This window comes from Marmota flaviventris, chromosome 5, assembly GCF_047511675.1.
Source record: "Marmota flaviventris isolate mMarFla1 chromosome 5, mMarFla1.hap1, whole genome shotgun sequence".
NCBI lineage: Eukaryota > Metazoa > Chordata > Mammalia > Rodentia > Sciuridae > Marmota > Marmota flaviventris.
Window position 1 is genome coordinate 74,726,770 of NC_092502.1, and position 70,366 is coordinate 74,797,135.

General features: G+C 36.2%; 1 protein-coding gene across 1 annotated transcript; it reads right to left on the reverse strand.

Moving 5' to 3' along the window:
• Window positions 1–34,639: 34,639 nt before the first annotated feature.
• On the reverse strand, window positions 34,640–60,695 carry Slc25a46 (solute carrier family 25 member 46). The gene is made up of 8 exons (XM_027927651.2): window positions 60,289–60,695; window positions 57,762–57,804; window positions 56,463–56,520; window positions 54,368–54,445; window positions 51,933–52,033; window positions 44,882–44,938; window positions 43,311–43,368; window positions 34,640–38,977 (listed from the first exon to the last, which is right to left on the reverse strand). Exons 1-8 carry the CDS (start codon window positions 60,569–60,571, stop codon window positions 38,399–38,401), a joined length of 1,257 nt encoding a protein of 418 aa, XP_027783452.1. The 5' UTR covers window positions 60,572–60,695; the 3' UTR covers window positions 34,640–38,398.
• Between the last annotated feature and the right edge of the window lie 9,671 nt (window positions 60,696–70,366).

A 70,366-nucleotide genomic window follows, 5' to 3' on the forward strand; every position in this document is an offset into this window, starting at 1 on the left:
CCTACACCTTTGCATAGAAACTTTCCCAGTCACCAAGTATGCCACTGCCATGAAGTCATCAGGGACCCCAATCTCAGACACTGGTCTCCCAATCACTCTCACCACTCTCCACGTGTCACAGTCATTGTCATATACTATGACAACAGATACTATGTTGTTCAATTCTCTTAAAACACTCCAAGAAAAGTAGCCTTTAAAATCCCATTAATAGTGGCTGGGATTGTGGCTCAGTGTTAGAGTGCTCGCCTAGCATGCTTGAGGCACTGGGTTCGATCCTCAGCACCACATAAAAATAAAATAAAGGTATTGTGTCCACCTATAATAATAATAATAATAAATCCCACTAATAATCCCATTTTGCAATAGAGATACTGGGGCTTAGCAACTTTGACTAAGTATAGACAGTGTGTGGCAATACTAGGACCTTAGCCAGGCTCTTATTTTAAATGATTTCAACACCAAAGTAAAGTAATTGGAAATCATAATATAAACTAAGTATTATTACTTTAATATTTTAATACCATTTAATATTTTCTTAGCTCAAAGGAATAATTTTGTTCCCCCAAATATTATTTTCCAATTCATAAAATGATGCCAAATGCTTTTCATTTTTTCTTTATCCTCAAACATCTAAAGGCAATAATGAAGCTAACATTATGTATACCTATTGGTATTGACTCAAAAATCAACATAGATATCAAATAATCAAATACTCACTCATTCTTCATCCAAACAGATACATCTTTGACAGCCTTTTCAACTGCCTGTTAATTATGTCCAGATGAATTCCATCCTTATAGTTTTATAAATTTTAGTACTTTCTTTTAAAACAGTGAAGAAACTGAAGACAGAACCCTGTGTCCCTTAGCACTTATTCTTACAATAAAATTGGATACAGTATATATTTAGTAGCTGATACCTGCGGAATTGGTGGGAGCTATGCTGGCTTGAACAATATATAATATGACAGTTTATCTGGTTTAATAAAGTAATAAAATAATAGTGCCATTTTTATACTTGGCACAACAGTCTAAACTTGATCTCGTGAATGTTTCCCAGCTTACCAAATTAGTTGACTACCAACTAACTGTAGTTATAAATAGGAAACAGAGGTGGGGTAGTGCCATGAGAAGAACCACAGGTATAGAAAATTGAAAAGAGAGCCCAACCCAAGCTTAGTTAACTTGCTTGCTTGATGATACTAGAGAAGATGTGTCTCTCTGAATCTATCAGACTCCAAATATATTAGGGGCAATGACAGCTTCCTATCTGTACCTCTTTAGAGGGTGAGACTAGAACATGATTTGAAAGTAAGAATGGATGACAGCTACACAGTGTTCATTTTTCTTTTCCAACTGACCACAAATAACTGCAACTAACCTTTCTTTTTCAATCAGTGTGGACTCTCCAAAAAATTATTGTAAAATCAGTAACTAATGATATTAGATACCAAGTGATATGAAAAAAAATTTCCCAACATTTAGCAGATTAAAACAACGACATATAATATCACATGCAGTTTCTTTAGGTCAGAAATCAGGGTGATTCTGGATGAGGTTCTTTTATGACTTTGCAGTCAAGCTGTTGAACAGTGCTGCATCATCACAATGTTCAGCTTGAAGTGAAATGTCTGCTTCCAAACTCACATGGAAGTAAGTTAGTAGACCTTGGATCCACAGTGGCTCTTGGCTAGAGAAATGAGTTTCTCACCTGATAACATGGCAGCTGACTTCCCATCCAAAGACAGAGAGACAGAGACCATGCACAAAACATCCAAAGACAGAAAGAGAGACAGAGACCATACACCCTTAATGAAAGACAGTATTTTCTAAACTTGGAAGTGACATACCAAACAAATAATATCAGTTGCACAGAAATCCTGGAACAGTGTGGTAGGACACTATATAAAAGGGTGAATGTTCAAGGTAATGATTGGGAGCCATTTTGGAGACTGGCTACCACACCAAATAGAGAAAAGACCATAGCTTTGCAACTCCAAGTATGGTCCAAAGGTGAACTCATCAGGAACACAGAATCTTAAGTTTCATTTCAGACTTGTGGATCAGCATTTGCATTGTAAGAAGTTCTCCAATTGATTCACATGCACATTAAAGGCACATTAAAACCTGCTGCCTGATTTCTGACAAGCTTCACTATAAGAAAACAGATGATTCTTAATGTATCCCTGCAGCATAAACCTGACAATGAAATCAGCATTGCTCTGGTGAAAAACAGCTTAGTAAAGGTATTCACTGCCATGACATTTTTTGATGCATCTCATAAAGACATGTTTTTTACATGTTACAGATTTGTCACAAATAATCTTTCACTAAATATTTTCTTCTCACTGCTTCAAAAGATAGATGATTTGTATTGTATTTTATTTATATGGTTATATACATTGTTTATTAGTGACAAGCTCTACTAGAGACCTTTCCTCATGGCCTAAAAATTAGGGTAACAGGGATTAATCAAGAATGTTTTTGACGAGCATGTGTGTTCTGTATCTATATGAGAAGAATTGTTTTGAGATAGGGTTCTTACAATGTGGCCCATTCTGGCCTTGAACTCCTGGGCTCAAGTAATTCTCCTGCCTCAGTTTTCCAAAAGATAGTTGGAACTACAGGTACATGCCACTGTGCCCAGCTTGCAATATTTTTGTCTGGGTGAGAACCTGTCTTTGAAAAAAAAAATAGTTTCATAAATTTCTTAGCATAAAGGGGTTTGTTTATATAGTAGAGGGCAGAAAACTTTTTGTTAAGGATTGGATGGTACATGTTTTTATCATGTACACCAAAGATTTCACTGGGAAATATTTAACCCTGCTATTGACACACTAAATTCCCATAGAAAATATGAATAGATTTGGCTGTTTTGTTGAAACTTCATTTAAAAAGCAGGCAGCTAATGAATAGGCCATAGTTTTCTACCTGCTGTTATAGATACTTCTTAGAAACTGCCCTGTATATATCCCTTGGTAAAGCATGTAAACCAAGAAACATATTTTCTTCTTATGGGAAGAGATAATATTAATAGATTGTGTTCAAAGTAAAGGAAAGGAAATGTTCTTATCTTTTTCTTGCTGTATCATGGTGAAACGAGTGATATCCATTTAGTCTTTATGTCCTTTTAAATTTGGAATTCTTTTTTTCTCTTTTTTGTATGCATGGCTGAAAGAAGATGTTGGGCAATACCTTATCTCTCTGTGTCCATATGACAAAAGGCAATTGTAAATGTATTACTTCATCAGTTCAAGATTTCTAGCATAGTAAAACATTCCTTCTTTTGCTGGGGTTCCTACTTACAAAGGAGCAAAGCCATTCCTATGGCCTAGAACTCCCTCCTTTAGGCAGAGAGCTGAAAGTGCTACAGAAAGCATCTGGATATTTTAGAGATAGTGAAAGAGAAAACAGAGATGTATGGTCTTCTTTCTTTGGTATTAGTCTCTTAGCATTTTGAAATTTCTATTGCACTTCAATTTAAAAAATATAGTATATTGCCCATAGAAGCAAGTCATCCTCAAATTTGGCAAACTATAAAACAAGAATAGCAAAATTCACCTTTGGGACTCTAGCAAGAAACTGAACAATAGGTAGAGGTCCCCATTGTACTAAATGATAAAGAAAATCATTTGTTCACTATGGATAACGAGGGTAGGGGAGACGGGGAGAATAAGCAGCAGAAGAAAATGGTATAAAGCTGGAGACTTAGCTGAAAGAATCATGGGAATCTTCTAAAAAAAAATGGTTGAAGGGCATCCCAATAATAGAAACATCTAATGTTGAAAATGGAGTTGTGTCTTACTGCAGTATAACTACATGTTTCTTCCCCATCCATGACACTCAAATTCTTGGCTAAATTAATCAATAAAAAGTCATTGTTCAGGCTCCTGCACACTGAGTATAAGTGGGTAATTATAAATAATTAAGGAAGGGGGTAGGGTTCACACTGGATGAGTAAAATGAGAATAAGACGGTGTAAGTGAAAAAAAGAAATTGGAGACACAAGTGATTGTGGGAATGTCAGCACAGCCCTGAAATTTGTGGGTATCTTTTAGATGGCTTTTGTTTTGCATAGAAAATTGATATTTTATTTAAAAGTAGAACTCAGTGTGTCAGAAGACTTCATCCGTCCTCTGGATTAAACACAAAAACCTGATAATGGAGAAAGCAAACAGATTTAACTGGCCACTGTACCAGTAAAATATTCACGTGTGTGTGTGTGTTGCCTGGGGATCCCACCTGGGGGCTTCTCACAAGCTAGGCAAGTGCTACAAGTAAAGCACTGTGCTACATCCCCACTCTAAAAAATATAGAAATACATGTGTCTCATTCTGATGCTGAAATCCATAAGAGATATAGATGATATAGATATAGATGTAGATATATTCTCTCTCTCTCTCTCTCTCACTAATTTTTGTCAGTTTTCATATAAATGACATGTTCTTATATAAAAGACAATAGGACTAATGGGACATAATTAAAAAGCAACTTTATCTGCTTCCTACCATTGCCTTTGAAACTCAGTCTGTGTAGTGGTTCAGTACATGGGGAAACTTCAGGCACACCCATCTTCTCTCTCCTAGACAATTGTCCTCCAAATAGTCTTAATCCAGTAATTAATGTGACAATTTCAGCACATAATTAAAACTTTTAACTTTATTTAAAGTTAAGACTTCTTTTTCTGGTTCCTTGAAATGTCAGATTAAGTTATTTATTTGAGATCTGTCTTCTGTTCTAAGGAAAAAATGTTGAATTTCCCTGTAAGGCTGAATAGTTAAGCATTCCATTGTATTCATGTACCACATTTTATTCATCCATTCATTCATTGGAGGACATTTAGGTTGAAACCCAGTTTTTTGGAACTCATTCTATATAGCATATTCAGTAAGTGGGAAACTTCAAACAGTCTCATTTGCTCTCTGTTAGATAATCGTCCTCAAACAGTCTCAAATCAGTAATTAATGTTTCTTTTTCAGCTTAAATTAAGGCTTAATTTAAGCTTCTTTTTCTGGCTTTACTATTCTGCCTTAGAGGGAAATTCTGCAATTTTTTTTAAATAGAAGAAAGATCTCAAATAAACAACTTAATCTGATAGTTCAAGAAGCCAGAAGAAGAAGCTTTAAAATGAAGTTAAGAGTTTTAATTGTGTGCTAAAGTGGACACATTGAAACTCATTGGTGATATTAGGTTTATACTTGTTTTAAGCTGTTTATTTGAGATCTCTCTTTTGTGTACATTGGTCACTCTGAATTCCTCTCATACATGTGTTTGATACATCCACTGTGTTGTTGATATTTTGTACTTTCCACTTGTCTCAACATATTTTCTGAGTTTCCTTTATATTTTTTCTTTGACCCAAATGTTAAAGAATATGGAGAAATTGGAACCCTTGTATGCCAATTGTGACAATGCAAAATGGTGCAGCAGCTATAGAAAATAATATGGAGTTTCCTCAAAAAATTAAAAATAGAGCTACCATATGATCAGGAAATTCCACTTCTGGTTGTCTATCCTAAATAACTGAATTCAGGATCTCCAAGATATATTAGCACCCTCATGTCCACTGAAGCACTACTCAGACAAAATATGGAAACAACCAAATATCTACCAATGGAAGATAAATAAATAAAATATGGTACATATATACAATGGAAATTAGAGGTAAATTCTACAATATTTAATAATATGAGTGGACCTTGAGGCCATTATGCTAAGGAAAATAAGCCAGATATAGAAATACAACAATTGCATGAGTATATGAATACTTTACTTATATGATCTGACATAGTCATATTTAAGAACATCAGTGACTGGAAGGGTTTGGGGAAGGAGGATATTAGGTGTTGTCAATCAACAAACAGTTTCAGTTAAGTAAAATGAATAAATTCCAAAGCAGTATAATGTTGTACCTATAAAACGTAATATTCTTAAAATAAAAGTAAAAGCTTTCTTATTCTCTCCAACTCAGAAGCAGTGTAGGTTTGAAGCCTATAGAGTTAAAAGACTTGAATTGACTTCTCTTTCCTCATGCTGTACGTCTCCTATCTTTCTTTTTTTTTTTTTTTTAATTTTTTATTGTGGGTTGTTCAAAACATTACAAATTTCTTGACATATCATATTCCACACTTTGATTCAAGTGGGTTATGAACTCCCACCTTCACCCCATACACAGATTGCAGAATCACATCAGTTACACATCCATTGATTTACAAATTGCCATACTAGTGTCTGTTGTGCTCCACTGCCTTTCCCATCCTCCACCCTCCCCCCTCCCCACCTCTCCCCTCCCCTCCCCTCCTCTCTCTCTACCTCCTCCACTGTATAACCCTGAGGGTCTCCTTCCATTACCATGCAATTTCCCTTCTCTCTCCCTTTCCCTCCCACCTCTCATCCCTGTTAAATGTTAATCTTCTCCTGTTCTTCGTCCCTACACTGTCTTAGTTACTCTCCTTATATCAAAGAAGACATTTGGCATTTGTTTTTTAGGGATTGGCTAGCTTCACTTAGCATAATCTGCTCTAATGCCATCCATTTCCCTGTAAATTCTATGATTTTGTCATTTTTTAATGCAGAGTAATACTCCATTGTGTATAAATGCCACATTTTTTTTATCCATTCGTCTATTGAAGGGCATCTAGGTTGGTTCCACAGTCTTGCTATTGTGAACTGTGCTGCTATGAACATCGATGTAGCAGTGTCCCTGTAGCATGCTCTTTTTAGGTCTTTAGGGAATAGACCAAGAAGGGGAATAGCTGGGTCAAATGGTGGCTCCATTCCCAGCTTTCCAAGAAATCTCCATACTGCTTTCCAAATTGGCTGCACCAATCTGCAGTCCCACCAGCAATGTACAAGTGTACCCTTTTCCCCACATCCTCGCCAGCACTTGTTGTTGTTTGACTTCCTAATGGCTGCCAATCTTACTGGAGTGAGATGGTATCTTAGGGTGGTTTTGATTTGCATTTCTCTGACAGCTAGAGATGTTGAGCATTTTTTCATGTACTTGTTGATTGACTGTATGTCCTCCTCTGAGAAGTGTCTGTTCAGGTCCTTGGCCCATTTGTTGATTGGGTTGTTTGTTTTCTTATTGTCTAATTTTTTGAGTTCTTTGTATACTCTGGATATTAGGGCTCTATCTGAAGTGTGAGGAGTAAAGATTTGTTCCCAGGGTGTAGGCTCCCTATTTACCTCTCTTATTGTTTCTTTTGCTGAGAAAAAACTTTTTAGTTTGAGTAAGTCCCATTTGTTGATTCTAGTTATTAACTTTTGTGCTATGGGTGTCCTATTGAGGAATTTGGAGCCCGACCCCACCGACTGTAGATCGTAGCCAACTTTTTCTTCTATCAGACGGCGCGTCTCTGATTTGATATCAAGCTCCTTGATCCATTTTGAATTCACTTTTGTGCATGGCGAGAGAAAGGGATTCAGTTTCATTTTGTTGCATATGGATTTCCAGTTTTCCCAGCACCATTTGTTGAAGATGCTATCCTTCCTCCATTGCATGCTTTTAGCCCCTTTATCAAATATAAGATAGTTGTAGTTTTGTGGATTGGTTTCTGTGTCCTCTATTCTGTACCATTGGTCCACCCGCCTGTTTTGGTACCAGTACCATGCTGTTTTTGTTACTATTGCTCTGTAGTATAGTTTGAAGTCTGGTATCGCTATACCGCCTGATTCACACTTCCTGCTTAGCATTGTTTTTGCTATTCTGGGTCTTTTATTTTTCCATATGAATTTCATGATTGCTTTCTCTATTTCTACAAGAAATGCCGTTGGGATTTTGATTGGCATTGCATTAAACCTATAGAGAACTTTTGGTAATATCGCCATTTTGATGATGTTAGTTCTGCCTATCCATGAACAGGGTATATTTTTCCATCTTCTAAGATCTTCTTCTATTTCTCTCTTTAAGGTTCTGTAGTTTTCATTGTATAAGTCTTTCACCTCTTTTGTTAGGTTGATTCCCAAGTATTTTATTTTTTTTGAAGATATTTTGAATGGAGTGGTTGTCCTCATTTCCAATTCAGAGGATTTGTCGCTGATATACAGGAATGCCTTTGATTTATGCGTGTTGATTTTATATCCTGCCACTTTGCTGAATTCATTTATTAGCTCTAATAGTTTCTTTGTAGAGCCTTTTGGGTCTGCTAGGTATAGAATCATATCATCTGCAAATAGTGATAATTTAAGTTCTTCTTTTCCTATTTTTATGCCTTTAATTTCTTTCGTCTGTCTAATTGCTCTGGCCAGTGTTTCGAGAACTATGTTGAACAGAAGTGGAGAGAGAGGGCATCCCTGTCTAGTTCCAGATTTTAGAGGGAATGCCTTCAGTTTTTCTCCATTCAGAATGATGCTAGCCTGAGGCTTAGCATAGATTGCTTTTACAATATTGAGGTATGTTCCTGTTATCCCTAGTTTTTCTAGAGTTTTGAACATAAAGGGATGCTGTACTTTGTCAAATGCTTTTTCCGCATCTATCGAGATGATCATATGGTTCTTATTTTTAAGTCTATTGATGTGGTGAATAACATTTATTGATTTCCGTATATTGAACCAGCCTTGCATCCCAGGGATGAATCCTACTTGATCATGGTGTACAATTTTTTTGATATGTTTTTGTATCCGATTCGCCAGAATTTTATTGAGGATTTTTGCATCTAGGTTCATTAGAGATATTGGTCTGTAGTTTTCTTTCTTTGAAGTGTCTTTGTCTGGTTTAGGAATCAGGGTGATGTTGGCCTCATAGAATGAATTTGGAAGTTCTCCCTCCTTTTCTATTTCCTGAAGTAGCTTGAAAAGTATTGGTATTAGTTCTTCTTTAAAGGTTTTGTAAAATTCTGCTGTATACCCATCTGGACCTGGGCTTTTCTTAGTTGGTAGTCTTTTTATGGTTTCTTCTATTTCCTCAATTGATATTGGTCTGTTTAGGTTTTCTATATCCTCCTGACTCAATCTGGGCAGATCATATGACTTAAGAAATTTATCTATGCCTTCACTATCTTCTAATTTGTTGGAGTATAAGGATTCAAAATAGTTTTTGATTATCTTCTGTATTTCTGAAGTGTCTGTTGTGATATTGCCTTTTTCATCCCGTATGCTAGTAATTTGAGTTCTCTCTCTTCTTCTCTTCGCTAGCATCGCTAAGGGTCTGTCGATTTTGTTTATTTTTTCAAAGAACCAACTTTTAGTTTTGTCAATTTTTTCAATTGTTTCTTTTGTTTCAATTTCATTAATTTCAGCTCTGATTTTAATTATTTCTTGCCTTCTACTTCTTTTGCTGTTGTTTTGCTCTTCTTTTTCAAGGATTTTGAGATGAAGTATGAGATCATTTATTTGTTGGTTTTTTCTTTTTTTAAGGAATGAACTCCAAGCAATGAATTTTCCTCTTAGAACTGCTTTCAATGTGTCCCATAGATTCCGATATGTTGTGTCTGTGTTTTCATTTATCTCTAAGAATTTTTTAATTTCCTTCTTGATGTCTTCTATAACCCATTGATCATTCAGTAACCTATTGTTCATTCTCCAAGTGATGTATGCTTTTTCCTTCCTTCTTTTATGGTTGATTTTCAGTTTCATTCCATTATGATCAGATAAGATGCATGGTATTATCTCTACTCCTTTATATTGTCTAAGAGTTGCCCTGTGACATAATATATGATCTATTTTTGAGAAGGATCCATGTGCTGCTGAGAAAAAAGTGTAACTGCTTGATGTTGGGTGGTATATTCTATATATGTCCATTAGGTCTAGGTTATTAATAGTGTTATTGAGTTCTATAGTTTCCTTATTCAACTTTTGTTTGGAAGATCTGTCCAGTGGCGAGAGAGTTGTGTTGAAGTCTCCCATGATTATGGTATGGTGGTCTATTAGACTCTTGAACTTGAGAAGAGTTTGTTTGACGAACATAGCTGCACCATTGTTTGGGGCATAAATATTTATAATTGTTATGTCTTGTTGGTGTATGGTTCCCTTAAGCAGTATGTAGTGTCCCTCTTTATCTCTTTTGATTAACTTTGGCTTGAAATCTATTTTATTTGATATGAGTATGGACACTCCTGCTTGTTTCCGAAGTCCATATGAGTGATATGATTTTTCCCAACCTTTCACCTTCAGCCTATGTAAGTCTTTTCCTATCAAATGCGTCTCCTGTAGGCAGCATATTGTTGGGTCTTGTTTTGTGATCCATTCTACTAGCCTGTGTCTCTTAATTGGTGAGTTTAAGCCATTAACATTTAGGGTTATTATTGAGATATGGGTTGTTCTTCCAGCCATATTTGTTTATTTCTGTTACTAAACATGGTTTGTTTTCCTCTTTGATTATTCCCCCCCCCTTTACTGTCCTACCTCCCACTGTTGGTTTTCATTGTTATTTTCCATTTCCTCTTCCTGTAATGCTTTGGCGAGGATGTTTTGAAGAGATGGTTTTCTAGCTGCGAATTCTTTAAACTTTTGTTTATCGTGGAAGGTTTTAATTTCATCCTCCATCCTGAAGCTTAATTTCGCTGGATAGACAATTCTTGGTTGGAACCCATTTTCTTTCAGTGTTTGAAATATGTTGTTCCAGGATCTTCTAGCTTTCAGAGTCTGTGTTGAAAGATCAGCTGTTATCCTGATTGGCTTACCCCTAAATGTAATCTGCTTCCTTTCTCTTGTAGCTTTTAAAATTCTCTCCTTATTCTGTATGTTGGGCATCTTCATTATAATGTGTCTAGGTGTGGATCTCTTATGATTTTGCACATTCGGCGTCCTGTAGGCTTCTAGGATTTGGGATTCTGTCTCATTCTTCAAGTCTGGGAAGTTTTCTTGTATTATTTCATTGAATAGACTTCTCATTCCTTTGGTTTGGAGCTCTGTACCTTCCTGTATCCCAATAACTCTTAAGTTTGGTCTCTTAATGTTATCCCATATTTCTTGGATGTTCTGCTCATGGTTTCTTAACAGTCTTGCTGAGCTGTCTATGTTCTTTTCCAGTTGAAATACTTTGTCTTCATTGTCTGATGTTCTATCTTCTAAGTGTTCTACTCTGCTGGTAGTATTCTCCATTGAGTTTTTAAGTTGGTTTATTGCTTCCTGCATTTCTAGGATTTCTGTTTGTTTGTTTTTTATAACCTCTATCTCCCTGTATAGTTGATCCTTTGCTTCCTGGATTTGTTTGCGTAATTCGTTGTCGAAGTGATCTTTCATTGTCTGATTTTGCTGTTTAATGTCTTCCTTGATACTCCAGATCATCTGAAGCATGTATATCCTGAATTCTTTATCTGACATTCCATCTGCTGCAGCTGTTACCTCTTCTAAAGTTGTGTTGACCTGCATTGCTTGTGGTCCTTTCTTTCCTTGTCTTTTCATACTGCTTGCGTATCTTTCCTGCAGGTGCGGGCGGCGGCTTTGCTCTCTCCTTATTCCAATTGGGGTGTCGTGGCTACCACGCCGGCAGGTCACTGGGCCTGTTCTGGGAGCTGGCGGCGGCTCTGTTCTGCCCCTACTCCAATTGGGGTGACGAGTGTACCACGCCGGCAGGCCACCGGGCCTGATCCGCCGGTCAGTTGCAGGTTTGCCTACCCTGCAGGCGCGGGCGGCGGCTCTACCCTGCCCCTACTGCAAATGGGGTGACGTGTCTGTCGTACCGGCAGGCCACTGGGCCTGTCCCGCTGGTCGGTCGCAGATCTGCCCACCTTTCGGGCACGGGTGGAGGCTCTGCTCTGCCCCTACTCCAATTGGGGTGTCGTGACTACCCCGCCTGCAGGACGCTGGGCCTGTTCCTGGCACGGGCGGCGACTCTGCTCTGCCACTACTCCAATTAGGGTGGTGTTTGTACCACGCCGGCAGGCTCCTGGGCCTGATCCGCTGGTCTGTTGTAGGTCTGCCTACCTTGGAGGCGCGGGCGGCGGATCTGCCCTGCCCCTCCTACCATGCCTGCGGACCCCTGGGCCTGATCTGCAGGTTGATCACTGGTCTGCTCACCCTGCGGGCACGGGTGGCGGTTCCGCTCCGCCCCCACTCCAATTGGGGTCACGTGACCACCACACCAGCAGGGCCTGGTCCGGGCGTGGGAGAAGGATCTGCTCTGCCCCTACTCCAGTTGGGGTGACGTGTGTACCACACTGGTAGGCCACTGGGCCTGACCCACCAGGCTGTCACAGGTCTGTTTACCTTGCAAGCGCGAACCGCGGCTCTGCCCTGCCCCTCCTACCACGCCCATGTACCACTGGGTCGCGGGTCTGCCCACCTTGCGGTTGCGGGTGGCGGCTCCGCTCTGCCCCCTCTGCAATTGGGGTCACGCGGTCACCACGCTGGCGAGCCACTGGGCCTGCTCCGGGCGCTGGCGACGGCCCGGCTCCTTCCCTCTGGCTCGACGACAAATTGAGGAGACTCGGGTGACTGTGCCTCACCCCCCCTACCAGGAGACCAACTGCTTATGTCACCACTGGTATTGATGAAGTTCCCTCCTCCACCGCTTTCTGCAGACATCAGATCTCTGCCATGTTGGTATCCTATGCGAATGGCAGCATTTCGTTCCCCTTGCCGGGCAACCAAAGCTCCGGGTGAGACCTGACCGGCCCTCAGCAGGACCCGGACCGAGAAGCAGTTTCCGCGGGCTCCTAGCCCCGGGCCAGGGAAGTTCCGGGAGCCGGAACTCGGCCACTCCGTGCTCGGTGTAAACTCCTATAAATGTAAGCTCCAAGAAGCAGTCCCCGCGGGCTCAGTTCCGGGAGCCGTAATTCGGCCGCTTAGTGCTTGTTGTATGCTCTGGTAGGCGCAGGGTCCAAGAAGCAGCCTCCGCGGGCTCAGCAGCCCTGGGCCAGGGCGGTTCCGGGAGCCGGAACTCGGCCGCCCCGCGCTGGGTATTCACTCCGATAAGATCAGGTTCTAAGAAGCACCCAGGCGCTGAGCCCTAGCAATCTGTCTGCAAGCCGCAGGCGAATTGCAGCCTGAAATTACCTGTTCTATGGCTGAATGAGCTGCGGTCAGTCGAAAACAGCGGTGGTGATGTCAGTTTACCAACATGGTGGCTGCTGGCCTCCTCTGTGGTCTGACCGGTGTGGAGAACCGAGATGGACCGCTTCCTTCCCCCGTCTCGAACCCAGAATTCAGCCCTGAGTACGGTGCTTGCGCGGCTGGCAGAAACTGCAGCGCTGTAACCCTGCGTCTCTATCCCAGCGCACGCTGCAGATTCTAGCCTCGGGCCGATTTGCTGAATAAGCAGTGCGACAAACCTCTCGCGTTTGAGTCCCCGTAGCTGATCCTCGTGCGATGGAAATCCTTCCTCCAGGTTCCGGAGCACCCCACTATTGCTGGAAATTCCTAACAAGATATCCTTTAGCCGTCCTGACTTGTCATACTCCCACACAGTGAAGCAGCACACGGGGGCAATGCACTCCCCTCGCCGCCATCTTTCCCCTCCCCAATCTTTCTTTCTTTCTTTCTAATTTTTGTAGTTGTAGGTAGACAGCATGCCTTTATTTTATTTGTTTATTTTTATGTAGTGCAGAGGATTAAACCCAGTGCTCACATGTGCTAGGCAAGTGCTCTGCCGTTGAGCCACAACCCCAGCCCCCTCCTCTATTTCTGATAACTATATCACCTCTGTTCCACCAAGGTCAAAGCAGAGAGGGAAGAAATGCAGAAGATTTTGAGTTGGCAGACGTGTACAGGTTCTCTAACCTTAACAAAAGGAATAGTTGCCCTATTGGGTGCAGAGATAACTCATCACTGGGGAATGGCTCATCAGAGTTTCTTTAATATTGATGAGGTGCTCTCCAGTGGAGTGTCTTTAATTATTTTTTGGACAGTGCTCTTCTGAGGTCCAAAAAAAAAAAAAAACTGTATAAGTCACTCTTGATTGTGATTCCATTATCTCTCTAAACAGACTTACTGGTACTGCGTCTGCATTTGGTCCTGTGCATGCATCTTTGTTCTAACATCAGTGGGTGGAAATAATGAAAAGCCCCAAAGCTTGGCTCTCTAATTTGTTAGTAATAGAGTACTTCAGTCAGATCTTATGTTTTAGAACTTTCAGTTGTTATTCAGACTTAAATCCACAGTATTGCTCAAGTGTCAGGAGACACACATACAGTTTAATATGAAGTTTGGTCAAAGTCTCTTGTTTGGGGAGTATAATTGGGAAACACCTCTTTGTTTCCTCAGTAGTAATGACACATCACTGACTATCAGGATGTGGTTTTGAGTTTTTAAAAAAATCTTTAATTTCCAACCTTTTTATTATAGCTTAAAAACCTTTATGATCTTGAGAAGATCATGGATCAAGGGTTGATAAACTGGTTTTTGATCATAGCCTTTATAAGATTTGTATATGTGGCTCAGTGCCACACTTTATATTATAGAAATACTTCCAAATTTTTTTATATTTATCATCTTAATAAAACAAATGAGACAAATGTTCCATTTTTAATATCTTATCACAATGACTTCTCCAATTAGTTTTATGCAAGCTTTCAATTCAATGAGTTCTGATTTACCTGGAAATTCTTCTTGTGAAAATCCAGTCCTCTTTTTCAGGACACAGTGTATGTTGGGGAGAAAATGAAGCATATATAGTAACTTTCATTACTAGTATTCAATCACACAAGCAGTATACAAACATATTTTCTTCATAAAATGTTAAATAATTTAGAAAAATGGAGTGTTTCCCTTTTAAAAGTCTTTTCAAATATTTTCTACACATTTGAACGCCAAAGTTTAGATTTATATGTATTATATTTATATTTATGTCTGTGTGTGCTTGTGTTCATGGTAGTATTACTATTATTTTCTTTATAGATGCTAGTTTATGGGACATATCATTTTTTAAATTGGTTTTATTCCCCTGGCAACATTGCATTATTGCATTGCATAATCCGGATATAAATAATTAACTTTGGTATTTTGTTAATGATTGAAAATTCCAATTATTCACTATTACAAATACTTTTTGCTATTATAAATTGCTCCTATAATTTTCTCTTTGTTAACATGTACAAGTACTTTTCCAGACTGTAGATACCTAGAAAAATAATTCTTAGGTTTTTAGATAAGTGAATTTTAAAATCTCAGTGGATATTACAAATTTTTCTCCACATACTGTTCTAATTTGTACCATCTCTAGCATGTATAAGAATCCTGTACCTCTATCAAATTACCAATAATTTTCATGAACAAATTTAATATTCTTTACCAATTACATAAGTAAAATATGATGTCTCTTTGCTATATAAAATTTCAGAATCTTGTTAGCTCCGTTGCTTTAGGAATCCAAGTACACTTGAAATCAAAGCTATGCTAAGCATTTTATCAGCCTAGATTATGGAATGTGTTAAAGCAGAGTGATGATAGGGTTTAGGATGTCAAGACAAAGTTCAGTCACAAAGGGCAAACATGAGAATAATCCATAGCTAGATTCTTGACCTTGACCCACACAGTAGAGACGAACTGAGCTTAAAAGAGCTAGCTGCAACATTAGACTAAGAAAATGGTGAAAAATCACACAACATAGAGAGTAGTTTTTAACTGAGAGTGGGAGGGCTCTACAACCTAAGGGTCAGCTTCCATGCTGGAAAGAGAGTGCTAGAAAGACAGCATGATCTGGAGTTCCTTTATTTTATAGCAGGGACCTCAGAGAGGGATAAGGTTTCAAGGGGGGGGGGGGGGGGTCTTGCTTTGTGATGTCTCATGGTCAGCAGATTGATTGACATCTTGGCGAGTCACACCCATCTCAGGTGCTGTGTGGGATCTTAGGCAGAGCTAGAGGGGGAGGTGCACCTGCATCATGCAGTCAATCTCTGACAGGGAGTTCTCAGTGCCAGGCTGATCCCCTCTTTTGGCTACTATGCACAATAGTTTACCCACACAGCCAAGGGACAACTTGTGACACTACATTATTCTAGAACTCGAGTCTAGCAATCGGTCATGCCCTAATCACATGGAGAGCTTGAAACTTGTAACCAAAAAGCCCCTTTAGAACCATTATGAGCAAGAAGATAAAACCATGAAAAATTTTTCAAACACAGTATGAAACATTGGCAAGTAAATACACCTGTGATGAGTGGGGAATGGATAGGTTTAATTTCCCCCTTGAATAAAGATTTTTAATTTCCAGTTCAAAACTAGTTTATGGAGACCATATTTGGCCATGGAGGTTGGCTATGCAAAATCTTTGCTTGATTTTTCTAAAAGATCATGTCCATGCTTTAGGTCCCCTTATCAGTTCTATAAAAACTCTACATTTTTCTGCTTTTATATGCTGGTTTCTCTGGAAAGTAGATTCTTATCCTTTTTATTCCCATTCTGTCACTAGAGACACACATCATCTGCAGGTGCCATTTACCAACCCACAGAAATGTCATAATTAGTTGAAGTCCAAGTCAACACAAGAGCCAAATCAAATGAATAGGCATTTTTGCAAACCGGTGATGGAAGAGCTATTGGTACAAGGCAAGGCCAGGCAGGGAGGACACCCACGTTAGTCAGGTACAGCATGACGGTCTGCTCATTGGCACCACATCCAACCTTTTGTCCTTATGCTAATAGGCTTGAACAGTAGCACAGTGTGGGTGAACAAACACCTGTAGAGACAAAATAAACCTACATATACCTGAAGAGTACCAAGAGGTGACTTGCCCTTAAGGAATTTTTGTTTCCCAACTATGTAGAGTTTGATCAGTCCAAGTGCAAACTTAGAGCTTCAATAAACTCTTACTTTCTGATGCTCCCAGAGTTGGGTATTAAAGAAACCAATTTCAGAACTCTGGCTCCTGCGGTTAGTTGAGCCGCTCCTGTGTCTATAAGCCTATGGACTTATTTCTTGAGCTGGTTTCCCTGGAAAGTAGATTCTTCACCTTTTTTTCTTGAGCCCTGTGGGAATATTCAACTTGTTAGCATTTGCATTTGTACTCTGTCATTAAAGAATGATAAAGTTTTCTTCCAGAGTTTACAACAAAAATATGCTGGAGTAGACAATGGGAAGACAAAGACGGATGGTATCCACACCCACATTCAGACATTCAGAAATGCCTTGAAAAACCAGCCCCTACCTCAGAGCAAAGCCTGTCCAAGGAAGGGGGCGTGACCCTTGTCCTTGGAAAGACCCACAGAGCACTCCTAGGCACATACCCACCCTGCTGAGTTGTTTATCTACAAATAACAGGAGAGGTCTGCTGAGCCAGGTGTCCCTGACTCAGTCAGGGTAGGTGGGAACCCATAGCAACCCCCTAGCAGCCACCAATCAGCATGAGACCAGGAAAATACCTGGGATGCCAGATGACCCTCCCAGTAGTTTATGGTGGTTGATAATATGTTGGGAAACCATGTAGTTCAGCACGTACACCCCTCCTGCCTAAGCCAATCAGTTCAAATGAATCCCCCTCTTGCACTAACCAATCACCCCTACCCAACTTGTTCCCGCCAGTGAATGTGCTAATCATGTTTTAGAGTTGTTTTATGATTTTCCCGCGGTGTGTGATGATTTGCTAAGAGATACTATGATGTATGTGAAGTCCCTGCCTTCCCCAAAGAGTGTAAAAAACTGCTGCAAACCTGGGCTCAGGGCTCTCAGTGTCACTAGTTTCTATGTGCGCATGGAGGACCGAGCTAGCTCGAAATAAACATCCCTTTGCTGCTTACATCGATCTTGATCTCTGGTGGTCTTTTGGGGGTACCGAATTTGAGCATAACAGCCTTATTTCCTTTGATAACAATGTGCAATGAAGTTTCATGACATTTAGTAAGTCAGAAAACTTCTAAGATTCTGGCAACAGGTAGACTGACAGTCTTCTTTTCATTGCTTTGAATTTTATTTTTCTTTCTTTCTCTAGAAGGTATTAGAGTGGGTAATTGGGAGAGGCTATTTTATAAATGTCTCTTGAAGCAGCAAGATATATTTAAAATAAGTGCCTTCCACTGGCTTCTCTAACCACAGAACCAAAAAGAACTTAAAAATCCTTTCTTTGAGGAAAGATTTAAAAAAAGAAAGATAGAAGACATTTGGAGACCTTAGAAGAGAGAAAATAACCATGTGTTGTTGTTTCATGTAGAACAAGAACTGACTCATGAGATATGTGCATGACTCAAACTTTACTGTAGCAATGCAGTAAATGCAGCAATGAACAAATTACATAACTGGGGAGAGAAAAATCAGAAACAAATGAGAAGGAAAAGAGAAGGTCATGATTTTTATAAGTGAGAACAATAGCAACAGTAAAAAAAAAAGTTGTAATGAAATAAAAAGCAATCAGATTCATTGACAGCAAAAGGAATTCAATTCATCTGCTGAAACAAAGAAACAGACTGAATGCCCACATCTACGGACAGGCACTGCTAGCTGTAGTCCCAATTCCCAGTCTTTTCTGCTTTCTTAGTGTCAGGACCCTGAGTACCATTATGCCCAACTAAAAATACTTACTTGCTTTCCCAAATACCTCGCAGCAAGAAAGAACCATGTGAACAATTTGAGCGATGACAAGACATAGGAAAACATCTGCTGAGATTTCAGGAAAAAAAATCCTTCTTTTATAAGACGCTGCCCCTGTTCACTGCTCTCTTTTTCTATTTGTCTAAGATTTGAAATAAGGATTGAATCACAGCAGCCACCTTGCAACCATAAGGGAATAAGCATGAGGGTAAAAACCATATGCAAAGATGGCAAATTGGAAAGGTAGTGTAGTGGCACCCCCTCCTCCACAGTAAATCTAATTTAAGCTTCTCCAGAAATCTTCACCATATTGATCTTAGGACTATCAGCAAAAGAATCTCTACAAGAGTTCAATGTAGTTAAACTTCCCAATTCCTGTTGCTCTATCTTACTTGGCCACTGGCCTGGAAGAGATCAGCACTCCAGGTGCTGAATGCCCCTGTAATAGTTTTTCACAAACATTATGGATTATCCAGTATTGTAGTTTGTAGGAGTGTGTTTGCAAATGCAAAGTGTGATTTAAAAAAAAATTGTTTAACAAGGCCTCTGGCCTTGAGCTGGAACTTCACAGAGATGTTTACATTTTAAAGGTAAGAGAATATATCCTGGAGATAGTGCTCTGCCTTGAGCATGGCAAAACTTTTGTTCCCCAAAATGTAGGCTGTCTTTTCATGCCGCAGTCCAGCTGCAGGGGAGGGGTGTGTGTGACGGACAACTTGTGTAGATTGATACAGCAGGAGTGGAAGCCGTTTATTGTAGGACAACAGAGGTATTTATACATTTTACACAGCTTATTTAAATTAGCATAAACTAGATACATCAGTCAACCAATAAGGAATCTCCACACTTAATGGCTCGCTGGCGTTACTTCACAAACCATTCCTTCTGGCATTTTGTCAGGCGCCATCCAGACTTGTCTACAGACTCTAACATCTTCACCTGGTCAGGACTAAATCTCCAGGATATATAAAGAACTAAAAAACTTAACACCAAAAAAACAAACAACCCAGTCAATAAATGGGCTAAGATGCTGAACAGACACTTCTCAGAAGAAGATATACGATATACAATTGATAACAAATATATGAAAAAAAATGTTCAACATCTCTAGCCATTAGAGAAATGTAAATCAAAACTACTCTAAGATTTTCTGTCACTCCACTCAGAATGGCAGTTATCAAGAATACAAACTGATATGCTCGAGTTCGAGACCCCCAAAAGACCACCAGAGACCAAGATCGATGTAAACAGCAAAGAGACGTTTATTGCGAGCTAGCTCGGACCTCCAAGCACAACTCAACTGGTGACGCTGAGAGGCCCCGAGCCCAGGGTTTGCAGCAGTTTTATACACTCTTTTGGGAAGGCAGAGACATTACATACATCATAGCATCTCTTAGCAAATCATCACACACCACGGGAAAATCATAAAACAACTCTAAAACATGATTAGCACATTCACTGGCAGAAATAAGTTGGGTAAGGGTGATTGGCTAGTAAAAGAGGGGGATTCATTTAAACTGATTTGGTTAAGCCATGAGAGGAGTACATGCTGAACTACATGGTTTCCCAATATGTTATCAACCACCATAAACTACTGGGAGGGTCATCTGGCATCCCAGGTATTTTCCCTGTCTTATGCTGATTGGTGGTTGCTAGGGGGTTGCTATGGGTCCTCACCTAGCCTGACTGAGTCAGGGACACCTGGCGCCACAGATCTCTCCTGTTATTTGCAGACAAATATCTCAGCAGGTGGGTATGTGCCTGGGAATTCTCTGTGGGTTTTTCCAAGGACAAGGGCCATGCCCCTGTCCTTGGACAGGTTTTGCTCTGAGGTAGAGGCTGGTTTCACATCAGTTTCTCAAAACAACAATAAGTTTTGGCAAGAATATGGGAGAAAAGGCACACTCATACATTGCTGGTGGGACTGCAAATTGGTGCAGCCAATTTGGAAAGTAGTATGGAGATCCCTTAGAAAACTTGGGATGGAACCACCATTTGACCCAGCTATCCCACTACTCAGGACTTAAAATCAACATACTATAGTAACGCAGTCACATCAATGTTCATAGCAGCTCAATTTACAATAAAATAAACTGTGGAAGCAACCTAGATGCCCTTCAATAGATGAGTAGATAAAGAAACTGTGGTATATATACACAATGGAATATTACTCATCATTAAAAGAGAATAAAATTATGGCATTTGCAGGTAAATGGGTGGAGTTGGACCCCAATAAGTTCCAGGAGCCGTATCCGATGCAATCACACAAGATTCTTTATTGCAAGCTCGAGCCTGGACTCACAAACATTTCTGATGCAGTGGTCCCAAGGAGTAAGTCCTGACCCTTAGGTCAGTGAGGATTTATAGGTTTTGGGGGATACTCTATGCTTCACAACATCACACAGCAAATCATTTCACACCGCGGGAAAATCAAACAACTCTTAACATTGATTAGCACATTCATTGGCTGGAACTGTTATGCTTGAATTCGGGATCCTCAAAAGACCACCAGAGATCAAGATCGATGTAAACAGCAAAGAGGTGTTTATTGCAAGCTAGCTCCGTCCTCCACGCGCACACAGCAACTGGTGATGCTGAGAGGCCTCGAGCCCAGGGTTTGCAGCAGTTTTATACATTATTTGGGGAAGGCAGGGACCCCACATACATCATAGCATCTCTTAGCAAATCATCACACACCGTGGGAAAATCAAACAACAATTCTAAATCATGATTAGCACATTCACTGGTGGGAACAAGTTGGGTAGGGGTGATTGGTCAGTACAAAAGGGGTATTCATTTGAACTGATTGGTTTAAGCCATGAGGGGAGTATATGTTGAACTACATGGTTTCCCAACATGTTATCAACCACCATAAACTACTGGGAGGGCCATCTGGCATCCCAGGTATTTTCCCTGTCTCATGCTGATTGGTGGCTGCTAGGGGGTTACTATGGGTCCCCACCTAGCCTGACTGAGTCAGAGACACCTGGCTCAGCAGATCTCTCCTGTTATTTGTAGATAAACAACTCAGCAGGGTGGGTATGTGCCTAGGAGTGCTCTGTGGGTCTTTCCAAGGACAAGGGTCATGCCCCCTTCCTTGGACAGGCTTTGCTCTGAGGTAGGGGCTGCTTTTTCAGAACAAGTCGGGTGTTTATGTGTTCTTTCAATGTGCTCATAAAAATAAAATACAGTGTTATTACAGTGTCAATCTGAATAACACTTTCACGAGGGGAACAGTTTAAAAGTAGTGGCAAACACATCTTTCATTCGCAAAATTGGCATCTACATACCGTATCCTTTGAAGTGGCATTCTATATTACTTCTCCATCTGGTTAATGGTGCCAACTTCAGCAGAAGATGCATATAGAGAACTCTAATTTGCTTAATAGGTGCCTGTTACAATCTTTTAGCATGGGAAAAAGCAGGCACACAGTTCTGACAAGCAAGAAGCTTAACTGGAATCATTTTCTGTGTTACCTGCCTCTCAGATCAGCTGTTCCTTCACTATCTCCTTTTTGTGTTGTGGGGGATCGGGAATCACTGCTTAGCTCCATTCCACCACTTCCAGAGAACTGTCATTCTCTGCGTTTGACTCTGTGCCTGGCTGGACATGTACACGTATGCTCACCTGGATGATGCTCAGACAGAGAACTATAAAAGAAGGCAAAACGAAAAGCATGCTTCTGTGGTATGTTTGGAATAAGAGCATGAGTGTGACTGAGTAAGACACTTAGGGAAGTGGCAAACATGTGAGCAGAGATATGAACTTGAGGAAGAAGAAGGAGGCACAGAATGGAAGGGAATGGCAATAAGTATGCTTTCTGTGTAAGGGTTGAAGCACAAAAGGAAGAAAAAGTTAACTAACCTTCAAAATGCTTTCCTCCTCCTAATAATATATCTCTAAAATGGACATAACTCTCAAGTAAGAAAACAAAGTGATTTTGTTCCAGGCATGGTGTATTCTCAGGTACTTGAGAGGCGAAGGCAGGATGACTACAAGTTCAAGTTCAGCCTAGGCAACTTAGTGAGACCCTGGCTCAAAATTTTAAAAAGGGGCTGAGGTAGCTCAGTGGTAGAGTGCTTGCCTGGTGATACTAGTGATGAGAATCAATCAGAGCAGAGTTCCATTTCCCTGGATGTGAAGACTGAACACCCAAGAAACACCGGGGCAAGTGTAGAAAGCAAGTTTTATTTAAAGGATAGAACAGAAACAGATTTCTGTGCAGAGAAAAGGTCCCAGAGCTGGGTGTCTAAAGAAATGAGAGTGCCTTGCCCCTTTTATACTTTTTAGAGTTTTTGTTTTGTTTTGTTTTCATGACATCTCCTCCTCCCATCCTGCCTTTTTCTTTCCCCATCTTGTATATATGACCTGTGGCCAAAAGGTGGACCAAAGGTGGAGTGATCCTAGGTAGGAAGGGAGCAGACCAGGAGACATTAATTAACAACTCCTACAACTCCCTGCAGGGAGGAACAATTCCCTGGAAGCACATCATCTTGGCAACAGGTAGAGGAGGAGGGGGAAAAGGCTCTAGATTTACAGGCATTTTATTTTCTTTCCTTTCAAACCAGCCCCCTTCTCCCCAATCAGACCCAATTACTTTTAATCTACACTGATTGCCACCGCTCCTTCACTGGCACGTGCAAAGCCTTCAGTTCAATTCCCAGTACCATGAAAAAACAACAACGCCTTTGTGATGTCATGTGGTCTAGACATTTGATGGTCCTGGTCAATGTTTCGTGCTCATACAGTGGACATGGGAAAGTGGGAGGGTGAAGATATTGGGATGGGTGAGTGAGCTTCTATTTCTCAGGAGGACTGAGAAGCAGCATTAAAGTGGCTATCAGCTGCTGTGGGGAGATCTCAGTAACAGATACATTAGTGAAGCTGCATTTGAGAGAGTCTGATTGCCTAACAGGCTAACAAAGGGAATCAAAGAATATTAACTGCTATTCTTTTCCCAAAAGGGTTTTTGGGGATCAACAGCATGTCAGAACATTTCTCCAGCCACAAATATCCACTTTCATGTTGGTTGTTATTATTTGAGGCCTTTTTTTTTTTCTATTTTCTGGGAAAAAAATCTATATACTGGATGGGGAAATGGCTAAGTAGAACATTTACCTAACAATCAAGGCTTGGCTTTGATTCCCAACACTGCCAAAAGAAAAAGAAAAAAGGAAAGAAATAAAGAGGGTGGCGGAGGAGGAAAAGAAAATCTATCAACAACTCATCATTTTACAATCTCCAGGACAATGTTGAGATCAGATGCAATTATTCATTTTCAAGACAATGAAAGCAAAAAATAACCAAATTGGGGGACAGAACTCTATGGACCAATGATGCTTTTATTAAGCACGAGAGGGGCACATTTTAGGGAAAGAAAATGGGGGAGAGCCACTATGAGAGTCTGGGCTTTATAAGGTCTAACAGAGTCAGGGTCCTGAGATGAGTTGGTTGGCCATTTTTGGTGGGCTCACTGGGGGTGGGACAGGAGGAGGGGTAGGGAAGTTTCTGGAGCTTATTGTACTGGGGTCAGCTGGTTCAGCCACGTGGGGGTCGGTGTGAGTTCCTTTTGTGTTCTCCTGGGGCTGAGAGTTGGGCTTCTAAATGACAAAAGCTCCAATGCACACAGGACAGGAAGACAGTTTGGGGAACAGCTGCAAATAGGGGAAACGCCCTGGGGTTTACTCTCCATGTCCTTCAAACAAGATTAAACTTCATTTGATATGTTATTTCAACCTGAATCCTGGCATAATGATCAATAAATATGAACTAAGAATAAACATCTCTGACAAACTAACTGTGAAGTATTACTTCCAAGGAGCCCTGTAATGATTAATTTTATGTGTCCACTTGACTGGGCCTCGGGGTGCTTAGATAATTGGTCAGGCACTATTCTTAATGTTTCTCTGAGAGTGTTTAAAATAAATTCACTATTTAAATTGGAACACTGAGTAAAGCAGATGGCCCTCCCTCATGTGAGTGGGCCTCATTCAATCAGTTGAGGGCCCACATAGAACAAAAGGCTGACTCTCACCTACTGTAAAAGGAATCCTACCTCCACAACCCCACCTGACTACTTTTGAGCTGGACATTCTTTTTTTTCCATTTGGATTGAAACTATACCATCAGCTTTCTTATTTGTCATGCCTCTAGACTCAGAGTTGCACCATCTGCTCTCTCTAATCTCTAGCTTGCTGCTTGCAGATCTTGGGACTTAGCCTTCATGGCTGCATGAGCCGATTACTCATAACAAATTGCATCATATATGTACATATCCTAGTATTTCTGCTCTTCTGGAGAACCCTGTCTAATATGGATGCCTTGAGTGACATTTATACCTATAATATCTAAATTTTACCACTTTGATCTTATTTGTATATCCTGGTGCTTGGTAATTAGTTAAGGAAAACTTGGCCTTAGGAAAAAGACTTTGTACCCAGTAATCTAGATTTCTGTTGATTTAGATACTATTCTAAATCAGGTTAACTGATTTGTGCTGTTTTTTTTTTTTTCCCCCTCATCTGTTTAGAAAAGCAAATCATTTTGCTTTGACTACTTTTGAAGGCTATTTAGAGAATCAGGTGGAAAACATATAGAGAATCATTTGCCATGAAACTATAAGATGTTATTTGCTGATAAAAATAGCATATGATATAAATTGCATATTAATGTAAATTTAGTGCTTTCAGCAAAAAATATCTACGTATTAAAGTGGGTTCTAAGGAGAATATCTACACCTATGAGGAGCTTGATTAGATTCATTTAAAAAGGTCTGTCTTGCCATTTTTAGACTAATATATTACTTTTATAGGAATCTTAGGTTTACATAAAAATTTAGCAGAAAATAAAGAGTTCTGATATACCTCCTTTCCCTCCTTACCAGCTTCCCTTATTATAAACATCTTGCATTGGTGTGGTACATTTTTTACACTTGATGAACCAATATTGATATATTGTTAATATATCATTAAACCAAAGTAGGAAGTTTATGTTAGGTTTCACCTGTTACACAATTCTGTGGGTTTTGCCAAATGAATAGTGTAATATACAATTACAGTTATTGGAGTGATGACTGAATTATGGTCCTTGAGCTGTCGGGCAACAGACGTGATGCCTATCCTGGGAACTTTCAGTGTAAAGGTTAAATTAAAGATTGCCCAGTTGCTATGGTGATGTCCTAGTCAAAAGGAGGTTCTGTGTCAGCCACAGAATTATCAGTTTTTGACCTTAAAGTTCAGATACCAGCTGCCCGTGGGTAGAAAATTATGGGCACAAGCTGATAATCATAATTGGGTTGCTCGTACCTATGACCTTGGTTCTGCTTGTTTTAAAGAAACTTTCTCATAATAACACTTTTGATGTGAAAACTTATATAATAAACATGCTGAGCTAGTTCTGAGTCACTATCTCCTACCAGGGTTTAGTAATCCAGCTTTTTCTCTCTTTGTGTGTCTGTTTGTCTTTTCTTTTTTTTTTTTTTTAATTGTTTTTAGTTATACATGGACACAATATCTTTATTTATTTTCATATGGTGCTGAGGATTGAACTCAGTGCCTCAGATGTGCAAGGCAAGCACTCAACCTCAGCCCTATTTGTCTTTTCTAATCCCCCATCACCCCCTTGTCTAGTTACCTGAATTAACTGCTGTGCAGTTCAAAGCATATGGTATCATACACAACAGTTTTATTGCCCTAAAAATCTCCTATTCACCTATTCATCCCAAACTTTCTTTCAATTTTCAAACTCCTGGCAATGATGGACATTTTTTTTTTTTTTTTTTTTTTTACTGAATCTACAGTTTTACCTTTTCTTAAAATGTCAGATAATTACAATCATACAGAATGCAGCCTTCTCAGATTGATTTGTTTTACTGGTAATTTATAGTTCTTTCATGTTTCCTTGTGACTCAATAGCTCATTTTTAAAATAATTGATTTTATCCTATGGTATGGATGCACCACAATTTATCCATACATTTATTGACTGATATTTCTGCTGCTTGCAAGTTTTAACAGTTATGAATAAAGCTGCTATAATTATTCATATGCAGATTTTTTGAAAATCATTTTTCAGTCCAATAGGTAAATAACTAGGAGTGTGTCTGCTTGCTTATATAAGACTGTGTTTAGCTTTGTCAAAAACTGTTAAAGGCCATGTGTGGTGGCACACACCTATAATCCCAGTGACTCAGGGGACTGAGGTAGGAGGTTCACAAGCTGAAGGCCAGCCTCAGTAATTTAGCAAGACCTAGTGTCAAAATGAAACACAAAATGACTGGGGATGTAACTCAATGGTAAAATGCCCCTGGGTTTAATCCCCAATGACAAACAAAACAAAAACAAAATACTGTCTAAAGTGTCCTCTAGAATAGCTATATAATTTCATATTCTCATCTAGTAAGGAGGAAGCGTTCCTGTTGTTCCATAGTTTGTCAGCATTTGGGGATGTCAGTATTCAGAATGTTAGCCATACTAGTAGGTAAATAGTGGCATTTCACCATTGTTTTAATTTGAAATTCTCTAATGATACATGATGTTCAGCATTTCATCATATGCTTATTTTCTACACAGTTTTTTCATTAAGGTTTACGGTTATCTGCTCAGTTCTTTTGCCCAATTTTTAATTTTCATTAGATAATTGTTTGGCAAATATTTCTCCCTGCCTGTGGCTTGTCTTTTACCCTTCCCTTTGTAGCTATTTTACTAGAGAGCAGAGATCAATAGAATTTTACTTTAAGGAGAGCTGGATACTTTTATAGACCTTATAAGTAGATTCTTTTTTTATAATTTATTTATAGTTATACATGACAATAGAGTGTATTTTGACATTTTATACATACATGGATTATAACTTCCCATTCTTGTGGTTGTACATGAGGTGGAGTTACACTGGTTGGGTATTCATATATGAACATAGAAAAATTATGTCTTTCCTATTCCCAACATCCCTCCCTTCCCTTCATTCTTCTTCTTTGTCTAATCCTTTGAACTTCTATGAATAGATTCTTTTTGTTGTTCTTGAAAAAGACCTAATTGAGTTTCAGGATGTAATTGAAGAAAATGACCTTTAAAGTTATATAACACAAATAATTTTTCTTTTTAATTTCCCTTTCATTTATAAAATAAACCTTTCAGTGTTGTGATTTTTCAGTGTTGTGTATCCTTTCAGTGTTGTGGGTTTTTTCAGTAGCAATTATGGAAACTTTGTAACTATGAATGGACTGCTTTTATTATCCAAAGCATGATCATGACAAATCATCTACTCTTGTCAGTTCCAGGCCACAGATCTTTGCTTTCTGTCTGGTTTAGAACTTCTTTGGCTGGCCTAGTGGAGATGATTATGCAACTCTTCCTCCATTCCAGTAGTGATTGTGTCAGTTGATTTTCATATGTTGAACCAGTGGTCCATTCCCAGGAGACTCCCACTTGGTTGTAGTTGTTAACCGTTTATAATAGGCTGCTAGATGCATTTGTTCGTGCTTTTGTTGGGGATTTTTGCATGAATATTTCTAAGGGATATCAGTCTGTAGTTTTTTCCTGTAGTGCCTGTCTGCATTCTGTATTAATTTAATTTTATCCTCAAAGAATGAGTTAGAAAGTGTTCACTTCCCTTTAACTTTTTGAGGAATTTGTAAAGGAATGGTGTACAACTTTTAAATGTTTGGTAGTTTTTACCAGTGAAACCATCTAGTACTAGATTTTGTTCTTGTTGAGAAGTTTTAAATGACTGGTTCAATCTTATTTATTTATTATAGGTCTATCCAATTGCCCCATTTCTCCTTCTGTCAGTCAAGGTGGTTTGTGTGTTTCTAGGAATTTGTCCATTTCATCTAGGTTATCCAACTTTTGGCATATGGATATTCCTAATATTCAGTTATAATTCTTTTCATTTCTGTAAAGGTAGATTTAGTAATTTAAGCCATCCCTCTTTTTAGTCCTTTAGCTAAAAGTTTGTTAATTTTGTTGATCTTTCCAGAGTCAAACTTTCAATTTGTTTTTTTCTTTTGTTTTCCTAGTCTCAATTTCATTAATCAATCTCTAATCTTTATTATAATTTCTTTTCTCCTACTTGCTTTTAGTTGACTTTGGCCTTTTTTTTTTCTAGTTCCTTAAGGTTTACAGTTATTGATTTGAGAGTTTGTCTTTTTTAAAAAAAATATTTTTTTAGTTGTAGATGAACACAATATCTTTATTTTATTTATTTATTTTTATGTGGTGCTGAGGATTGAACTCAGTGCCTCAAATGTGCTACGCTGGTGCTCTACCACTGAGCCACAACCCCAGTCCAAGAAAGTTTGTCTTTTTTAATGTTAGCATTTTCAGCTATAAATCTCCTCTGAGCACTGGTGGGATTGCATCCTGTAAGTTTTGGTAGGTTGTTTTCATTCTCATTCATCTTTAGGTGTTTTTTAACTTCCTTTGAGTTTTTCGTTTACCCATCCATTCTGCCAATCTCTATCTTTTAAATGGAGAATTTGATTCATTTAAATTTAAAGTGTAATAGATAAGGATAGATTTCTGCCATTTAGCTGTTTTCTGTGTCTTTTTTTGCCTTTTTTCAAAACTCAAGTCCTACACTACTACTATTGCCTTTTTCTTTTTTCTTTCTTTTTTTTTTTTTTTTTGATATAAAGTACTGCTTTTCTGACGTGCCATTTCAAATCCTTTCTCTTTTCTGTATATTTTTAAATTTACCTTCTTACTGTTAATCTCCTGGTCTAAAATTAACTATCTTAAACATATGACTAAGTCTGAGTAATACCAGCTTTGTTTCAGTAGTACTCTCTGCTCCTATACATCGCCCCTCTCCTTTATATGTTCTTGTCACAGATTGCATCTTTATATATTATGTGACCTCTAAAATATATTTACAATTATTTTTATGGATTTGCCTTTAAAATTATATAAGAAGGATAAGTAATAACTCAAAGTACCACAATACTGGCTTTTATGTTTACATTCTTAACCTATATAAGTGTTTATTTGGTTTTATGGTTTAGATTGTAGTTATCCCCCAAAATCTCATGTATGAGACAATTAAAAAATAGTTTAAAGGTGAAATGATTGGGTTTTAAGAGCCTTAACCTAATCAGTACTTAAATCTCCTGATAGAGATTAACTTGGTAGTATGTATAGAAAGGTAGGTTGTGATTGAAGGAGGTGGGCCCTAAGGGCATGTCTTGGGGTTTATATTTTGTCCTTGTTGAGAGAGCTCTCCTGGTGCCATGTTTTCACCTGTTTTCCTCGGCCACATACTTCTACAATGATGTTCTGCCTCATCTCAGGTCCCAAGGAGTAGAGTTGCCCCTTTATGAACTAAGACCTCTGAAACTGTGAGGCCCAAAATGAAACTTTTCCTCCTATAATTGTTTTTGTCAGGTCTTTTGTTCACAGAAGCAAAAAACCTGACTAAAACATATAGCTCCAAGTTACTATCATCTTTTTTTTTTTTTTTTTTTTGAAGCCTCAAGTACTGTTTGAATATTTCCTTTTTTTAATATTTATCTTTTAGTTATAGTTGGACACAAAACCTTTATTTTTAATTTATTTATATGTGGTGCTGAGGATCCAACCCAGGGCCTCGCGTGTGCTAGGCAAGCACTCTACCACTGAGCCACAACCCCAGCCCTGTTTTAATATTTCTTAAAGAAAATTTTACTAGTCACATACTCCTTTTAACTTTTGTGTCTGAGAATGTCATAATTTCTCCTTTAGTCTTAAAGGATAATTTTGCTAAACATAAAGTTCTTGTTTAACAGTTTTATCTTATTTCAGTTTCTAGCACTGTAAGTTTGTCATTCCACTACCTATTCTAATGAGTAAACTGCTCAATTCCTTCTGGAAAAAGAAATGGGTCCCACATTGGGAAGGGAAACTGTCATTTTCAAGATTGCCACCAATTTTGAGAACTAATAAGAGCAAAAATAGGTTAAAATAAGTTAAAATGCTGAAAAACCTTCAAATCTGTGTGTTTTTTCTTTTTCCTTGCCTTTTTGCTTTGATTGGTACATTATTACTGTACATCATAGTTGGGTTCAGCCTATAAATGTCTTTGCCTACAAGATGAGTATCATGCAAATAAGCATACAGTTGAATAGTATTTATTTAGGAATGAGTATTGTGAATATCTGCAGCCATAGTAAACTGCGTTTTCACAGAGGTTGAGGCAAGGAGAAGCCTTGTCACATGTGTGGTTGTGGGGATGAACCAGGGCCTTGCAGCAGGCAGTGCTCTACCACTGAGCTACAAGCTTCAGGTTACCATTTTCTCATTTTGAGACAAGGTCTGAACAAGTTGCCCAGACTGGCTTCAAACTTGCAATGCAATCAGACTTCAGAGTAGCTGGGATCACAGGCATGTGCCACCATGCCCATCTCTAAGGGGCGCTTCAAAAGGCAAGGATGAGAATTATTTATGCTGTTATGAAATAGCAATCCTTGGCCACAAGGACGATCAGTCAGAGGTAGAACAGGCAATCCGTTCTGCCAATCTATGTCTTCTAATTGGATAGTTGAGACCATTTGTATTCAGTGTTCTTATGGTAGATGAGTGTTATTTTCTTCACTTTTAATTAATTTTCTGTATATAATTCTATCTTAATTTTCATTTAGTGAGTTACTTTTCTGATGAGCTTCATCTATTTGGGAACTTTGGGGTTTGTTTTGGATTCCTTTGTGTGCAGTATGTTCTTTTAAGTATTTTTTGCAGTACTGGCTTAGTGGTCGGTCATGAATTCTTTAAGTTTATCCATATCATGGAAAGTTTTTATTTCTTTATCAGTTCTCAAAGATAGCTTTATTCATTATAGCACCTTGGCTGGCAATTGTTTTAGAACTTAGACTATCTCATTCCTGGCCTTTCTTGATTTTAAAGTCTGAGTTGAAGTCAGAAGTGCATCTTACAGGTTTGCCTATACATGTGATTTGATTTTGTTCTTTGCAGCTTTTAATAATCTTTCCTTATTTTCTATGTTAGGCATTTTGAATATTACGTGCCTTGCAGGGGTTCTGTTCTGATCTTGTCTAATAGAGGTTTCTATATGCCTCCTGTTACGTAGGTATGTCTAAATCATTTCAAATATCTCACTGAAGAAGTTCTTAATGCCTGAGTATTCAAGTCCATATACCCTCTCTTCAAGGCCTGAAGTTCTATGAGGTTTGAAGTTCTATTTTTTATGCAATCTAATCTGTTGATGTTTTCAAGGGAATTTTTGATTCATTGTGCCTGTCATTTCCGTAAGTTCTGCTTGGTTCCTTTTTAATATGTCTTTCTTTACTAAAATGGTCTTTGCCTCCTGTATTTGCTCTCTTAATTCATTCCTTAGATCTTGTTTTAGTTCATTGAATATTTTAATAATCAGTGTTTTAATAGTCTTTCTCTGGAATTTTGTCCACTTCCATATCCATGTGTTCCTTTGTTAGGGGATTAGAAATTTTGGGAGAGATTTGTTTGCCTGTTTCCTCATGTTTTCAGCTCTTGAACTTACACATTGCACTGGATTCATCTTCCTCTTTTATACATATGTAGTTATCTCCTTTGTTCTAGGAGCTTCTCTGATTTTGCTGTATGAGTAGGTGTTCAGGAGTGGGACCTGAAGTCCCACTGTAGTTGTTCCTTCTTGGAGCCTGGTTGTTAAGGTTTGAGATTTTTCTCTCTCTTATTGTTACTCGAGTGAGTTGTATGTGTTGCTCATCAGCAGGGTCTCTACTCTGTGAGCTTGAAGTGCCTTAATTGCTTCCCAGCTCCTCTTAGAGAAAAGGGATCAAGGACCAGCAATGTTAATAATAAAAAAATTCTGAAAATAATTGTGCAGTGTTTACTTTGACATCTCTAACACTAACTATCTCCTGTAAATGAATGGTGGGGTCAGCATCTCATGTCAGCACCAACAAAACAATCATGAACTAGATCAGACATTAACCAGAAGGTATCTGCAATGCCATACACTGTATAAAAATCACAACAAACATGGAGTAGGAATTACATTAACTATATAATTATATTGGATGGTGGAATTATTTCCTTAAGTGAAAATATGGAAAGAGAAAGTTAGAAATATTTAAAAAGTGAAGAGATGCAGGAGATAGATAGCAGAAGACAGCTGTAAAGACGGAAGAGTAAAAAATAACCAAAAGTAATCATATAAAGAAAGAAGGAGGAAAATTTGGTTGTCAGTGGGGAAAGGGAGTGAAGAAAGATTAATAAGAGGACCAAAAACCAAGGTACAAACAAACAAAAGATCAAAACAAAACAAACCCACATAAAATTTTACCTCACCAAAGTCAAATTAAGACTAAATAATAAATAACTGAATATGAAAGTAATTAAAATGAAAGAAAAACTATATATTTTTAACCAATCTGCTCAGTGAGAACACACACACATATCCACACAGGCACACACAATCATGCAAAATGGAGAAAATGAAAAGTAAATTAATAAATAAAAATTTAAAAAACAAAATTGAAAATATAAAAAGGAAATGGGGAATAGAAAAAAATTCTTGAGGCAAAAGCAAAACAAGACAGGGGGCTTATTTCCACTGATGTGGTCAAAACTGCTGGCAAGGATGGATGTTCATTGTTTAATCTGATGTGCCATTCTTTTAAATTTATTTTTGAGGACTCTGTAACCCTTGGGTTCGGGACTGAGGGTTATTAAGTCCCATGTCTTTGTGTTTCTCCCCAAGCTGCCAGCTGTTATGGCCAGAAGCTAAAGCTAGTTGTAGCAGCACTCAGCTTTTGGTCTCCCAATGTAGGATAGGATAGACGCTGAGAGCGGACAATCAGTGTAGTCCCATAGTAGGACTGGTGCAGAGTTCTAAATTGGAGTTTCAGTAGTTCCAGTTTGGTCTTGAGTGATCCTTGGAATTCTGTTGATGGGTATTTGAGATTTGGTCCACACTCCTATTTCTGGGGAGAAACCAATCTTTGCTGGACATCTAGGTTTCAGGGGCCTCCTAAAATTTCTACTTTTGGGGCAAGGAGTCTAAATCTTGACAGGCTTCACATATTCCTTGTCCACGGGTGTGAATTACCCAAGATCAGACCTGTAGTCCAGATGCACTGTCTGATGCATTACTGGTGTCTTCCAGTTGCTCTTATGGGATGGCAAAAAAGGGAGTTCTCTCTCCTTGGTATCTCCAACTTGTAAAGCTCTAGACAGTCCTCTTCATACTTGTTTTAATCACACTGGCCCAGATATACTCTGGACTCTACAAGAGACAACTGCTTAGTCAGGTTGGCAACTTCTTTTATGAATACTCAATCTCTAGCCTCTGCTTACTGAAATGCAGCCACTCAAAACTGGCTCATGGCACTACAATGCCGAGTGCAGTCAGCAACTCAGCCAATTGATTTGAATAGTTTTTCCCTTAACAACTTCCCCCACCATCTTTGGGTTAGTTAAGGTCAGCCTCCCCTCAATTCCAAATTCCCCCAAGTCAATTTTATTTGCCATGTGTTCCTCTCTCTGCCTGTGCTTCCCTACCCCTCTGCAGTGGATAGATTTGCACATCTTTAGCATATTATTCTTACATTATGTTCAAAGTTTCTGACTTTGTGTTCCTGATTATTTGCTGTCCAATGTTGAATTTCAGTGAATTCCCTTAGTAAACCACCATGTGGGGATCAATCTTCCTGCTGTTTAAATTTTGAGCTGAGGAACTGCTGGGGAGTACACTCTTCCTCTAATCCACAAATCTCAGTTTGTCTTTTTCTTAATTCAGTGTTCACATAAGTGCTATAAATCTTTGACCATTTTCCAGAGTCTTGACAAAATTGGTTCTGATGGTGTTGGGTGTTAATTTTTATTTTTTCTGTTTCTACAAAGGGACAGAAGTTTGGAGCTGCCTACTCACCATTTTGCTGCTGTCACTCCACCAGCTGCATCATGTGGGATAAGTCACACACTTTCTGTAATTATTTCCTCCTTAGGAAAATAGCACTTAGTCAAACTAACACTAGTACAAAAATGTCATAAGGTTGTTATAAAAATAAAATGAGAATGTCTAAGACTTTTACAAAATATAATTCATACACAAAGTTATTTTAGATAATATTTTGTAAGCCACATCACAGTTACATCACTTTTACGATGCTAGAAGATTTTTTTAAATGGTGGGCAAAAATGTTTAATTTTACATACTCATTTTTCTTGAGTTTCATTTTCACCTAAAATATACTTATCTTTTACCAGCCTGAGTAGTCCTCTAGCATTAGTAAGAGAAAAATGACTAGTGTTATTTCAACATTTTATTGAACTTTTCATATTACACAATTTGCTACCAAAAACATTTAAAATGCCAATCAGACAAAAACAAATTAAAAAGAAAAGACACAGACAAACACCTCTTCTAGATGAGGTAATAATGCATAAGGTTCATTGTCAAATTACAAGTTTTTATTACACTGCTACACAACTTATTAGTATATCAGTGATACTCAAAGTCTCCAAAAAAAGACATTACACATTACATTCAATTTATGATGGGTGAAAGGAGAGAGAGCGAGATTATGTACAACTACTTGAAAGAGAAAGCAGAAATGCCAACATTAAACATTATTCCAATTCTAGTGCAAGGGATTTTATTTGCTTAGATAAGTTTTGAAAATAAATTCAAACTTGGATAACTTTTCGATACCCAGCAGTCTTTTCTGTTCCATAAGATGGATAAGAACACTAAGGAAAAACATCCTCCACAATCTCGGTTGACAAATCAATTTATCAAATCAGCATCTTCTTTATTTTCTGAACAGATATATAATTGGATAGAAATATTTAAACATTTATGCCCAATTAATAAAGTGAATACTTTGTGCAGTTACAACTAAGACAGAGCTGAAACCAGTTATGAACAGTCAGGCACATCTGCACAAGTGAGCAGGATCTCTTACCCTTCCAGTTTTGTTTCTAAAAGCACTGACTAAAGTATCTAATAGTCCATTCATAACCCTTTGCAAATTAGCTTGCTTTTACTATTTTATAATATCAGTGCTAAAGTCTGGAAGCTTGACTAAAACTTCATTAATTTAGGTTTTTTTTTAAGGGCCCATAAAATTGAGGTTATTAAGAAGGTCTATATATACAACTTAGCAAATAAATTCATAAATTCACAAAATGGGTTAATCTTTACCAGTTTTTAATTTTACCACTTTCAGTCTATTTTACTCAAATTAAGAAACCCTGCAATGTAAGGGAAGCATATCATATCACAAGCTCCATGGCCAAAATCTGGTTTATAATAAGAGGACCAGTGGGCTTGCAGAACTACTTAATAGAATCCTATCCATGATGCTACTGGTAATATTGAATTTAATAACATAATTTGGTCTATTAAGAAATGTATGCTATGGAGATTAGATTTTGGCACCCATATTTAAAATAGCATATTTTAAAAGGGGCAGAGTTTATCTGACAGTGCTTTTATAAATTCACTGAAAAACACTTGACCAGTTAAATGCTTATTTCCACCCCCCACCCCCCCGCCACTCCCCATAGTATTGGGGATTGAACCCAGGAATGCTCTACCACTAAACTACATCCCTAGTCCCTTGTACTTTTCATTTTAAGACAAGGTCTCATTGTTTCCCAGGCTGTCCTCAAATCTGTAAGCCTCCTGAGTAACTAGGATTATAGGTGTGTACGTACCACTATGCCTGTCAGACTGGTTTTTAAAGATTATATTTCAACTAATTTGGAAAAGACAGTAAAAAATAATTAATATTTTATTTAACACTATTCCATTTTAGTGTTCATGTTAATTTGCATTCTTTCTTCAAACAGAAAAAAGAAATGTGTGCAGTTTGGTCATCAGCCATGACTCAATAATGAAATAAATGTATAACTGCATAATCATGCTAACAAAATCAATTTATATAACTGCATAATCATGCTAACATTCAATAAATCTTGAAATACCTGATTTTTAGGTAGGTGAAGGATTCTACAGACTTTCACTAGTAGTAATACTTGATTCCCATTATATTCTGTCCTAGAAAATTTCTGAAAATTGAAATTTTCTGATTTATCTTCTTTGAAACCACTTATTTTAATAAAATGAGAGGTTTTCAGGAAGCTGAATATATTATAAATATATAAAACATTATTTAGCATTTCAAAAGCAATAAACACAATTTAAATCCCACAGGTTGGATAAAGTAAGCCACAAACTAAAAGATTAACCATTAAATAGAAAATGTGACCAATGGGGTTTACTTTCCCTCTCAGTGGAATTTAAAAATGGAAAACTTGATGTTATTCAGTAAACACACACACACTAGTAAAGAGTCGCTAATTACACACTGTTTCACATACCTGGGTATCCTTTTTGTGTGTTCCAAAATTATTCATAACCATCTCTGTGACATTTTAAAAATAACATGAATCTGTTTGTATGCAATCTAGGTTGGACAACATCCAAAGTCACTGCACTTTAGAGTGCTACATGGTTCATAGAAAAAAGATGACCATTCTTGTTTAGAAATTAAACTTTAAAATGCTTAATAGTGGATTAGTCAAATGCATATTATTTGATACTACAGAGTCTAATTCACCAAATTAAATTTAGAAAGACTTTTTTTTTTTTTTTTTTTTTTTAAACTCTCTCTCTCTTTATTTATTTATTTTAGTTTTTTTCGGCAGACACAACATCTTTGTTTGTATGTGGTGCTGAGGATCGAACCTGGGCCGCACGCATGCCAGGCGGACGTGCTACCGCTTGAGCCACATCCCCAGCCCCTAGAAAGACTTTTAAAAATTAAACTGATTAACAATTTTTTTCTGTTACTTATTTGTTGAAATGTAAAATAAAACACAAGGACAAATTTCCTTTAAGGTTTGTATATTTTTCTTCAGTATTCATCCAAACAAGTTTAAATAAAAAGGGATAAGCATATCTTACTTTTTTCTTTAAATGTATTGTTTGGAGAATGAAACTTTTTTAAAACTGAAAGATAAAAATTGATGTCATTAATTAATGATGACTATAATGGTAGGCAAGAGGCACAAATTCCCAGGTAAATTTTAATTTTGTTTAAGATAAGTCATTCAGAAATGAAAATTATGAGGTTCCTTTTGAGTACACAATTTGTAAATATGGAAGGAATAATAGTTGTCATGATTATTTCTTAAAAGTTGCCCTAAAAATAGCCTGACAATTCACAAAACTAGCCAAGCAAACCAAACTTTATAAACATATGATAAATTTTAAGTTGCTGGCACTGAAACACTGGATGCGGACAAGTGTGCTATGTTTGATTAAAATCTTCTGGGTACCTTGGCTTTGATGTTTTACTGATATTAAAGCAGAAAGTGTATTTTATGCAACAAGCTGACCTATGAGTAGAAAATTTTGTAGGGATGAAGGAAATTCCAAGTTCTATATGTGTACAGAAATGGCTTTATATATTATATACAGCCACTAAAATAGTTACATAGGGAAAATACGATTTAAAACCCTTCAACTCCTGCTTACAGATTGCCAAATCTAATCTTTAGTCTTATTCAATGAAGACATAATTTATTTGTTTAAAGGTACAACCTTCTGATATTATACACTGTATTAGGACAATATATCAATATCAATCTAGAAGGAAAAATAAACCTGTAACAAATATTAAGGTCAGATAGGATAGATCCAACTCAATAAAATTTCACTTTACATATTTGAAGATAAATTTTTGCTTTTGCCCAGTATCATTTTTGCTTTAGCATGAGTGTTAAACCAGCTAAAATTTCATTCTTACAAGTGTTATTTTTATTACGTTTTCAAGTTTCAATAGTTTTGATCCAAAATATATACCTATGCCTTAAAACAAAACAAAACAAAACAAACAAATAAAAAACACAAAAGTGTCAATATAATCAGCATGGGCTTTTTCTACCAGTTTCATTTTCCAGTCCATTTTCCCCCCAGTATTTCACTTTTATCCCTCATAATTTCATAGCAAATTATCCAGATTGGGTCTTTTATACTAACCAGTGATAGATCCTAAATCTCAAATGCTATTTTGAAGAAGTGTTGAGTAAATAATTTTGGTAATCTGTAAGACAGCTGCATGCAGTGTGTACTGTATTATAACAGCACCAAACCCTTTATAAAAGCCAAGCATTCCTTCCTCCTGCTTTATGGTATTGATACAGTCTCTCATTCCCTCATACTGTGTATTAATTGGAAGTACTTCGTAGCCAAGGTCTGTATTGTCAATTATCGTGCGTGTTCCTTGAATGTGAAGGCGGTGTAAAACTGTTTCCAATGGGTAAAGTATAACGTCAGAGCAAAGACTGGCAGCAAAATTAGCAATAAGTTCTGGAAAATAAGCATCCAACATACTCTGCACAGGGCTAGTGCTCTCAGCTAAGTGGTTATTGTAAGTCTTTCTCTTTAGAATTAGCAGGACAAACTTCTGAATGATCGAGCTGATGATGTAGTGAAGAACTCCATGCAGCACCGTAGGGAAGACCAGGGAAAGAAGTGGAAGGAGTCGTTTGCTATGAGGCACTCCCAAACCTATCACTCTTCCAATTCCTTCTTTTACACATTCCAAAATCCCAGTATTATCTCGAATTATCTCACTCTGAAATAAAAATGATGAAATAAGTTAAAACTTAACATTTGCTTATTTTCCTACAAAAAAGGGATGCTTCCTAGATTCCTTTTAAATTAATATACTGACTAAAAAAGGAAGGAATCAATGGTCTGCAGACTTTAAATGTTATCTGGGCATTAGATTCTTTCTTCAAATGAAATCTCACAGCAATGAAGTTGGGAACTATTCCCTGGGGAAGGGAGACTGGGGGAGATAGATGCACTCATCTGGTTGCTTCAATCTCAAGCGGCTCCTCAGCACTCACTCAGAAGCAACAACTACTACTTATCTGCTTATGGAGGCAATATAGGGCTCAGGAGTCCTTAAACATGGGATTAAATCCTACCTTCATTCCTTACTGGTTATAAGCATTGTCCAGATACTTAACTACTCCTAGGTGTTAAGTTTACCAAAGTACAAATCACTACTACCTACCTTTTATGCACAGAGTTGTCATAAATGAAAGACCTGGTACCAAGTAGGCACTCAATAAATATTAGTCTTAACTAAAATTTGGGAAATAAGATAAGCTTGTGATATAAATTACAGAGTTATAAAGAAGCAGAAAAGAAACAGCTAAAAGGATAACTTGTTTGCAGCAATGACTATAGAACTGTACAAGATGAAGTTAAAAGGCAGACAAGGGCTATATAATGCTTTATAGACTACTATATAGATTTGAGCTTCTAGTTAGATGGGAGATAACTGCTTAGTTTTAAGCAGAAGATAAATATAATTTAGGTTTTAAAATAATACTGGCAAAGGAAGACCAGTTTAAAAGTTATTATAACCATCCAGCAAAGAAATGAGGGTGGATTGGATTAGGAGGTAACAATGGAAGTAGGGCAGTTCAATTGTGGTTTTAAAATTATACGCAACAGGGACTGGGATTGTGGCTCAGTGGCAGAGCACTCGCCTTGCATGTATAAAATACTGGGTTTGATCCTCAGCACCATATGAAAATAAATAAAATAAAGGTGTTGTGTCCATCTACAACTAAACAAAAAGGCTTTTTTTTTTTTTTTTAACTACAGGCAACAGGAAATATTGGTTGTATTTGGTATATGAAAGATAAGAGTCAAAGATTACCAAGGCTCTTGGCCAGAGGTACTGGAGGAATAGCATTATCTTTTACTGAATTGAATTGAGAAATGCTGCTGGTAGAAACTTGGGGGAGGAAAACAAGAATTCAGAAATGTTATGCATCAAACTGGAAAAGGGTTTACAAGAAAAAGGTCCAAGTTGAACATACAGATGTGGGAGTCCTTGGTAAATAGATGATATTTAAATGCATGAGAATAAAATTAGCTCACCTAATCTACTAGTCTATTGTTTCCCCATTCCTAACCTTGGCTCCCTTCACACTCAAGTATATATTTTTTAAAATATATTTTTAGATGTTGATGAACCTTTATTTTATTCATTTATTTATATGCAGTGCTGAAAATCAACCCAGTGTCTAGCACTTGCTAGGCAAGTGCTCTACCACTGAGCCACAACCGCAGGCCTTATTTTTAAGACAACAGCAAAAGAGATCCTAATAAAGACTTGTTGGATCACATCACTGTTCTGCTCAAACCTACCATTTCTCTTTAAGTAAATGCCAAATTATTACAATGAACTACAATGTCCTGTATGATCATATCGCCTCTAACCACTCAAGACATAATTCCTGCTCTCCCTGCTTATTTAGATAGCACCAATCATACTGGCCTCCTTTCTATTCCTCAAATGCATTCAAGTCCACTTGAAAGTCTTTGCACTTGCTTTTCCTCTGTTCAGAATGTTTTGCAAAACATCTATGTTTTTCTCAGCCTTAGACATTTACTCAAATTTAATCTTCTCAGTGACATGTTCACTGACCTTAGAAACTATTAAAAGTCAACCTACCCAGTACACATTCTATTTGCTAACCTTGCTTTATTTTTGCTTTAACACTTAGCCCCATCCACTATACTTTATATGCATATTATTTATGTCTGTCTTCCCAACAAGCATATAAGTGCTATAAGAGCAGATTATTTATGTCTTGTTTTATTTGCTATTGTATCCTAGAGTCTACTATAGTATCTGATAGGGGCTAGCACTCAATAAATATTGGATGAAATTTTTTTTTAATATTTATTTTTTAGTTTTCGGCGGACACACATCTTTGTTTGTATGTAGTGCTGAGGATCGAACCCGGGCTGCATGCATGCCAGGCGAGCGCACTACTGCTGAGCCACAACCCCAGCCCCTTGGATGAATTGTTTAAAAAAAGTTTAGCACTTAAGACGAAAAGGTAGTCAATAAAAATCCTAATTTAACACTATGCTGAGAAGTCTGAAATTGATCTTGGTGAGTTGAGTCAATATAGATCCTTAATTAGCAGAGGGATATAAGTATTGCAACTTTAAAACACTAATCTTGCATATGAACATAAAAGGACTTTTAAAATGCAGAGAACTAGAATAAGAATTCTTAATGAAGATATGGATAACAACTGCTTTCAGTAGGTTCTCTTCAGGAGACTTATGCATTTTTCAAGGAAAACAATGTTCCCAAAGGCAAAGAACCATTAAGTTTTAAGTTGGAAGAAAGAATGTACTGTAATAAGTTAGATATGTAGTAAAGGAGAGATGACAATGATGGTATACTGTGGGAAGAAAAGGGCAAATCTTAGCTACTTGTTGATATCTAAAGTAGAAAAGCATGATAACAGATTACTTATGCAGTATGAAAGAAACATATAAACAAAAAAGTTTCCGTAAAACTCAAGTTTTGAGTTAGGGTGAAATTACAAAGTCCCATTGATAGAAAGGGAGAAGAGGAATGATAAGATTGTATTTATGAGTTGATTTTGCGATGCAGGTTAAAGTTAAAATGATTCACATGAATGAACAAGCTCTCTTAGGATAATGAGTATAGGGTAAAAAACAAAAAAGCATCAAAGACAACTTGAAATAAGACTATAGAAACAATAGAAAAGAAGATACTAAAAGAACAATTCTAGAAAAGCAGATAAAAGGAGTCAAAAGGGGAGCAACAAGTGGACATGGAGAAGAAAACACAAGGGGTAGAGGAGGATATGGGGTTAAAAAAACACAAGAAAAACTATCATATTGTGAGCTGGCCATTTATATAAATACTGGGAATTTAATTTTTAAAATTCAGTTATTAAAATATGATTCCCACTTTAATGGATGAGAAGATTAAGATTTTAAAAGGTCAAAAAATTTTCTAAAGTCACAGACCTAATTTAAGTAGAATAGTGTGATTCTAACATGAGTCTGTTCCAAGTTAAAACTTGTTTTCCCAAAATATATTTTATTGCTTAGTTGTTTTACTTAAATAATTAACTTCCGGCTATTGTGAGGATATCTTTATAAACTCTACAGATTTTCTCATTTATCTGAAAGGTTATGCCATTTATTCAATACAATACCAAATGCAAGAGGAAATGGAAATATGCTTGGGTTACAAGGTGTTAATTTCAGTTAGGTGAAGTTAGTTTTAACAAAAACAAACATCAAACATTAACTACTGTGTCAGAAAAGAAACCAAGAGGAAAAGAATAATTAGAAGAGGAAAGGCTTATCCAGTAGGAGTTTTATGGAGAGGAGGCACTCATACATACTGAGGGAAAAAATATGCTAGAGGACCAGATGTTGGAAATAGAAGACAAGTGTTGAAAGAGCTGTATTTTATGTAAAAGTGATGTTAAGACTAACTTCATCTTACCTAGTAGGGAAGGCACAGTGAGAAAGTGTATGACATTTAATTCAATGTACTCTAAGCGCCACCATGTGGTTGGAAATAGTAAAACAAGCAAGGAGAACAAAATGTTAGAAAATTACTTAAGCTTTGTAGTACCTATCACACCAACAGTATTAAATGTTTCTTAAAAGCCATATTTAAAAAGAAATGCTATTAGTAAACTACTTATGGAGACCACCTTATCACTGTTAAGGTTATTGTTCATTATTCTTATGCTCAGATAACATGCTGCCTTTTGATAAACTGTAACTACCTTGAGTTGTACATAGGGCTTAAAATTTATAGAATTTTTGTATTCAGAGCAAATTATAGGTTGAGTTTTTAAATGTATGAATAAAGATCATAGCTAGCTGCCTATGGAAGGAAGAAAAATAATTAAAACTACAAGCAGACCTAAGTTTGTAATGGAAATACACTTAGCAGGAATATGTGATACATGTGTGGTATCTGTGAATAAATAATTTTTAAAGGATACCATCTTAATTTTTTTTGCTAAACAATCATACACAATATATTTAGTATTCCCAAAATAGTTAATAAAAATGACAATACGAGAATAGCTCACCTGTACAGTTTCAATTAAACTTGCTGAATAAAAAGGCATTGCCACCATATAAGTTAGGCTGTAGAAATTAAAACAAATTAATCAGCGTACTGAAACAAGACATTTATATTAAAATTTTAAATAACTACTTTAACATACCAGCTAATTTATATTTAAAGTTTTCAACTATTAATTCTTTTGGCCTAAAAATATTAACTTCAGAAACCTGTTACAGGATGCTTTATTCAACAGAAATGAAAAAAAGGTATCAATAACAACAAGGACAGCCTGCAAAGAAAACATATTTTATTTTAAACCAATAAAATATAGGCTCATTTATGATTTAGTTTTTGGACCTTATAAATCTGGTACTTAAAATTCAGGATGAGGGCTCCATTCCATGGCTTGCCTTTTCAGTGACAGTAAACAGTATACTTTTTTGTTATTATCCTATTATCATTATCTATCCCCAGATTTCCCATTCAGCAGAGCTAAGCTAGCCTTTGATGGTGAGTGAAGTCCCCTTTTAGTATTAAAAAGCAATATTGTACAGCTTTGCAAAGTTGTTACCTATCACCAGTATTTAATCTTAAATATTATTACAACTTTGCAAGCCTGCAAAATATAGTTATCTAAAATCATATCGAAGTGGGACTTACCTAACCCTTATGGGCCAGGTCCTGGTAAGTAGTGGTTTTCAAGGTGAATGGAACAGCACTAAGTAATAATGTGCTGGAATGTCCCATAGAGGGAGCCAGCAAGCTGGGGAATTTCCAATTCACAATCTTCAAAAAAAATTAAAAAGTGAAGAGTAAAATTCTAATCTACAAAAATGATTACTGCTGTAAAATTACCAAGTGCCTTTAGGACTACATTTCAATGTCACTAAGATTTTGAGTTTGCTCATCATCACTATACAGATCAATTTTTATCTTCTGCTTAACAATAAAATACAGGTTGAATACCCCTTGTCAGAAGTGCTTAAGATCAGAAATGTTTCAGATTTTGAATATTTTTCAGATTTTTGTGTATTTGCATATACATAAGGAATATCTCAAAGATGGGACCCACGTCTAAACACAAAGTTAATTTATGTTTTATATACACCTTATAACCATATATGATTTTTTTTTTTTTTTTTTTAGTGTGCCTGCATTTTGACTGTGAGCTGTCACATGAGATCAGGTGTAGAATAATTCATGACATTTGGGGTGTCATACTGGTGCTCAAAAATTTCAGATAATGAAGCATTTCAGACTTCAGATATTTTAATTAGGGATGCTCAACCTGTAATATTTTTCTTACAAATTTGGGTTAAACAAATTAAAGGTCTTTGCTAACTTCCTAGGAACAAGAGAAAAATTAGGCTGTGATTTTAGCCTGGCAAATTAGTAAGTACTATTTTATTAAAGATCACATGTACGTCAAGATTTTATTTCTAAACTCTATATTACTTGTTCTTTGAATATCTACTCCCATAAAGATTTCAATTCTCCAATTTCCTTTGCTACATTTATTAAAAATATCTTTCAGTTCTAACACTATAAACATTAATGGAAATTTTCAAGAAAAATTCCATTTTCAATACTTACGATTTCAGTAGAAGGTGTTCACCTATTTGTTTGGGATTCCATTTATGTGAAATCTCCCTAAAAAGTAAAAATAAATTTAAATAAAACAAAAGCCATGTTTTTACAATATTTGATTTAGCCTAATTTTCAAAAGACAATTAATTTCTAATTTTTTTAATCTGTAAAAGAAATATATCCTAATAAGATTTTTCTTTCTGAAAAAGACTTAAAATAATTGTGGTGGTTCAAAAAGAGAAAACATGCAAAGCGTTTTTGTATGTGCTGACAGAGGAGAAAAGATATAACTGGCTACCAAAATAAACATATTGAGAAACTAAAGAAAAAATGAAAATGATAGGTTTTATAAAAGACAGTATATGAGGAATGGGAAGGGAAACAAGGAACAGAAAAAGGAAGGAAATAAATTTTAAAAAGAAATAAAAGTAACTAATGCAGGATGACACATGACATTCTGCACAGCACCTAATTTCTATTATTACAATGACATTAGTTTTGTGACTATTACTAAGTTCCACTATCTTTTTGCACACCTACTATGTTAGGTGCTACACAAAGTGCTCTGCATGAATCCTTTCTAATCCTCACTATTATCTCCATTGACTATATGAGGAAACAGAATCAGAGAGAGTTTATAACTTAGCAACTGGTTAGTATGGAACTAGCTTCTAAACCCTAGTCTCTATGACATGATAAGTCTGTACTGTCTGCCTCAACTTCCTTTCATCTCACTTCACATAGGAGGAATCCTGTGAGGTAAGCAGACACATATGGTTCCATCTATTTTACTGATTAGAAAAATTAAAGACATGATCACAAGAGATTGGTCATATGTCAGATCTGGAACCGATACCTAGGACTATGGTGCTTCCTGCTATTCTGGATACCTCTGGAAACCAGAGGGGAGTAGGGAGAAAGAAAAGAAAGCTAAATTAGAATAGAACAGAAGGGGAAAATGGGTGAAAGTTCTATTAAAAGAAAGGTAAAAAAGGAGAGAAATCACAGAGAATAAGTGAGAAGGTAAATAAGATAACAGAAAAATAGAAAATTCAGATAGAGAAGATACAAAAGGGAAAAACAGAAAAATAGGTAAGGGGGAGAATAAATGATAGAAAGAAGTATATAGATGAGACTTGCTGCTACAAGGAACTGGTATCATTCTACCATGACCATCAAGAATTTAGAAAAATGCCTTCTATTTGAAATGGATAAATAGAAAAAATTTATGGAGGGAAAGGAATAAACATATTAAAAAGACAAAGAAAGTTAAAAAGGTAAGTGCTTACCTAAATTAAAAAGGTAAGCACTTACTAAAAAGGTAAGTGCTCTAAAAACAAACAGTACAATTACAGCATGAGTAGTACCACACTTTTTCACAATTTTCTGAGATTAGAATGTCTGCAGAGACTTTTAGACAACAAGATAACCAACACTAATTTCTAAAACCTCAGAGAAACCTCTGGGTCAAACACTGATCAAATCAATACTGCGATACTTATTTGCCCTGAAAAACATAGGAAACATAGCTAAAAGAATATTCAATGATTAAGTTACAAAATATAAAACCTGGATTAGGCCTCCCAACTTACTGACAATTACTTTATTACTACAAACAAAATATGCTCCTTGCTCTATAAACCATTTTGATGCTGTTATTACGGTTATGGACTCAAAGTATTACCACAGGTTACTTATTATAATGTTGATTTTAGGTATGAAACTCATAAACACCGTGTACAGATAGATCTGTGACTTTGTCTCTGTAAAGACTGGACTATTTCTTTTAAATACAATGTAATTATTACTATTCTTAAGATTATTAAAGTAAATGAGAGGAACAGGATATTTAGGACCCAATATTAAAAGAAAAAAAAAACTGAGACTCTTCCTTATATGTTTCCTATTAGTTTATAAAATGGATAAAACTTATTGATCTAGAAATTTAAATTAGCATATTTAAGTGTTTTAGGCAAAAGGGTAAACAAAAAACTTTATGACCACATTACAGAGAAAAACAGATCTCTAGTACATACAAAGTCACTAAGCTTATAGTTCCTCAGTAGCATTACTTTTTAAAGACAATTATCTAGGATCATCAATGATCTCTTTATCTACTACCAGACCCTTCTCAATCCTCAGGGAACCTTCCCCTAGTTGGAATGAGAAGTTAGACTATGTGTTTTTCTATCCTAAAGGATCATTCATTTTATTTACATTAAGCCTTTTTAATTTCATTATTGCAAAACATGTATATGTTAACTTACTATTTTCACACAAAATCTACCCTTGCAAATGGGCATCAAATTAAAATTTATTAGACTAGTTACTTTATCTCTCTCTCTCTTTATATATATGTATTGAGTACACATATATATGTATATATTGAGGCACTAAATCTAATGATTGTTTTCAAGTCTGTACCTTAATCTGACATTTCAGAAGTGATGAGGTACACATATTCCTCTGTTATCCTTAAAGCACTCTTTGCTTGTCATCATTTGGTTTCTATCCCTTTTTTCTCTTTAAAGGATATCTTTCTTAACACAGCCACCTATTACTGGAGTTCCTAAAGGGTCATGCCCTCTGTTTTTCTCACTCCATTTGTTGTACTAGGCACTCTCCCCAAGATTATAGCTTCAAAGGCTACCAAATTTATTTACCTTCAGTTACAACTTCACCACTGTATGCCAGCCTTATTAACACTGCCTACTGAAAATTCTACCTGGACCTAAAAATGAACTGAACTTGAGCAAAATCATATTTAAATTTTTCTTTCAGATTTATACTCTTAGTGTTCCTACTTGAGAACCATTAATCAGAAAGGAATCAACTGAATTTAAGGAAGATTTCATATTTAAAAAGTGAATTCAGAGGAATTATCGGGAGTAAGCTGCAAGATGTTTATGTTTGCAACCACAAATGTGAGATGAATCAAAGTTAAGTTGGAGTTTGACTTGTGATTTGTGAGAAACTGACCTATACAGATAAACCTGGTTACAGAATCTTCCCACCTCATGTTAATTATAAGAGAAAAACATATGTAAATAAAATGAATGATCCTTTAGAACAGAACAACATATAGTCTAACTACTCATTCCAACTAGGGGAGGTTCCAGGAGGATTGAGAGGGGTCTGGTAATAGATAAAGAGATCACTGATGATCCTAGGTTAATTGTCTTAAAAAAAAGTAATGCTACCGAGGAACTATAAACTTGATGACTTTGTATGTACTAGAGATCTGTTTTCTCTGTGATGTGACCATAAACAGTATTTAAAGAAAAAGAGACCCTAAAAACTAGTGAATTCCTACTGTCACATCTGTTCTAATAACCATGTATATTTAAGAAACCTCAGTCTAGGAGACTCATAATTCATCCTTCTCATGTGGTAACTTCTGTTAATTGCTCTAAGTTATTTGCTTTGCTGACTGTTTTTGTCACAACCCTGCTTTTCCCCAAGAAAGATCAAGCCTGTAAGGAGGAAGAGGAGTAATAAAAAATATTTACACACTTCAGAAAATAGTTTCTCTCATGACATCCAGTTGGTTATGCAAACCAAAATTCTAGAAGATACCCTTAATATTGCCTTTTCTTTCATCAACCATTCTTCAACCATCAACAAGGTCCATCAATTTTACCTGAGTATCTTTCAAAACTGTCCACTTAATGTCCATCTCAAAAAATACCAACCTGGTCCTAGGTAATATAATTCGTCACCCTGATTACTGTTATAGCATACTAAAATGTCTCCTTTTATTCACTTTGGTCCTTCTACAATCTTATAGTCTACAGCTCTGATGATTCTTTGAAAATATAAATCTGAAGTCACTGACCTTACTCTTTAGTAGTTTTATTTATTTATTTATTTTTTAAAAAAAAACATTTATTTTTTAGTTGTAGTTGGACACAATACCTTTACTTATTTATTTTTATGTGGTGCTGAGGATCAAACCCAGGGCCTCTCATGTGCTAGGCAAGCGCTCTACTACTGAGCCAAAACCCCAGCCCAACTCTTCAGTATTCTTAAAGTCACTTACAAAGCCATGCATGTTCTGGCACCCACCTACTTCTGCAGTGTTCTCTCACACCACTCTCTACCTTGCCCTTTGGCCTCCAGCCACATGAATCTTCTCTCAATTACCTGAATTCTCCATGCTTCTCACTGCCACAGCATTTTTAGACAAACTGGTCTGTCTCTCCTACACACATTCAGAGTTCTTCATAAGTGTAAAGCTGTTTCTAACCTATTCTCACAGACCCACACCCTCTTTCCTCCAGAGAAAAAAATTCAATTTATAATAATTTATTTGATTAGTGTGACTATTTTACTTAACACATGTTCTTATACTGGATACTGAGTTCAGTAAAAGGTACCTTTGGTTTCTTTTCCTCATTGTCAATCTGATTTCTAGAACAGAACTTGGCACATAGTAGGCACTAAGAATTATTAGGTAAATAAATAAATGAATTAATAGTGGAATTTTCAACAAAATTTCTAGGTAGAACAATACATGAAAGGTAACTTTTCATATCTTCTTTAGTAAGATTCAAAATGATGAAAATACATTCTCATACAACTGACAGGTCTATATATTTACTGACTAGGAAAAATGACAAAATTTTATAAAATTCTATGCTTCCCCATTTCCATTTCTCTTTTTCCTTCCCTTTAACCTGAAGTCAATGTGACTTTTCACCTCAGCTTTAGAGAAGGAGCATTACTTGCCTAAGGTCTTAGAAGTAAAATGTGAGGCTGCCAGGACCAGAACCAATAGCTCTCTGACTGCAAGGGCTGATTTTCCTACTTTACTAAGTTGAACTTCCTGTGTTTCGTTAAATTTTTAAAGAATTTTAGTGTCTATGAGAGAACCTCAAGAATATTTTCCTACAAGAACTTACTTCTGAACTCATCTTGTGATATAAAAAGCAATTAAGGTGAACATGGTTAGTCAAGAGCAGACACTCAGTCTTTTAAGTATGAGACAAGAAAACCTTTAGGTGGCCAAATCTTTCTAACCTTTTTAATCTTTGTTTTGTCCCTAACCTTTTAGCAAAGCTGTATTAAAGAACTTCAAGATTATGATGTTCATTGAAAGTAATCACACTGGGAAAAAGCCTGATATCAGTTTCTATCATTTCCTTTCCTACAAAGATTAAATCCAAAGTCTGTGATATACTAGTGGCTATGCATTAAATTGCCTTACATTCTTGACAATCCAAAAAATTTAACCTAAGGGCTAACTTTGGATTAATGAGCCTTTTGAAACCTTTAATGCCACGGATGGACTGATGTAGCATTAGAGGTGTTCTGTATGAGTATGCACCTAACAAATTTATGATTTCAAACATCATCTGTTGACATTCCTTTCATATATTCTTCATAAGATTCCCTGGTTACCCATTACTGAGAGTGTTCAACTGCACATTACTATTCTCATGCTTTTTTTTTACCATGACTCCAATGCTTATCTTTCTTTCACCAATAATCTCGGAACTGGTTTCATAAAGAGACCCCGCACATGTTCTTAATTTATTTAATCCTCTATTATCTCTCATCACATACAACCACACACATGAGCACAATACACATATACACACACATAAATTGCTTGAGATTCTGTCTTTGGTCTACTTAATGTCATTTAGTCTACAATTTAGGTGACTTACACCCTAATTCACCTCAGGTAAAACACACCCATTCTAATGTTTCGAATGCAATTTTTATGCCACACACTTGAAGTTATGTCATCACTTCAAATTTTCTGTACAATTCTCATCCACAGGCAATCACCTATTAGATATGTTCCCTAGATGTTTTGAAAGAATCTCAAACTTTGTTTATTCAAAATTAAATTTCATATCTACTTTCCCACTCCAGTTTATTCTTCTTAATGAAGTTCCCATCTTAGTTAACACTGCCTATATAGACATCTCAATCACTGCTGATGATTTACTCTCTCATACCTCCATTCTCAATCTAACATTAATTATCATCAATTAAACTTTAGAAATGTCCATTTAACTCACTGCTTTCTGTTTTGTTCCACAGTTCAGAACCACCTCAGTCTGGCCTAGATTATTAAAATAGTTCTGCACAAGTCTCTCTGTATTAGTCATTTTTTTATACTATCACTTGAAAATAGCTTTTATTATAACACATATATTAAAAAATTAATTCTTAGATTCCCAATCACATAGAGAATAAAATATTACAAGGATATAATCACACTTTAATCTAGCACCACAGTTTCCTTTCTTAATATTCCACCACAAACACACCCAATACTCCAAGCACAGGTCATTTTTCTACTGCCCAGCCATCTAACCTCTATAGCTCTGGGCATGTGGTCACCTTTTCTTGGAATTACCTCCTTTTCTGCCAAGTCAATTCTTATTCAAAATTCAAGATCTAAATAAGATTCCAGTTATTTTTTTTAAATCCTTGCCAGTAATTCCAAGTAAAATATCCCTTAGTCTCTGAAAGGGGTTTAATTATAGCATGAATCACACAATGTACTCCAATCCAACTAAACTTGCTATTTCGAGAATGGGAATTGCTTTCATATTCATATTGTCCCTTAGTTGGCAGTTAGTTGCTGATACACAGCAGAAAGAGCTGGAAGAGATGGGCGTGGTGGTGCACACCTGTAATACCAGTGGCTATGGAGGTTGAGGCAGGAGGATATCGAGTTCAAAGCCAGCCTCAGCAATGGCGAGGTACTAAGTAACTCAGTGAGACCCTGTCTCTAAATAAAATACAAATCAGGGCTGGGGGTGTGGTTTAGTGGGCATATGCTTCTGAATTCAATCCCTAGTACCCACTCCCACCCCCCAAAAAAGAAAGAGCTGGGAGATATATCTTAAGAGATATTAAAACAAGAAGAACTTTTTTTTATGACAAACTAATGAAAAAAGATATGATTAATAATACAATTTTATTGTCTGATTCTCAGTTACTTCACATAAGTTTTCAGATCAAAGTACTTTCAGAAGTTTTATATTTAATTAAAATTTAATATGAAATAAATATTGAGAAAATGCTAAAAAAAAGGTACCTTGGCAAAGGTGTAAATTCACTAATTATGCCTTCTGCTCCAAGTGTGACTCCCTGTACAATAAACGTACTTCCCATTCCTTTCCATAGGGCTCTTGGTCCCTAAAATGAACAAAATTTATTGTTATTTCTGTTAATGCTTTAATACGAAACACAAAAGGTCTTTAACAAACTTGATACTAAACTTTTACTGATATTTTCTAGATAGGTATTATTCTACTAGAAATATTAGAGAACTATAACTAATTTAATTTCCATCATTAAAACATAATTTCAAACATTATTTTAATGTTTACATGGTCTATGTTTAGGCCAAGATGAACACTCCAATTAATTATATACTCAATTATGATCAATTAATTGATTACATATCTCTAATATCCATATATTCAAGTCCCTACTAGTCCTACCAATTGGATGACTCATAGGTAACTCAAAATATATAAAACTACAAACTGGATTGTATCCATTCATACCACTCTTTCTGTGCTGTATTTCTCCTCTCCCTTAGATGGTAGCTTCATCATCCTAGTGATCAATAATTATCCAGATAACACTCTTCTCACTGTTTTATCTAATAAGCCAAGTTCTGTAAATTCTACTCTTACAAAATCATGCATGCTCTTTTCTCCACCCTTAAACCATTACTTAAATGAATGACTGCTTCTAGTCTTGCCCCTTTTTACAATGCCATCAGTTATATTCCTTTCTTCGTGTTTATATAAATGTTGTTATAGACACAGCAAAATTAAAAAGATAGCAGGAGAAAATTTTGTTTCTTTTTCATCCTAGTACCTGAGCAGCAGTTTATTACTTATCTACCAGATATTATTTATACATATTCAACTATATCTCTATGTGTATGTACACATACAGAAATGTTTTCATTTTGTTCATTTTTAAAATTTTATTTATTCTAATTTGTGATATATGATAGCAGAATGCAATTCAATTCATATTACACATATAGAACACAATTTTTCATGTCCCTGGTTGTACACAAAGTAGAATCATACCATTCATGTCTTCATATATGTACTTAGGGTAATGATGCCCATCTCATTCCACCATCTGTCCTACTCCCATGCCCCCTCACTTCCCTTTGCCCTATCTAAAGCTTGTTCATTTTTAATAGGTAGAACTACCTTGAACCCAAAAAAATAACCCAGAGATCATTCTGTATCAGTACAAAGCTACTTTCTTATTTTTAAAGGCTAGATGGTGATTCACCAGATAAACATAATTATTTTACTGGTAACCTATTAATGGCTATTGAATAATTTCCAACCTTACCATATGCAAAGGCAAAATGACATCCTTACACATACATTTTCTATACATATCCATATACACTTATGTGAATAAAGTGTCTAGAAATTAAATTATTAAGACAAAGAACATGAACATTTTAAATTTTGATGAATACTACCAAAAACCCAAGTTTGCTCAAAATACTTTGGTTACTAATAAAAAATCTTCAATGATATTCCTACAGATTTTAAGATCAAGTAAATCATCTCGGGCCTTCTATGATCTGGATCCTATCTACTTCCATATGCACTTTTTCATCTTACTCTGATCTCTGTTCCAAACTCATGTTGTATTGCATTAAATTCATTCCCAAATATTATAACCTCTCCTTGGCACATCTACTTATAAAATCTTTTCTCTATCCTCTGCATTCAGAAGTAGACTTATTGACAATAAGTTCACAACTCTGAGACCCTTTCTCCAAAGTTTTTCCTAAGCCATATCCCCTGTGTTTAATCCCACTTCTGATAAGGCACCTCTCTTTTATGTTCTGATATCATTTTATATCTCCAATACATCTATTTGTATCTAATAGATGTATTAGAGGCGCTGTTGGTTGGTTGTACTGGGGATTGAACCCAGAGATGTTCTATCTCAGTCCTTTTTTTTTTTTTTTTTAATTTAACCTTTATTTATTTGTTTTTATGTGGTGCTGAGGATGGAACCCAGGGCCTCACCCATGCTAGGAAAGTACTTTATCACTGAGCTATCACCCCAGCCTTTATTTTTAGGCAAAATCTTACTAAGTTGCTGAGGCTGGCCTCAAACTTGTGATCCTCCTGCCTGAGTCTCCCAAGTAGCTAGGATTACAGGTATGTGCCACCATGCTTGGCTTTAATATTGCATCTTACTGTGTCACAATCTTCTGTTTGTGTTTTTGTCTCCATGACTAAATTATAATTCTCTTGATGGCAGAGACCTTAACTTATCTGCTGCTAAGCAGTATTTCTGCTGAATTAACTGAAATTTTGAAGATTTGAAAAGACAACATTACTAAGCTATATCAGTTTTACTCTAATAAGAGTTACTTTCATTAACATATTAAAAAAATTATTCTTACATTAATGATTACCAAATACAAATAACTATATACAGTTTTAATAGTATCTATACACTAATTCTCACCTGAGTTTTATTGAAGCTGTACATAATGTTGATGATTGTAAATGGTGTGAGATGATAATGCCGAGCATGGTAATTAACCTGTAAAAAAGATACTACTATTTTTTCTGTTATCATGTTGTTAAGAAATAACAAGGCCATGAAAAATACAGAGTTGCAGCATAAACATACGTTAAATTCTAAGTTACCATAAATTACACAAAAGCAAAATGACTTTTGAACAAACTTTAACCTACAATAAGAACAATATCTATGATTATATAAATATAATATGAAGATAAATGCATAATATACATAGTAAGGTAGACTATATAATGGGGTTCTTGTTTGGCACTTGTTTCCTTACTCACTAGAACTATATACAAGCATTTTTCAAACTATAGAATTGAATTTGATGGATAAACTATGAAATCAGATAAAGGGGTCAAAACAACATATACTGGGATCACAATGTAATACTATCATTATGTAAAATACATATGTCAGAAATATACTGTCCTAGGGTACATACTGTCAGTGCTATTTAAATAGTTATTTCTTTATACACTCTTTTCAGCGCTAAGCATAAACATTAATTTTGTAATGATTTATATTGTTTTGAATTATACCAGCAAACAAATATGGGGATAACTATTGTAGGGGAGGTAAGTTATATGATACCAGCATCTGCCATGGTGTGAGCCACTGGTCCTTGAGGGCTCCATTACCCTATCAGAGGATCAACTAGTTCAAAAATTTAATGATTTGCCTTTTCCACTGCATTAATATTTTATTTTCATTAATGGTGCAAAAGCTTTGGTGGATAAAACTGCAAGCTCTTGAGCATGAATCAAGGAAGAAGCATCAAATTATATTTTTGTACTTGTTGGATTCTTCACCCCACATACTCAAAAGTAAGCAAAAAGCAATCTAGACTTAAGAATATTCTAGATGAAACATTCAAAAAATAAGATTAATCTTATGAAATCTTCACTCTGAGAATACATCTTTCCAATTAATACACTATATTATAAAACAAGTAAGATAGTTGTCATGAGGGAAAGCACTTATCTGATAGAACTGCAAGCTGACCTAGCCACTTTTTTTCATGGAAAAGCATTTTTACTTGAAAACCTCATTGACAGACTATAGTTATTCATACTTGGCACAAATATGCTCTTAGAAATGAATAAAATAAGCTTGTTGATTTAAAAAGTCCAAATGGCAGTATTTGTTGTCAATAAATTTAGGTTTTCAAGTGCAAATCAGATTTTTAGGAAACCTGTATCTACAAACAAAAGCATATAGTAAATGAAGATTTTCTGATAAGTAGTATTTTTAAAGAAGATGACTTTTTCTTTTGTATAATCAAAGGTTCTAATATTTACAAGGCATATAAAAAACTGATTCAATATTTTTCAAATAAACAATGTTTGATGATATGAAATCATGCATAGTAAAAATAACCAATCAAGATGCAGTATATAGCAGTGGATTTTTTTTTTTAATGTAGCAAAGTATATAAAGTTTATGTGGTTTCAGATTTCACAATGCAAAAACCTTTAAGAAACTACCACTTGATGAGTTTTGATTTAATTTCAAAGAACGTCCAGGATTATCTGTACAGGATATAAAATACCACTCTGTTTTTAATGATATGTGTGCACAATGTTGGACCTTCTTATTACTTTTAAAACAGACCATTGCAACTGACTGACTGTGGAACAAGGTGAAAAACCACCTAACTCCTATTATGCCTGACATTAAAGACATTTTCAGAAACATAATTACTTTTCATAAATATAGCATTTATGATACTATTTATTAAATTTATTATTTTGATGAATTAAGAACAGTAAAATTTTCCCAGATTTAATTTCTGAAATGGTAAATATTGACAAATACAATCCACATAAACCAAAGTTCTTTAGGATTCTTAATAATTTTTTAAGATTTAAAAAAAGAAGTTTTGAGAAAAATATTTTGAGAATTGCTATTTTACAAATTTTGGAACATTTTACACAGAATAATAATTACATGATTTCATGTCATTTATCTGAATTCTGCACTTTCTATCAGGATTAGAATTGTCTCAGTAGGTCATGGAAATCACATTTACCTGACATTGGCGGCGTAGAACAATGCAAGGATGGGCCAGTACATTTTCTGTAAAGAGACTACATAAAAGTAATTTATGCATATGTGTTTACATACAAATTTTATTTATACATATTTTTAGACATGTATACACATATGTGAAATTATTCTTGCCTTCAGGATCACACATTATTTATGTTCTTGATTCTTAAAATTAAAGCATTTTAGAAATATCTAGATATATTTGCAAATGATTCTATCAATAACAAAATTCAATATAATGAATGAAAACCAGATCTGCAAAGTGCTAAATAAGGGATACAATACATAATATTAATATCTTTAGTATGAAGATGAAAATAGATCTCTGTATGCTTGACATGGAAAATGCCATACTGTTTAATTTCAATTTCTTTCAGAAAATATCTTATGAACAGTTCTTTCGGCAGAGCCATCTGTTCTTCACAAATCTCATTCTAAGGTTTTGATTTTAACGTACTCGGCATTTAATTTATAATATTTTAATGACCATTTTAATTGGTATTTTATGTATCAAATATTTCTTCTGAAAATATTCCCTGCAAAATAATTATACCAGTGGGCTTAAGCTTTGACATATACATACATGCACACAAACAAACATAATTGCATGTGGAATTAACACTATTTTATATGTACTAAACTTTAAGTAGAAAGAATAAGGCTGGAAAAGAATGAAAAACACAGATTTTACTTATACAGACATTAACAGCCTTAGGTTCAATTATTCAATAAGGTATTTTTTCTTGGTTAAAATGTTTTTAATAATGAAAGTCATTCTGGCAAGAAATGTAAGCCTAATGCAAATCCAGTATTTATGAAACTGGTATTCACTAAAAATCACAATGATTGAGACTGATAATTTCCTTAAATAAAATGATTATTACAAATAAAATGTAAAGCTGATTCCCAAATGGTGATTATAGATAAAATCTAGGTTCTATGCCACTAAATACCTTGGTAGCATTCAAATGTTTAGAGAAAAAGTTCAATGCACAAATATTTTTTTTGATAGGGTGGGAGTTAAGTTTACATTTGATTCTATTCTTTTTATAGATCCATGAAAATTGTTAAAATATTCATTAGAAAATTCTTTTGTACTTAGAAGCTGAACGACTGACTAGCTTCTATACTTACTGGGAAAAAACCATGTTATAGATTTTAAATAAAATTTTTTTCTGCAAAATATTACTGAAGATTTAATCTGCTGCTCTAAAGAGAAACTATAAAGGAGAAATACTAATCATTTAATATTATAAATTAAAAACTTATAAAATATTACCTTGCAAGTCCAATACCAAATCCAGCAAATCTATTCAACTGTTCTAAAATAAAAAGAATAAGATTACTCATAACCAATATTGAGATTTACTATAAAAACAAATATATTTTCCTGTATTAACATGTTATTCATTTATTCAAACTCAAACTCTGATAGGAGTCAGGGAGGTAAATTGAGTAAGTGAAGAACTGCTGGAGCTTGTGGCAAGTTGCAAGGCGTGACCCCTTAAAGATACAATTATTTTTTAGCTCCACATGATGTTGCTACATGCAACTGAGGGTCCAGAGTTTCTGAGTTGTGATTTTTTTCAAAAAGACAGTTTCAATTTTAGAAAAATCTTCCAAATCGTTAAGTATTTACCCTGGCAACTATTTGAAAAAGTTTAAAACATTGTTTGGGACAAGTCAAACTGTATGCAGATAGAACCTATGGACTACCAGTTTTAACTTCTGACTTCAGTCAATTAAAATATCATTTATGGATGGTCCTCATACACAAACAACTTGACTTCTCAAGATGTAAAAACTAGTTATTCACTGTTACTGATCTAGAGTACTTTCTTAGACCATTTCTTTTCAAGCAAAGCATCTCAAAATTATCAATTTGAAAGAGTACTTAGGTCACCAAAATGGATAAATACAGCTATCTTCTCCTGTAACCTAAAATTTTAGTTTGAGAGTAGCTGTTTAATTCATTCTCTGTGATGGGTTAGTAACTGTACATATGTGCTATTTCTAATGGCATTTCTGTAATGTTACTCCAGAAGTTCACAGCTGGAAACATTACTATGTATATGTCAAAAAAGAAAAAAGTTTTTCTTTTACCTAAAGAACACAAAATTTATAAAGGTAAACTATCACAAACCCAGAGGACCTGACATTTAATATCAGCTATAATACAATACTTAAAAACAATAATTATCTTCCCCTCCCAGACTCTGCTCTTTCAAATGAAGCAACGCTGACCCTATTCCTTTAAGTGAGAAGGACAAACAACCCCATTCTTGGGGAAAATGCATCACCTTGAAAGTTAGTCAAAAACACTTCTTTTGCCATGTTAAGGATGGTTTCCTCATTTCAGCTTCTACCCTTTTAAGGTACATAACGCATCCTCTATATTTCCTTTAAGAGAAAATGCCACTCACATTTTCTGGAAGGAGTTAGGAAGGTATAAACCTGCTGATAACTGTGTAAGTTTTTCAGGTGGCTGTCCTTCTCATAAAATTACACTTACCTTCCAGTAACAGCTGCAAAATAAACGCCTGCTTTTGATAACAAGCTTCTCCCCATTTTAGCCATCAAGACATAACTTAGGAAAAGATAAAACAAACTTTACTACCCAAAAAGATAACTGTAACAATTATATATAGATTTTGAATTACTTAATTTATAACTTACAAAAGGTTTGCAGTATTTTTGTGGAACCAGCAGGACACATTGGAAAGAAAATTAGGTAGGAGTCAAAAAGTAAATTTTATGTCACTGATCTTTCATCACATCTTCATTAGCTTATTAAACAAATCATTCAAGTTTTTTTTCCAGTTAAAACAAATAAAATAGTCAAGGATATTAGTATAAGGCTAATGTGCAGAATATTTTTAATATGTGAGAATATAATTAATCTGTTATCCTAATAATTCCAGGTGAATGGAATGAAATATATTTACATTTTATGAATAAAATGGATGTTGAAAATATCTGGATCATGCAGTGTTGCAGTCAAAAATACCTCTCACTTTACTTCCTGCAAAGAATAAATGTCTTTTGACTCCAAAGTTTTATCATGTAATTGTATCAATGTTTCTAACTCTTAAGTGGATTTTTTACACCAAGAAAGCAGGAAAAAGGAAAATTACAGGAAGGAAAATTTCTAGACTAGAGATCTGAAAAACAAATAGATCTCCCATGATGAAAAGGGTAAAGGAAGAAAATGGATACTGTATTAACTACTATGTATTCCATATCCTGCTAGACCTTATGCAAGTCATCTCAAAACTTGTAAAACACCCTATCAGGTATTCTACAAGTCTTAGAGATGAGAAAAACTAAGTCTTCCAGATATTAAAAAAGAAGTCCAGTTTATGAGTGGCAGAGCTAGCCTTAACCCTAATTTGACAATTGTGAAAAGCTTCTCTTTCTGGAACACAAAGCTACAACTAAAGCCATTAATTAAATCAAGAAAAAAATAATAATAAAAGCTGCCAAAGTGAATTAAGTAACAACAAATAACCAAATTCCTTTCTTCCTTGATTCAGATCATTGGCACAACCCCTAAAATTTCCTACTATGCACCCTATAGCTAAGGCAGATGTCTTTTTTGGAGGTGATCCCGGAGAAAACGAATGCGTTAAGAGGGAGGAGGCTCACTTCCTGAACAGAGGACGAAAAGAGGGCAGAGGGTGTGCAGCGCGATAGGCCAAGAAGGCACCGGGGAGGGAGCCTCTGCACAGTTTCCGGGGTCTGCGGGCTTATCGCACCGCTCAGCCAACCCATCCACCCGCCCGGGCCTCTGGCGCGACGCCCCTCACCAGTGCTTTGCCCCTGCACGCTGGTACTGCAGCCGCCGGGAAAGGGTTCCTCCGCGGGGCCCTCGTGCGGGGTGGAGGCGGAGGGCACGCCGTAGGGCGGGCTTTTCTCTCCCCAGTGCAGGTTGCGGCTGCCGGGGATGTCTGGGGGAGTAGTCACCCAGTGGCCTAGGTCCGACCCGGAGGTGAAGGACCTGGCAGGGAAAGCGCCACCAAATCCCTGCTCGTCCCGGCCACCACCCCTGTAGCCCAGGCCATCGAATCCGTCCGGGCGCCGCGGATGCATCGCAGCAGGGGCTGAATGAAGTGAGCCCACCCGGAGCCCACCACCACCACCGGGGCAACGGCGACCTAGGGCCGCACAATTCCCCTTCCCCGGCAGCCGCTGCGTCTGGGGGAATTCTGACAACCGGAAGTCACGACGGGAACACGGAAGTTCCTGGAGCACGTGATCATAGCTCTTCCTGCCATCTTTATAGCACGGTTGCTAGGGAAACACGGAAGCAACCTCGAGCCGATCCTCAAAATTGTCTTCCATTGGGAGGAGGTTGCAAGTGGAATTAAAGACCGTATCAAAAAGATGCGGCCTGGATGGGAGGAAGTCAAAGATGTTTCTTCGAGGGGGAAGACTGCGCTCCCTTACAGCTAAGCCGCTTAGCTGTTGGCCAGAAATGTCTCGCAAGCACCTATCCCCGGGATGTCTTTTCTCACACTTCTGGTACCTCGCCAGTCCCCAGGGGGCTGGTATAAGTTAAAGCTGTTAGTACGTTCCTACTAGCTTTGTCTACCGCTTTTTTTGGCTTTGGGGAAAAATCAGTTGAAAGATTTGGGTTCCCCCAGTGAAACAATGTCGCTTTGGACCACCAGAACGAGCGTTAGGAAAGTTCAAGTGAAAATCGAGAACCTCCCTCCCCCTCACACACTAAAACAAACCGCCCTCCGGAACTTAGGAATTAAGTATTTTACTTTCTAAGGCTGCAGAGCGACTGTAAACAGTTTTCCTGTTTATTTTACATGTGCATCTAAATCACCCAGGGTATTTAAATCCCAGCTATTATCATTCAAAATCGGGACCACCCCTAGCTGAATGAGGAAGACTTGTGTGGAGTCCCCTACTACCTGTTTTCATGAGCTCCATAGGCTCTTGGGGCAGAGTGTTTCTCCCTAGATCTGACCGAGTCTTGCATGGGTTCTTCCTGTGTCTCTTCTTTCCCACCGGACGCTTAGAATTCCGAGGGCTTTCAGAAGAGAACCCTGACGTACTGTTCTCAATCTTTATTAAAGTGATAATCAACTTCGTTTTGAGTGAATTGTTGTGGTGGCCAGGTTGGGTTGATTCTCTTAATTGTATCCAGTATTACTCCAGTACTAATACCAAATAATTGGACAAGGAATATCAAATTAGTTACTAGACATGTCAATAAAAAGTATTTCTCTGCTCCTTAGGGGTGATTGGCTCAAGGATGGGATTGTCTCGGGTCCTAAATTTTTGTTAAAGGAAAAGCAGAAGTACGGAAGCTCTGCGTGTGTGCATGTGTGTTTGTATTTTTAATATGAAAAGGTGCCGGCTCACAATTTCACATCCCCATCAGCATCAGTAGAGAAAGGATGAAGTATTAAAAGAAGAACTTCTGGGTAGACAGTTAAGGAAGAAAATTTTAAAAAGCAGTAAAAGTTCCCACTCTCAAATTCCATTCTGTAATGGTGTATTTTTTCTTTGTTTTTTAAAAAATTAAATACTGAAAGAAAATATCAGGTGAATATTTTTAGAGTGGACTGGAAACTTTGAAAGACTAACAGCAAAGTTAAAAACCATTTAAGGAATCAGAGGACGAGTATAATTAATTTGTATAAAATTTAAATGTCTGTTCAGCAAATGAAAAAAGGAAAACAGTTATCCAAATGGAAAGGCAAATCATGGTTTAGACAATAGGTCCTTATTTTTAGTGTAGAGTATTTACCAGTGAATAAAGTAAATCAGTAGAAATCTAGGCAAAGAATATGAACAGACAGATTTTTAAAGAATAATAATTGTAAGTGGATAATATTCATATGAAAATTAATAAAATGGCATTCATTAATTAAAAAAGAAATTTAAATAGCAATTGTCTTTCACCTATTTCAATGGGTAATCTTTAAAAGGGGAAATGTGCATTATTGGGTACCAGTTAAGAAGAAAGTGTCTAGTTGGTTTGAGGAGAAATATAAATGCAACAAGTTATTGATGGAGAGCAGTTTGGCAAATCATATCAAAAACAAAACAAAACAAATTTTATCTTTTGACTCCTAAATCTTAGGAACAAATAATCTTGTTTATGATATGTATAATACAAAATTTGTGGTGTACTTGCTCAAAATAGGAAAAAAATTATAGCAATCTAAATAGACAGTAATTATTAATATATATTATTAAATTATATATCCATATGCCCTTTTAATTAAGATATGTTTATTGAGTACCTGTCTTGCACCAGGTATTATTTTAAGCAAGAGTGATAAAGTGGTAAATAAGCCAAAGTCCCTGCATTGTTAGAAGTAACAGTTCAGGGAGACAAATACCAGGTTAGAAATATATTGTGTTAAATGATGAAGCAAATATAGATAAAACATTGTTAGATAATAACAATTATATTTTTGAAAACTGAGTAGTAACAAAGGTCATTTTTTTGAGAGTGGCATTTCTAGAATGAGAAATAACCTTTTTTTTTTTTTTTTTTTTTGGTACCAGGGATTAAACACAGAGGGGGTTTTAACCACTGAGCAACATCCCCAGGATTTTTAAATTTTTATTTTGAGATAGGGTCTTACTAAGTTGCCTGAGGCTAGCTTTAAAATTGTGATTCTTCTTCCTCAGCCTCCCCAACGGATGAGATTACAGGCATGAGCCATTATCTGAGTAAAGTGAAAAAAGGACAAAGAACATGTGTAAATGAATATCTGGGAGAAATATTTTCCAGTAGCGCTAAGCATATGATCCTGACAACAGGCTACATAGCTAGTGAAACCTATAGGAAATGAGAGTCAAGACGAAGATAGAAGCCAGATCTCACAGGGCAAGATGGATAGCGAGGGAATACATTTTAGGTTTTTCTTAGAGTAAGAAGTGATATGACTTTATTGATATATTAGAAGGATCAACCTGGTTTCTGTATGGGGCAAGGGTGAAATCCTCTGTACTTAGTAGGCTACTGTAAGCTGCTAAGGCTAAAGATAGTATTAATTTGATCTAGAATGGTTAAGGCAATGTGAGCTTGGAATCATGGTGTTTTTTTAAAGACTGCATTAGGGATGAATGTTCAGTGACATGAAAAAGTTTGTGTTAAAATGAAAATATTTATAGTATGATCTCACATTTTAATAACATTTATAAAGATACACCCAATAGAATTATATGTACAAAAAGACAAGATTATATGGTGTCTGAGTGTGGGTTAACATGGTTTTATCTTTTTGCTTGCATTTTCTAATTGCTCAAAAAAAAAAAAACTTAGAGTTTTTCCTAAGAATAATAATTATTTTAGTAAAAAAGAAATTAATAGAGCAGATTCGATTATAATCAGAGCAATAAAGATTACTTTATTGAATTACTAACTCTGTACCTTTTAATCAGCAACCTCTAGAACACTATCAAAGTTCTGTCATCCTCTATTTCTTCAAAATATTTTTAAACAATAATGCTGAAATAATAATTATTCAAGGTTTATAGCTTCAAACTCATTTGAGAGACTCATAATACAGGAATTAAAATATGCATTTTAAAAATGGTCACATACATTATTTGAGAATAACAGTGTAATTATTTGTATTGGCTGTCTGTTGCAGCATAACAAATAACTCACATAACAAATTGAGCAGCCAAAAGCATTTGTTATCTCATAGTTTCTCTAAATTAAGATTTTTTTTAAGAGAGAGAGAGATAATTTTTTTAATATTTATTTTTTTCAGTTTTCGGCAGGCACAACATCTTTGTTTGTATGTGGTGCTGAGGAACGAACCCGGGCTGCACGCATGCCAGGCAAGCACGCTACCGCTTGAGCCACATCCCCAGCCCCTAAATTAAGAATTTGAGAGTGACTTAGCTGGGTGGTTCTGACTCAGATCTTTTATGAGGTTGCAGTTAAGACTAACTCTGGGTAGAGTTATTAATCTTAGCTGGTTTTGATTGGGGCTGGAGTATCCCTTTCCAAGACACCTCACTCAGACAGTTGTGGAAAGAATACCTCCATTTCTAGCTGATTGTTAGGAGGTTTCAATTTTTTATCACATGAAGCTCTTCGCAGAGCATCCTGAAAGTCCTTGTGACACAATGAGGGGCTTCTTCCAGAATAAGTGATTCCCAGAAAGAACAAGAGAGAAGCACCATATCCTCTGTATTATTCTATTCCTTGGAAGAGTCACTAAATTCAAACCTATAGCAAGGGGACAAGGATACGGCTCCGTCTTTTGAAGGGAATATTACCAAACCATTTGTGTTCATATTCTAAAAGCACCACAATATTAAACCATTATGTAAAATCAATGAATAGAGGATATTTGTAGGCATCAAAATTTATAGTTAGGAAAAAAAAATCTACTTAACTATTAACAGAATAATATAGATGAAGTTTTTTACTTTTCTCTTTAGTAAATAAATTTCATGAATTAATTTTCTTTGAAAATAGTCATGATAGCATGCTATAATTTAGATTTGATTTGAGTGTGTTCCTCAAAGGTTCATGTGCTAGAAAGTTATTCCTCAAATTAGCAGTGATGAGAAGCGAGAAGCAGGAAACTCTTAAGAGATGGGGCATAGTTGAAAGTGCTTAAATCACTGAAGATGCTACCATCTGAAAAAAACCCAGTTAAATCCTGTAAGTGATTTGTTATTCAGAGGCCACTGGATCCCTGGCCTCTGAATTCCTCTTGCTTCTTGGTTCTCCATGTGATCTCCCCTCTCATGTGCATTCCTACCCTGATGCCCTTTGTCTTGGTGTGGTGTAGTCAAGGGGGACCTTATCAAAGGCCAAACAGATGGGGCTGCCTAATCATTGACTTTCAGTCTCCAAAATTCTTTATAAAGTACCCAGACTCAGATATATTCTTTATAAAGTTCCTATCCTCAGATATTTTATTATAGCCACAAAAACAAAGGCAAATAGAAATCCTATAATCCTAAAATAGCTAATAAATATTTTAGAAAGTCTATTCATCATTCAAATTAGCCAAGTCCAGTCAGACTCAAGTTAAAATACAAATAAAGAATAGCAGATTATTTTATCAATTTCAAGAGTTAGCACACAGTGTCATGGTCCTGACAAAAGTCCAGAAAAGTAGGGCACTCATCTACATTAACATTTTACCAAATTCTGACACTGAATGAATTCAGCTCACTGGACAAAGTAAAAATCACCTACATTTTTACTCAGGAGTTCACACAGCAACGTTCATTAGGCAGCTACTATTTATGCGCTAGTCATAGTTTTAGGTATTGTGATGCCACAGTACATTATTTTTTATTTTATTTTTTTAAATTTTTTATTGTTGGTTGTTCAAAACATTACATAGTTCTTGATATATCATATTTCACACTTTGATTCAAGTAGGTTATGAACTCCCATTTTTACCCCGTATACAGAAGTACATTATTTTTTAAAGATGGAATTTAATAATACTCAAAATACTTTATTTCTAAAATAAGTTAAAATTGGATAATTAGAAAATATTTTTAAATAATATTGCTGGTGGTGTGTGTGTGTGTGTGTGTGTGTGTAAATAATATGATGTAACAATCCATTATAGTAAATTTGACTCTGATTACACTGTTAGGAAAGTTAAGGAAAAAACACATTCAATATTTAAATTCTTAGTGGCACACTCATATAATAAATGAATGAAAGCAAGAATATTTTATGTTGTGAATTGGGTATCCATTTGTTTTCCATTGGCAAGTTTAATCTCTTTCAACTTCATAAGACTATAATAGTTTATGTTAAGTAGATTTTAGTGAGCTAAATTACTGAACTGAATTTTCTACCTCTCTAGAGTAGCATTATATTTTACCTTGGCACCCTTATTGTGGCCTCATGATTTATGGGCACCCTTTGATTTGGTGCTAGGTCAGGTCTCATTCTTTGGCAAATGGATATTAATGGATGTGACCCAAGAAGAGTCTTCACTGTGTTATCTTGCCCTCTTGGGCTTCTGCAATCACCATGAGAAGAGTAACCACCTCTTGAGTAACCACCTCCTCTTCACCTTGGGCTGCAAGAAGAGGTACTTGGAACATGGAAGGACAATGTATGCTGTGCAGCCAAAATGATAACAAATATCCAGTGCTTGAGTCTTGATATAGACATATGCTCTGGTACATGGTGTTAGTGAGTGGGGTAGTATGTATGTGAATGTATGGCAGTAGTTGAGGGTTGAGAGGCAAGTATAATTTCAGACAAGGGAGGAGCATGTATAAAGTTGTATATTGAGGAAACTCAACTGTGCAGAGTTTTAAAAAAGTTTTGTTAAACAACAGAGCAAAATCAGTTAATTAAGTGGTGGCCATATTAAGAGGTTAGGATGATATTGACATGATATTTTTCTAATTTGCTAATTTAACAGCCATTTCAAGATTTAAAAATTTGGAACACGAGTAACAGATTTGAGTTTTTAAAACTTCACTGTGGTTGACAAATTAAAGGGAAAGGGGAAAACCAACTTTGCTATTATTTATTTATTTTCTTTGTTTTGTGGTGCTAGAGATTAAACCCATATTATGCATATGAGGCAAGCACTCTACCAACTGTGCTATATCCCTATCCCTATTTTATTTTTCTTAAAAAGTTTCTAAGTATTTTAGGTTTTACTTTAGTCTTAACAGGTCTCATATTGGCTAAATATCTTGAACCCTAGGATTATACCAAGATTAGCTTACCATTATTATTTCTTATTTTAAGTTTAGTTTCTCTAAAATTTATTCTTACTATGGTATGAGATAGTACTTGAATTTTTTTTTCTAAATTGTGCTCAAATGCCACCATTTTCTCCATTTAATTAAAAAGGCAACATTATCACACACAGTTTTTTTAAAACATATTTTTTCTGTATTCTATTTTATTCTACTGATAATATAAAACTTAAAAGGTTTTCACACAGGCAGGTGTGGTGGTGCACACCTGTAATCTCAGCTACCTGGGAGCCTGAGGCAGAAGGATTGCAAGTCAAGGCCAGCCTGGGCAATGAAATGAGATCCCATCTCAAAATAGACTAAAGAGGGCTGGGGTTGTAGCTCAGTGGTATAGTGCTTGTTTAGCATGCATAAGTTTCTGGAATCAATCCCCAACCTCCATTATTGGAAAAAAAAATTCGCAGTAAGTTTTACTATGTAGTAAGCCAAACTGTCCTACCCTTGATTCTGTTTCATAACTTTGTTGTCTACCATGCCATTTACTATTCTAAGTGAGCTTTAAAACCATTTCATTTTTTACCTCTACTTTCCTAACACACACACACACACACACACAAACACACCCCACACGTGGACACTTTGGGATTTGAAATGTATTCACATAAAATTTATATAGTAACCTTAAGAGTTTCGGTTTTACAGTATTCTATGAAATGTTTCCTCTGAGGATTCTATTTGCTGAGGCCTGCATATGCCCTAAGTGTTCTCATAAAAAAAACAAATAATATATTTCTATTTGTTGAAATCTCTCATTTTAGTGTATATAGAGTAAGTTTAGGATTGAACTTAATGCCTTCCCTCATTATAAAGGCACTCCTTTATTTCTATCCTTCATGAATATCTCCACTCCTTTCTCACACTTTATTATTTTAACCTTCATTTAAAAAGTTGTAAACATATCATCCTTTTCAATTACGCCCCCATCATGGGTAAATTAATTATTTAGGTGTATCTGGTTTCATGGCTGAAGAGCAGTTCTTTCCAGTCTCAATTTCTACATTTTTGAATGCTTAATTTTGCTTAAATTCTAAGAGATTTATTTTGAATGGTTTAAAACATTGAAAGAGTGATGGCAGTATTTGTGAATGCTTCTATTTACATATATATTCCTTTGTCTTCTTAGTAAAATCATTTCATACACTATTGTGTTCTCTAAATGCACTGTAAACTCAACTTATTTTATATTATAAAGTAGAGTTTTTTTCCCAAATTCTTCTATTCTTTTGTGAATAGCCTGGTTATTTGTCTGTTTGTTTTATGTTTTTAATATTTCCTCTAGATGTCTTGAAATTATCACAAAAACCTCACCAGCTTGTTTTGTAGGTGCCTTCGTCTTCCACATTCGCTTTATTTGGAATATGACAAACATCTTGATTTTCTGCCTCATGTCTTTTGCTGTTGTTGCTGTTCAGAGCAAACATTTTCTTTGCCTACTAATTTTTTGACGTTATTCATTTTTTGTTCTACCTTTTTGAAACACATTCTATGTGGTTTGGCATTCTACAATTTGCTCTCTGGGATAAGTCTTTCATAGTTTTCTCAGTTTCACTGTTTTTAGTCACTCTCAATTTAGTGATCTAATAGCAAGGACGTTTTTGTAGAAAAGATGGGAATACAGATATTATAAATTGTTTTAAATACCACAACCTCCTGAAAAACAAACACACAAAAACCAAAAAATACTTCTTTGGTGCTTTATATCAACGGAAAAATATAATTCAAGATTGATCTACTTCTATTTCACACTAGCTAAATTCCTTTTTGAAGTTCTTAATTTTTTTAAGGCAATTTATTTCACAGGACAATCTCTGTAAGTTAGCTTTGAATTTCATCAGAAATGCACTTTCCCATTTTGCCATATGTTAAAACACTTGTAAACATTTAAAGAACATACAAAGTTACTCCTCCGTTAGTAGGCATAGGAATTTTATAAGAATTTAAATTAGATTTTTTGCGGGGGTGGGTGCTTTTTTAAAGGCACTCTTTTGAGTTTAAATTCGCCCCCTTGTGGTTAGTTCATAGCAGAACACCTTGGCTGCTTTGTTTACCCACTGTCCAGTGCCAGACACAGGAGGTTCCAGATTTTCTATACAAAAGAAACTTAAAAGCAGAAACTTCATTTGAAGTCACAGCTAAGCTGTTTTTATTTTCAAATTTAAATTGGGGCGGAAGCTGTCTTTCAAGGAGGCCTTAAGACACCAGGAATCACTAAGGCACTGCAAGCCAGTTCCTGTAGCGGGTGCTGGCCGGATGTAGTCCAAAGTAGGTACCGTGTTTGAATAGACTCGTTATTATGTGCTTTATTGTTGTATTTTTAAAGCCTCTCATTCACATTGCTTTTATTGTTCCGAAACTGAACACAGATATGGTGGAAGTGGGGAAGAGCCGGTGGAATTTCACTTACACGTCCTGATTGGCTTAGCTCCGAGGGACGAGGACTCCCTCAGCGTCCTTAGCAACCAGCTCTGCTTCCCAGAGGCCCTGAGCGCGGTGGTGAGTAACTGCTGCGTCCTACTTCTGATGACTTGGGAGCTCAGGATGTTGCCCATGCACAACCTGGAGCAACCTGGAGTCTCAGCAAGATCCATACTTGGGGCCACTGAGTCTGCTTTTTTAGTGTCGCTTACTTCTGGCTGTTGGAAGAGACACTTTATGCCCTCAGGCAGGCTCACCATCCCAGCAGCATCCCCTCAGATTAAGAATGTTAGCCTGTCCCAGGTCTATCCTGGAACAGCCACAAGAACATTTGATAGGGGAAGCGTTTTCCTGGGGACACTAGGAACTTTCTTACTGCTGTGAATGGAGAAATTCGTTTAATTGCCTCTGGACTCCCTTTTTCAGGGGCACCATAAATCAGAAGCCGGCTTGTCTCTCTCATCAGTTGTCTGTAGTTGCTAAAATTGCACCTTGCACTTGCACATTTTTCTTTTTTTGTAATTTTTTGCACTTAAAAAAAAGGTCAAAAGCTGGAGTGCAGTGTGTGTGTGTGTTTGTGTGTGTGTGTGTGTGTGTGTGTGAGAGAGAGAGAGAGAGAGAGAGAAGGATTTTTAAAAGCATTTAAATTTGAGAAGAAAGTCCTGGTTATAGACTTAAGAAATTTTTCTAGGAAAGGGTAAAGACTGGTGTGAGTCTCTAATTTACCTT

Coding starts and splice junctions, on each gene's coding strand:
- Slc25a46 (XM_027927651.2), bottom strand. CDS start 60,571: ATGCATCCGCGGCGCCCGGACGGATTCGATGGCCTGGGCTACAGGGGT. Junction 44,939..51,932: donor GAATTTACACCTTTGCCAAG/GTACCTTTTTTT, acceptor TTTACTTTTTAG/GGAGATTTCACATAAATGGA. Junction 43,369..44,881: donor GAACACCTTCTACTGAAATC/GTAAGTATTGAA, acceptor TAATTTCTACAG/CCTAACTTATATGGTGGCAA.